Source organism: Cheilinus undulatus, linkage group 17 (genome assembly GCF_018320785.1).
Source record: "Cheilinus undulatus linkage group 17, ASM1832078v1, whole genome shotgun sequence".
Taxonomy (NCBI): domain Eukaryota; kingdom Metazoa; phylum Chordata; class Actinopteri; order Labriformes; family Labridae; genus Cheilinus; species Cheilinus undulatus.
The window spans coordinates 11,153,999-11,214,946 of record NC_054881.1 but is presented as its reverse complement, the minus strand read 5'-3'; the positions used below and the strand labels follow the sequence as shown (position 1 = coordinate 11,214,946).

General features: G+C 38.5%; 1 protein-coding gene across 1 annotated transcript; it reads left to right on the top strand.

Annotated features, from left to right (window-relative positions):
• The first annotated feature begins 873 nt into the window (after positions 1–873).
• On the top strand, positions 874–53,894 carry nup214 (nucleoporin 214). The gene is made up of 33 exons (XM_041811120.1): positions 874–1,044; positions 6,796–6,991; positions 7,117–7,271; positions 8,740–8,938; positions 9,030–9,100; positions 9,255–9,318; positions 9,504–9,607; positions 10,519–10,625; positions 13,870–13,936; positions 14,212–14,335; positions 23,537–23,695; positions 26,630–27,131; positions 27,273–27,403; positions 27,496–27,584; positions 31,213–31,296; positions 31,661–31,810; positions 33,601–33,759; positions 33,857–33,960; positions 34,044–34,217; positions 35,476–35,564; positions 35,654–35,740; positions 36,108–36,419; positions 38,369–38,536; positions 38,851–38,959; positions 43,477–43,540; positions 45,827–45,896; positions 46,131–46,212; positions 47,746–47,798; positions 47,884–49,419; positions 53,138–53,205; positions 53,300–53,477; positions 53,590–53,742; positions 53,890–53,894. Exons 1-33 carry the CDS (start codon positions 1,003–1,005, stop codon positions 53,892–53,894), a joined length of 5,655 nt encoding a protein of 1,884 aa, XP_041667054.1. The 5' UTR covers positions 874–1,002.
• Positions 53,895–60,948: the final 7,054 nt, after the last annotated feature.

Sequence of the window (60,948 nt, the reverse complement as noted above, 5' to 3'; positions counted from 1 at the left end):
CAGGCATGTTTTGGGGACCTCTGAGAACAATATAAGCTTGTCTTAAAAGGGTAGAATATGTCTCCTTTAAACTACAGCCACTTGAGACACATTCACTGCACTCTGGTTATCCCGATTTCACTAATTGTGATACTACTAGCGCTAATTGAATTAGGTCAGTCACTTTAAAGGGGGTGAGTATTTATGCACTGATTTTATCTGACATGTTTTTGTTAGACTGACATTACTTTGCAGAAATCAGGTTTTACTTTGACATTTCAGAGTTTTTTTAAATATAAAATTGTCAAGAAAAGCCAAATTATATTGACTGTATTAGGAATAGTACAATCGTCAATGCTTCAAGTTACAGGCTGTTTAGTTAATGAAAATTTTTCGACCATTAAAGAAAATAATGGCATGTTCTCTGTCCTGTTCACATACACAAAAGTTTACTTTTTTGTGATTTTGAGTTTCCAATGCAGCCAAATCCTCAAATTTAGCACTTAGTAATCCCCTATTTTTAAAAAGTGCTACACAAATTAAATTTTTACATTAGGTGGTTACCACAATCATAAAGGCTATTCTGGAAAGTTTTTTGTGTTATTTTTTCGTCACATATAATAATGCTATTTTTACGTCCCATGCTGTACAGTTTCAAGTCTGTGTTGATTACTCTGGTCTGTAACTTAGAGCTGTGTGTGAACTTAGTTTCTTCTGGATAATTTCGTGTCTGTCTCATCTCTTTCTCAGAGCTGTAAATGTATTTCGTGTTTATTCTCGTGTAATATGTCAAATTAAGTTAGAGTTTTGTTAAATAGGATTTGTACGCCTCCTCGTCTCCTCTGGTATTGATTTGTCATCCTGCGCAGCTGTGACGTTGTCTCACCAGAAAAATCCCGCTGCCTGTGTTTAGCTGCATAACAGACTCATGTGGCACATCAGAAATTTAGCCCAAATACAGAAAACGAAGGTATAAATAACAAAGTAGATTCACCGGGAGAGTCACAGTTTCTGTCTTTCAAAATGAGTGACGACGCAGACTCCCCTCCTGAGAGGGAAATGAAGGTAAGCTCAGTTAGTTAGAAGTTGTGTTGACATGTTAGCATGGGAAAGCTAATGTTTGCTAGCACTGCGTCAGTTCATTTTCAATTGCCTCTGGCTAGCCTAGCTGGTTAGATAGCTAGCTTGTGCGGTTTCGTTTTCTGTCCAGTAAAGTCAAAGTCGAAAACATTTACAACTTTACATCTCTATAATACACAGTAATCCAGTGGAGTCTCTGGTTATAGCTAAAAAGTTGAGACATACACTCGTGTACACCCGTGTCGAGCTATTGCTGTTAGCCTTTTAGCAAGATAGCTAGTAAAATATTATGTCATGTTTACTCCTGGAAGGCTAATTATTGAATTTCAGGTTAGGCATGTAAACAGTTGTTTGTTGTGTACGTCACTTGATTACCGGTTTCAGTACATTTTTGTTAAAAATAGCAAGACAGTTTGTTTTAACTTGATTACCTGACGGGAAATTACTGTAGAGCATGTTGGTGGTCACGAATGATAATAACTTTGGTTGTCTGAAAGTTTACTCCTTTCTCTTAATAACAAAATATTCAAGATAAAAGAGAGACCCTTTGGTAGATAGTAACCAAGTATGTCCGTGTTTAATGAGGTGTTTAACCTCTCACCTGTCAGAGTACCTCTACTATAACAGTAAAATACAAACGTATGAGGTGTATTCACTACAATTGTTATAAACTACCAAGATTTGACAAAGCAAAGCATCAAAGCTCCCTTCATACAAATAACAATTTTAAGTAAAGACATTGGTTCATAGATATCATCAATAAAAAGTCAAGGTCAGCAGGTTACTACAGACTTCCTCCCTTAGAAACTCAATTAACGAACGCCATATTTTCTCAAAGATTAGTAATACCCAGGGTCCTCTGGTAGTTTGTTAAATTGTCTGTAATTCATGGAGTAAAAATCCCAGGGCAAATTACTGACCATATTTCAGCGCACACGTAGGTCCTCAGGTAATTCTAATCCCATGCAAATCAGCAGCTCTGTAATTTAATATGTCAGTTACATTTCGTATGGTCTGTGCAGCTCTGTAGTGTGCCTTTGGGATCCAAACATAATATTAGGAGATTGTCACAAAGTTTTGACACGTCGGAAATAGGTAGCGCTTTTCTTTCAGTTAATTTCAGCATATGTGAAATCGTTTTATTTTACTTAACTTATTTGTTAATTTTTCTTCCAAATGTGCGTGCACAGCTACTCTCTTCAGACATGCAGTGCTTCTGCTGCCCCTTACAGTTTCTCTTTGCAAGTGCCTGATCTTATATCAGCATCATTTGGCTGCACATTTCATGTATAAAACAGTTTTTATTTTAAAATTTGTCCCTCAACATTAAGTGGTTAGGCTGCAAAACCTGATCTGATCGGTAGTCCTGTAGTCAACCAGAGAAGAACTTGGTCGACAATCGCACCCAGGCACCAACCAATCGATTGGTCGTTCAAGTAAAAAATAATAAATATATAAAATAAATGAATCACCTCATTGGGGACCAGTTTAATCCATACAGGTTCCTTACTGTGCTCACTTGGTACTCTAAATGATCCTAAAATGAACATAACAAGCCTTTGGAGGCATTAATGCATTTTTTTAGGCTCATCACGTCGTACCAAAAAAAAAAAATTTAACTAAAAAATGATCAGTGTACACCTGCCTTTGATCATATGATCTCTGTGACCCTGGTGTGGTAACTCTTTAAACTAATATAGCCTAAAATAACCTTGGATTATTGTTTTCATTCATTTATACTAGGGGTGTAAAGGTACGTGTATTCGTACTGTACCGATTCGTTACAGGCCTCTCGGTACGGTACAGACATGTACCGAATGCATACATGTGGAATGAAGCTCACATACAGACAGAAAACCAGAAAACAACTCACTGTCACACTGTCCTGGCAACCACACAACCACAGCAAATGACAGCAACAGCCTGAATATGCCCAGATAAAATTGTCCTGTTTAGGAACTCTTTGTTGCCCAGTGTGGACAGTGGACAAAGACAACAACAATCATGCTGACTTTATTCAGCAGATGACAGCACGTCGTCCAGCGGACCAATCAAAGCGTTTGAAAACGCTCCACTCAAAGTAGAACGTCACTGTAAAGAGGAGGATCAACAAAAAGTCTCACCAGCCAGTTATGAATTTCCTATTCTTTAAGATAGTTTTAATTTTAACACTGGTTCTGTGGATCTGTGAATCAAATTAATTTTACCTTCAAATGTCAGCCTCGGAGGGGAGAGAGAGAACTCCATCATGTCTGCAGCTGCGTCATAGGTAAAGTTATCCTCAGATTTCACACGGCTCTAACCTCTTTATCCACCTAGATGGGCTGTGAAAAGTTCTCCCAAACTTTGTAGTAGGTCCCACTGGTTAAAAAAGTAATCCAGTGCTGAAGTCCATGTTGAAATCGGCAGGATAGATGCTAATTTGCATACTTCGGTTAACTCACGGTTGTGTGATGATGCTTTCAAGTTGGCTGGGAAATTTTAGAGTTTAAAGAATGGGTATATATAAATTGATTTAAAAAACCTAGTAGATAAAAAATATATTCATTTACTCATATTTTTAATCACTGAGGAACTTTGGAAGGAGGTTGCCGCATTATTTATAATTTAAATGTAATTTATTCAGCCTATTTTTTAAATACAATTTAATATTAAAAATTAAATTTTATTTATTCGCTTCAGCTACTGTACCGAAAACGTACCGAACCGTGACTTCAAAACTTAGGTACGTACCAAACCGAAATTTTTCTGCACCGTTACACCACTAATTTATACCAGTAACTATTAGCAGGATCACTTGATCCAGCCCGCGCCGTCATTTACGAGCGTAAAGCAGACAGCATGCAGCGTTTATTTACGGAGGTGAGAGTGAAAAAGTTCGCTCGTTGTGTCTTAATGACCAGCAGACATCATCTTTTATCCCCTCTGCTTTCTGTCTGTAAGAGAAGCTAACGCTGATGTGAACAATTTAAGAAGATTATAAAAGGAGATGATACCATGCAGCCTATTTGCTCACAGGTGAATTAAACTGACCGCGGGAGTTGATGCTGTGAGGGAGGGCAGAGCAGAGACACTTAGCAGCGTCATTTCAATACAAACAGCCTGCAACTTTGTAATGAGTTGAAGATGTGTTGTTCATGAGTGTTACTGCTGTGAAAATATCTGAAAATATCCCACTCTGCATCGCTTTGTGCGCTTTTCTACCTGTAATTACCAGAGCTGCATTGCTCCTCGGTCCCCAGCATCAGGTCTCTCTATATCAGTCAGCTGTGTACCAACACTTCTAGCCCCCTGGTTAGCATGTTCGGGGACAGAGGGACGGGGAGAGCGACTCGCCGACTAGGGTGATCTTGGTTGACCAAACAATTGACCATTTGAATGGAAGCTGCCAGCCCTAGTTAGCGGAGATATCTCACCAGTTTATAAGTCATGGACAGCTTGCTACAGATCTAAAAATGTTAGAATAATAGAGAGTGAAAAAGACACTTAAGCACATGTTGTCAATTTGAAACTCTGGTAAAAAGTATGTATAGTACACATACAGGAAACGTCACCTGCAGAATGCCATGTGCACAACATTGCATTTTTTGTATGAATGCAGCACTTTTTTTATTTTCCTTCAGAAATGTTTGTAAATTTGCATAAATCACAGACTTTGCTTATTGCTTGTGAATGCACCGCACCAAAGTCTGACATCAGAGGGTAAGTCACAAATTTTCTGAGGTCCACAGGTAAAACTAGTCCCGTTTCGAATAGTACTTTAGACATACTCATTTTGTGGGCATATGTTGCAAGCCATGCTCACACTCATACGTGCAGGGAATTTAGAGTTATCAGTTAACCTTACTTGCTTGTCATTGGACTGTGGGAGAAAGCTGGAGTGTCTGGAGGGAGCTTGTGCATGCAAATGGCAAACGCCACACAAAAAGGCCCTGTATGGTGGAAATTTGAACCAGGAACCTTCTTGCTATGAGGCAAGAATGCTAACTGCTGCGGGCCTACATGCACTCAGTACCGTGGCTATACATATCATAAGTAGCAATCATTTGCTCAATTTAACTTTCAACTACTTAAAATATTTTACCTGGTTGTACCACCTGACATTAATTGGTTGTGCCACCAAACTACATAAGTAGTAGTAGTAATAGTCATTCAAATACAGAAGGGTGTTTTAATTGGCAGTCTTTATTATTTAAAGTAATAAATTGTCAAGAGTTCATCAGTCTTAGTAATCACAATCAGTACTTAGTGACCTGAATAAGCAATGATGCGGTAGATTGCATAGTTTACACTTAGATTAGGGCATACTGTCGTAGATTAGGGCATACTGTCAGTTTAGGGAATACCTTCCTAGTTTAGGGAATATTGTCAAGGTGCTCAGAGAATAATCCTGCTCTAAACACCACTTAAAAAAAAGAGATCATTGTGGACACTCCTTCCATCCTCTTTACACAAACAATGAAGGGGTGGTTACTGTTTGAAATATCATCAATTCCTGAGAGTCCACATAACTAAGGATGCCACATGATCTCTTAAAATCTCCCACCTGATGAACAAGGCTCAATAGAGGTTTTTTTTTTTTTTAAACCAAGGAAAGTTAAAAAACGAGTTAAACTCTCCTTCTAGCTGCTGGTCAACTTGTACAAGAGCATCATAAAAAGCATCCTCTGTCGTGTGTCACTGTGTGGTACACCAGCTACTCAACAGAAGAACAGAAAGGACATGGCCCCGGTTGTGAAAACAGCATAGAGGATTTTAAGAGCAGTGCCTCCAGACCTGGATGCTGTGTTTGCTGTTGTTACAAAAGAAAGGCACAAACATCAGCAAGGACACAAGACACCAAGGATATGGTGTTTTTGTCCCTCTGTCATCCTGAAAGTGATATTGCACCATTAAAACGCGGACTATCAGACTGAAGAACAGCTTCTTCCTCTGAGCTGCAGCCTCTGTTGCCCCCCTTCTATGAAACATGCACACAAAACTACACACCTTCAACAGCTCCTAAGGATTATTCCTAATAATGTAGCTCTTTTAACATGCTGCAGTATGGTCCCTTTATAAGACAATCTTAATCCTTGTTATACAGTGCTTAACAAATTTATTAGACCACCACCCAAAGTAAGGTTTATGCCACAGCTGCCCTAAATTAACATCATTGGTAATTACCAAAATCATTTTATGTTTCTGCAATGGTTAATACACCAATATGTTAAAGCTATTTAACCGAAATGATATTTTTAATGCTAAAATATAATTATTATTGTTATCCATGAATTTTCAAATTTACTGATTTACAAAAAAAACTGAAAGAAAAGGTAAAGTACATTACATAAAGTACATTATTATAAGGTAAAGTACATTATTATTTCTTGATTAATATGTCAAATTCTAGTTATTTACTTGCATTCCTGAACAGAAAAATGAGTTTTAGTGGTTGAATGTTATGCTTGATTCATTTCTGACTTCTCAGAGAAACCCAGTGAGGCGGCTCAAATTTGGGTATAAAAAGGAGAATTCAGTTTGAAATTCCTCATCCCTGTTCAAAATGGTAAAACGTGGAGAGCTCACTGAAAATGAAAGAGTCTGCATTAAAGCACTTCATGATGCTGGATGGTCTCTGAGACAAATATGACAGGTGGTCTAATAAATTTGTTAAGGACTGTATATGATGTTTGCATGTCATTGCTGGTCAACTTGAAGTAACAAACAAATGGCTTTTTTTGTTGTTGTTTTCAGGATTTTCAATTTCGTCAGATGAAGAAGGCAAGAGTTTTTAACCCCAGTGATGAATTGCCGAAGGAAAGATCCAGTCTGCTCTCCATCTCAAACAAATACGGCCTCACATTTGTCGGCCTTGAGAAAACATTCAAAGTTTACCTGACTCAAGACATCCTGGCAGCTGATAAAAACGATGGCACTTCCAATGAAATAGGTATGAAATAAAATTCAGTTGTGCACTACACTGTCATGAAATCGACTGTGACTAAGAGTACATCAAGCTCCGTTTCTGTTCATGTCTCTTCCTCACAATTTACCCCAATTTTCCCTTTGTTCTAGTCGAGGGGATTGCAGCGCTGGCGGAGGTGACAGTGGATCTCTCTCTGCACCACTTGGCTCTCAGCTGTGATGAGCTCACGCTGTCAGCGTGTGGCATGTCTGTGAGTGAGGGTTTGTCCCTCACTTTCTATGATGTCCGAACCTTCATGAATAAGGTAATTTCATTATAGTTGCTTTGGTATGCCAGTGTATCAGACATGCCTAGTCAAGGCTTCTATGTGAGGGGAGTATGTGGTTCAACACAGTTTATTTGTTAGTAATAAGATATTGGAAAAAAAAGAGTGACTACAGGACAAGTAGTCATATTTCTTTTCGATGCAGTGGGACACAAAATAGTCCTGCCATAATGAATCAATAAATAAAGCTACAATATGTGGAAAATCCAGAATTTTTGCACCTAAATGACTAAATTACTTAAAAAAGGATTACATATAATTGTAACACGACATATTTTGTTATAGGAGCTGTCATAAAGGAGCCACAGTAACTACTACATAATGTAGAGAGAACTGCTATTGTTGCTGCATCTCATTCATGTTTCGTGCTGACTAGTAGTGATGGATTTATCATTCTTTGTACTAATACACAGATGCATCGGTTTAACATCCATATCTGCCGGCCATCTCCAAATCAGGAGGGCATGAACCGATATCAGCTGCTGTGTTCTAAGAATTTATTGCTGGCAATTAACATACCTAACTGCTGATTTAGAGAAGAGATCATTTATTGGGAAGAAGATGTGCCATAGCAAACCCAAAAACATCTGGTTTTTCATTTAGGTTTTAGAAATAATTATATATAATTTGATATTATTTCAGCAGCTCTGGGACATCTGCTTTTCTGTTTTTTATGAAGGGGTGGAACTTTTTAAAAAAATATCGGAAAAACTCAAGCACAAAATCTATAATTGTTGGTTGCAGCTCTAGAATGAAACAATAGGCCAGTGGTTCCCAACCTGGGGTCTGGGTTGTCCTGCTCTTTGCAAAATTGCAAAATTGGATGTACATATTTCTTAAAACATGATAAGAAACACAGTGTGTAAGGGCCAACCTAAAAAAAAACTCAGAATTTTTAGAGTTTAAAAAGTTAGACATTTTTCAAGAAAACAACTTGAAATCTCTTAGGTTAAAAATTTTTCAATTTTGACTGTAGCACTAAGTTTTTGAAATTTGAATGGCATTAATAACGCTCTGGACACCGAGATCTTCAAGTCTGACACACGGGAGGAGGACGCTCAAATTCTTATTGTGGAGGGCTTTCTGCTTTACACCTAGGAACCTTTTATCAATGTGCTGAAGCAACGTGATTTTATTTCCATCCCGTACTAAGAATGCAAAAAGAGGAGGTGCTCTACGAACTACACAACCATCTTGGCCTGTATATTGTGCAGCCTCCTCTGCATTTGTGCACAAAAAATATGAAACATTTTTTAAAAATATTACAGGGTAGCAGCTACCTCAAAGAGTACTTACTATCCAAATGAACTGAAGACACTCAAATTTCAGTTTTGTTTTGATGAGTTCTCATGCATTTTATTTGGGATGTGTAGTCATTTAATTGTTTGATCTCTTTAATGTTTTCTCTCTTTTTTCTTCATTACTTCATATTGTTTATCTTTCCCAGGGAAGACCAGAGAAGCTACCATTTGCATCACTGGTGCCATCAGTTCCCCCTGGTACTTTGGTTCAGGATCTGAAGTGGAACCCTGCACAAGCGTCCATGTTGGCTGCCTGCCTGTCTGATGGCAGTATGATGATAGTGGAAGTTACAGACACCGCAAAAGTTACAGCTGAACTACCTGCTTCAAATGGCATCACCTGCAGTGAGTGAGACTTCAACACAGTAGCTGAAGATACCTGAACTCTGTTTCTGTGTTACGGCTTAACTTTTGTTCTTGTTTTTCTTTGACACAGTTTGCTGGAGCCCGAAAGGAAAACAAGTTGCTGCAGGAAAAATGGATGCCACTGTCAGTCAGTATACACCAGTAAGTGAACCATCATTAAAACCACAACTTTCTGAAGCTCTCTGAGCATGTAAAAGGACTGAGGGAGATTTTAGATTTATTAAGAGCTTGTTGTGCAGCTGATAAAAAGATTAAAACAAGATCAATTGAAGAACTGATTTTCTCTTCTTGAAAGGCACTAGAACAAAAGAAAGTCATCCCGTGTCCAGACTTCTACACTTCAGATGAACCTGTCAAAGGTAAGAGGAATCCTCCACCTTGAGCACTGAATGAGATTTGTTTTCTGCACCTGCATGCTAAAAGCTTCAATTAATCTTTAATTATGTGATAGATTACACTCACTAATTGACTTATGTTTTTATTTATTGCTGTTTACAGATCCTTTCCCTTGCTAATGCCTTTCTTTCCCTGTTGCCTCTAACAGTTCTGGACGTGCTGTGGCTGAAAACGTACGTGTTTGCAGTAGTGTATGCTGCTGCAGATGGCTCTCTGGAGACCCCTCCTGAGCTCGTGTTGATCTCCCTCCCTGTGAGTACGCCCTACATACAAACATCCACTCAATTCCAAGGATGACTTGGATTTTTGTCCAGTTACACCCCTCTTTCTCATCGCCTCAGCAGAGGCATTTGACCGTGTTTTGGTTTTAAAATTAACATGCTATAAATTTTACCATATACTTTCGCCACATAAGCAGCCAAAAGATCCAAATTCAGCATTAGCTGCTTTGCCAGCTTGCTGTATTTATCATTTATCATTATCATTGCATTTAAAGCTGAGTTTAATTTGGTGTTAACACATTGCTTTACCGTTTTCTTGGTCTCTGCGCTGTGTGGAGCAGGTCTTCTCCTGCTCTCTTTCCTCATATTTCCTGTCTCTCTTCAGCTGTCCTATCAAAATAAAAGAAAAAGTTCCCAAAAATGATTAAAAAAGACCAAAGTAAGATTATTTTTAACATGCATATTAAGTAGAAGCTTCATCTGCAGCTGGCATATACAGTGTCTCCCATGCATTGTTTTTGAGTAGCATGCTTTAAGTGAATACTAAATCATATGCTGAGACAAGCTGTCTTTAATGCCATTTCAGCAACATATAAATGCACAAAAAACTTTTTGTTTATATACAAATGTGGCACTACTATGAGAATGTGTTAAGAGGTACATATGGGGAAATATTGTGCAAAAGAAAGTGACAAGACAGCTCTTATATACAGTATATATCAATAAGAAAGGCATGAGGCAAAAGCATGGGGTATGTTTGAGGTATGTGGCTTTATAGCTGGTTTCATTGAGCGTCTAATGCATAAAGGCAGCACGTTAAGGCATTTTCTTGATGTCGTAGAATCTATTCAAAGCAGCTTTTATGATTCCATCATGAAGAAGCTAATGCACCGAAATGTATTATTGTGACCAAAAAGACCTCTTTTCTGTATTTTTTTGTAGAAGAAGGATGAGAAAGTCGAGACGAAGTATTTAAACTTCAGCGACACTGTGTACGGCAGCTGCACGGAGAGACAGCATCACTACTTCCTTAGCCACGTAGAAGACTGGTAAGAAAGAGCACCATTTACATACACTTGAAGCATGCAGGCTTTCAGGTATTAAAAAACCTTAATTTTTTAAAATGCAAACTTGTCCAATGTGCATCAGTGAAGGGCACAAAAAATGTTTGCTTCTTATTACACCTCTACAGACATTTTGTAAATAAAGGCCTGTTTGCACAGCCAGAGCTATTAGTGATGGTAGCGCTCCCAGTTTCATTATCATGCATTATATTTCCTTTATGTATATATTATATTTCATTTTTCCACAGAAATTTCCCCAAGAAAACATGAAACTTTGTATGGGAATCCTGCTGTAGCTGTAGACCTGAAAACTTAAGTCTTTTAAAGAGAAGTCAGATTGGTTTCTCTTCCACCGTTATCAGAAGTCCCATTTGTTCTTGATTGCGATTGGCCAGTTTGATAGAGGCGACATTGATAAGTGCAGTGCTGTTCTAAAAACTGTTTTCAGCTGAGAGTGCTGTTAACATGGCTACAAAAGAGCTGATGTTTAGGGTGTTTTTTCTGCTCAGAGTTTAGAAAAACTCTGATTGATATTGGTTTTTGTATTAAAAATGATGGTGGCAATTGCAAAAAATGGTGGAGCTAGACACAGGCCCCAAGGCTGTCCATATTTATCATACATTGATACTTTTCAATTAAACATGTTCTTATAAATGATACAGTCTCTTATTTTAAGACTTTGAGATTGACACTTTCATATACAACAAGAAGTGACACTGGTTATAAAAAGTTAAATAACTTTTGAACCACAAATCATAGCCACACCATAGCCAGCCATTATGCCGTTCCAGTGATGCTATCCTACAGAAGCTATTCTAGTGAGCCTAGAACTGGAGTGACATTTCCAGGGTATTATGGTTTAAATCCACACCAGCTTGTCTGATACTGAACATCTTTATCCATTTTCTTAAAATCCATTTTGGATCATGTCTGCCATTACCTTAACATGTTACCCACTGTATTGTATCCCACAATGCTCTATGATTGCAACCAATGGCAGGCTGTTCCATCATCTCAAACTGCACATGTAAATCCTTGAGGAGACAGCCAGAACAGCCTATAATGGAGAGAGAGAGAGACAGAGAGCTTGTGATGTGGCCCTCTGTGTCCCTGCAGACAGGAACTGCATTAAATAATGGCTCAAATAGAGCCAATACAGAAAAGCACAAGGACTTGTGTTGTAAATATGTGAATATTTTTGTTTTTTTCTTTCATCTTTATAGTCTCAGAACTTTCTTTAACTTCAAGTGACATTACTTCAGCACATCCATTCTTAAGGCCCAGGTTGTCCTGAGTAGAATGATGTTTAAAGCTTGACTCTGAACCAAAGGGTTGATGTACAAGCTTTTTAAGGAAATAAGTCCAGGCGAGACAAAATGATTGAAAAATAGCTTAAGGCTTGAAGAGTTAATTTAGGGGTGCGCGGTATATATGGTAGACGTTAAAAATGATATAAATTTGGCCTACGGTAGAGATTTGGACTCTACCGACTAGAGGTGCACCGATCAATCGGCCAAAATCGGTATCGGCGCCGATTTCCTTAATTTTAAAAGAGCGGCGATCGGCCATTCCTTGTAAATAAGATTGGTGGATAAGATCAGTTTCATATGCCTCTACCTACTAAAATGTGAAAAATGAAAGACTAAAGGAACTGATATAATTTAGTAGTTTCACTTTTATACGGCAATGCTTTAAACTTTTCGTTTATATTTGAGAGAACTACCTCATGTGCAGTTAAAACAAAAAGTTTGTATCGTTTCACGGGTATTGTTCAATGTTATTCAATAAAATAAGATTGGAACATTGAAGGTGTATGCTGTCAGTTATAAAAAAATTGGTATCGGTGAAATCGGAATCGGCAGGTCAGGCTTTTTAAAGATCTGTGATCGGTGATCGGCCAAAAACTTGCAATCGGTGCACCCCTACTACCAACCAATCGTGCTAACGCTTGTTAATGACGTCATTGTATCTGCCTCAGTGTGAGTTAGCAGGCAGAAACACGTGTTTTTGTCTGACGGCTGTACCGCAAGTAAGTCAGTGTGCTGTCTCTGTCGGCCTGCCTGGGGCTGTAACACAAGGTAAGTGCTACTTTGGCTGGTCTCAGAGCCCAGCGCTGCAGCTCTTCCTCTTACAACAGCTTAAACAACCGTTTAAAAGTCTATTTTAACTTATGACTTTCTTTTCTAAGTCCACAGTGAGTGAAAGATCCAGGCTGCAATGTTAAATGAGGTCAGAAAAGCTGCTGTAAACTAGCCGTATTCCCGGGTACCGCAGCCAAAGCTAAGCTAACTCAATGCTAAACACAATACTTCCGTCAAGCTCTTCAAAATAAAAGTCCGCGGCTGTTATTTTTCTGAGACGCCTTTATTGTGAACGCCTTCACTAGGAAACATGTTCAAGTCATTAGCAGTTTAAAACACCTCATCAGTTTAGAGATGAAATGCAAAACTTGGAGTGCAGTTAGAAGTAAACCCAGAGAGACTTAAAAAAATAAAACATGTTTTCTGTGTTCCTGTACTTAAAGATAAATTGAGTATGCCAACAAAGGTTTGTTTTAAGGGGAGAAGGGGGTTAATAACACTTGAATTTGGATTAAAAAGCATTATCTCTTTAAATTTTGTAATACCGTGATATAATACCGTTATTGTCAAAGGCAAGAAAAATACCGTGATATGATTTTTAGGCCATATCGCCCAGGCCTAGGCTAAATATTTATGGTATAAAATGTACTGTATCTTAAAAAGAAAATGACAAAAAGCTTATAAGGTAGATGTACATGATGGGAATGAAGCCCTTAAAAATTGCAGGCAAACTTATGCACACTGTCCAAATTGCGCAAAAACATTGGCAACACTTCTGTATGAACAGGTTGCCAGTATTTTTTTTTTTTTACAGCTTAGATAGAGTGCAGTGGTTTGCCTGCATTTTTTGATTATTGAAAATGAGAAATCACACAGTATTGTATTCCAAGTACTACTGTGCTCTGTTTTCATTATGTTTATGTGAAGGTGAATAGTATTTTTTAGAGATTATGTTTAATTGCATTTTTCTTTTATTGTCATTTTTGTGTCTTTAATAGTTTTTATGTGCCTGAATGTTTATCCGTAGATGTAGTCCCTTGAAAGCAATTTTAGCTGCTGTTGCATTATAATTTCCTTAATATGACCAATACGGTATCTGTCTCATTGATTTTCTAATTTGTCTTTGCATTATTGTTTATTTCATCCAGGGACCTTGTGTTTGCGGCATCAGCAGCTTCTATTGAAGTCAGCGTCATCTCCAGACAAGATGACAAGGTACCTAAATAACTTTAAATCAAAAACCTGAATATAAATAGAAACAAAGTGTCTCTCACAGTTCTGAATGTCTTTAGTGTTGAATTTGACTTGATTTGATCTGAGCCACACCTGATCACACAGAGTTCTCATACTCAATGTTTTACAAACAACACATTTTATTCAGATCTTTTATCGAGCTTTGTTTTACTCTTTGTTTGGCTGCTTACTGTTTGGTGAAAGAGAAACACAAAATGTCAGTCTTTGATGATGACAGCGGGGATTTGTCTTTTTAGATCTGGGAGCTTTGGATCCTTGAGGATGCGAGTCGGGCTGAACTTCCCGTGACCGAGACAAACGACGACACTCTTCCTCTCGGCTTAGCCATAGACTTCACCAGCCAGCAGGAGATCCACATCAGTGAGTGATTCAAGCTCTGTGTTTGCTTTCTCTTTTCTTCTGTCTGACCAGATTTTTACACCCACGCACTGTCACAACACTCACCTAATGTTTGCTATGGATTAACACGCTATACTTTCCCATTAAGGATTCTAAGGACGTTAATGGCACTTAAGCTTTATAAGCATTTAAGTAGAGCCTAATGCCTTTTATCAGGATGATCTTGTTTGAGTGTTCTTATAATGGAAAAAAGATGAGAGAGAAGTCACTTTTTCTACTGAGTACAAACATTTTAGAGCAGTTTGGCTCTCTGACTTTTATTTCCACAAAATCTGCCTCTATCCCATTTTTAAAATATCATACCCCTTTCCACCTTTTCCACCATCCCCTGTGGTTAATGAAATGTCCCTGCTGTGCTGTGCTCAAAAATAAATTGTGGGTAAAGCACTACAGGAAGTTTTTGACCCTGTATAAACCAGCTCTTTCCAACCTTTCTCAGGACAGTTTTGCTGTTTTTCTCTTTAAATATAAACAAGGTCCTTCTCACCCTGCCCCATTCTCCAGTGTCAAGCTGTGTACTTCTCTGGCCGAGGAAAAAACACTTACAAGTGGAGTTCTCATTATATGTCTCCTTAAAGTCATTGCTTTCACAGTTTAAAATCTAATAATGTGAGTAGATTGTGGCAGATTTTGTCTGAATTTGCAACCAGATTGTCTACCACAAACAAGCTGATGTTTGTGAGAGACAAGACAAGAGAAATTAAATTTCTTTTATACTATTTCTATATGTTTACTTGTATTTTCCCTAGAGTGGGGTATGTTCCACAGACTCACAGTACGATACATATCACGTTACACATTAGTTTTTGGATAATAAAATTCCTAATAAACATACCCTAAACAAAATTCACTAAAGCAACTGATTTTTATCATAGACATAGACAATAGAGATAGTTCCAGAGGTTAAAAGATTCTACACTTCAAAACCCTTAATTTCAGATTACCAGAGAGCCAAGGAGCTTATCAAAATATTATTATATTATAACCACTGAGGTATCAATAAATGCAAATACAACAGTATTTAACTTTTTAAACCTAAAGTTTGACCCTCTTTTTTGTCGTTCTCACTGTTGTTTTCATATTATATTATGGTTTCGCTTTACAATAAGCTCACTCGTATTTGAAGGAACGTCTTTTTGCTGTATGTTTGCATGAAACATCACCACTGTTTCTATATCATTAAGCATGTAGATATTTAAGTGTTACTCACACTCCTTTAGCAGATGTCTGAAGCCTTCATCATTAGCGACTCTGTGCGGCTCACATTTTTTCAAATAAAGCATAAAGTGCCGCTTGTGAACTTCTAATCCTTTTAGAAAGTTGAGGAAATTTTAACTTAAAGGTACAGTGTGTAGAATTTGGCAGCATTTCGCCGAACAGAAATGGTGTAAATGGGATATAATGTTTATATATTTACTTGACGTATGTTAAAATAAGTGCACAATCATCCCCTTTAAACTTTAGTCTTCTTTTTACAAAATTAGAAAAAACCTTTTTAAATTTACATTACCGCAGGTCGCCCTCACAGAGGCTGACATAACGAACCACCATATTGTCTACGGCAACATTTTGGGGACGGAAAGAGCGAAACATGATTTTTAAATATGAACCTGCCCGCCGGTCCTGAAAGCTACCTGGAAGGCAGGTGGAGAAGAAGACTGACCTATAATCTAAAAAAATAATGGTTAGAAAAATGAATGAATAAACCCTCACCTCGTCACTGCTGTGAATGATGTCCGGCTCACGATCCTTTTTGTTCTTCACAGGCTCTCGTTGCTTAGTGATGTGATGTTTTGGTAACAGATCGGCTCATTCTAAAATCTGAATGCTAGATGTTGCTAAAATTCCAAATTCTACACAATGCACCTTTAACAGCCTCATTTAGTGGCAGCTGTGTACCAAGGCTAGTTGTTGTTGCTGACTGCTAATTAGTCTGGTGTCTTGTCATGGGTCGTTAAAGTTTGGTTTTGCTACAGAGTTTTACCTTGTTTCTTGCACAGTTTGCATACTGCATGAATAGAGTCCAACTCCTAACTTTATGGTGTTTGAAGAAAGCCAGAATAATCCAGTATATTTGCTTTTAGTCTCGCTTGCCACCAATAGAAATTCCATCCATGTTACCTGCTGTCTTTATGTTTTTGCTGAAATATGCCCTGCATCATAGGAAAAGTGTATTTTATAACTGCTGGCCCAGAATTTCCTAAAAGCCAAATTAATCCAGTGCATTTGCTTTTTAGTCTTGCTGTCAGCCGATAGAAATTCCATCCATGTTACCTGTTGTCTATTGTGAAGATATTCCGTGTATTGATTTTTTTTTAAACGGTTAAGTCTAATTTTCATGGTGTTAAGCATGAAATAAACTGCGAAGCATTTATGTTATGCTATTTAAAGATCATAATAAATTGTAATAATTATGATCAAATTAAACATCTTTTTGTAGATTTGTTCACTATCTGCCTTCTGCAGTCTCACACACATTTAAGTTAGGTTTTAAAAGTTTTCAGAATAAGATACTTTTCAAGACCACATGTTTTACATTGATGCAGTTGTACTTATCAATACAGGGCTGCTTGTTTCTGGTGGAAATCCTAATCATGATTATTTGATTTTGAGATCATAACTACTATACACCTTCATTTGCAAATTTTAGATATATACAGTATTTGTTGTGCGTCCACAACTGTGCCACAGATTCTGCCACTTTGCTGCTTTTGTCAGCTCTGGCTGGCACCATCACAGCTTTCATACAAGGCACATGTGTGCTGCATTTTGCCTATTTCTCCCTGCTGTCAGAGCCCTCCTTAGATCTCCTTTCAAGTGGCTTGATTTATTGTACAGCGTAACTAAGCTGGGAAAAGTTCAAGCATTATGTCCAGACTGAATGAGTTTCTAAGCAGAAATGCTAAACTGGGCTTTTACTTTGAAAAGTACACACTCAAGTGTAGTTGTGCTGTGTTTATCTTTCCAAAAATAATTCTGTTGATGTGGAAACTAAAGGCTTTACAATTAGTTGAAGTTTGGAAAACAACCTAATTAGATCAGTGCATTTAGGCAATTGCAAACATATTCTACTGATGTGGACAAACATGTCTGATAAAACAAGGTCTCTCTCTATTATTTTAATGCCTGTTTTGGCTCAGAGACATGTGCGACTCATGGAAACAATAGGCGAGCCTTCTATTCTCTAGATCAGTGGTTCTCAACTGGTCTTGCCTTGGGACACACCACAGGTTCCATAATGACAAATTGTGATCCAAATTTTGGATATATTGTTGATTAATTCGATTTGTTTAATAAAATGTGGTGCTGTTCAGACTCCAGGTAAAACTGGAACAGAACAAAGGGAAAATAAAAGAAAGGGAAATAAGAAAATAAGACATAATATAAAGAACAAAATGTCCAGCAAAGTATCAAAGAAGATTTCTGAAAGTTACTGGGCAAAAAATTCCAGATAAAATCCAAAGCACTTCCAAGAAAAAAACATCCAAAATTCCTTAGTGTTTCCATTGAAAATTCCTGAAATATAACTGGGGAAGATTGCAAAAGTTTCTGGGAAAGTCCTAAAAGTTCCTTGTTCCACGTGAAATATTTTTAGATTTAGGGGAAAAATTCCCTAGATGAGTATCAGAAGTTTCAGGGAACGTGCCCACGGAAAACTATAAAAATATAGGAAAAAATCCCTAACCTTTCTGAGAAAATCACTGTAAATTTCACAATGAAAAGTCTTGAATAATTCAGGGGGAAAATCCTGGCGAAACTATAATTTCCTTTCTGTTATTGAAAATTTAAATGATGGGACAAAGCACTTAGAAGACAATTTCCTGACCCACTGAAAACAGCTCTGAAACCTACTTTTGGGTCCTGACTAACCCGGTGGAGAACCACTACTCTAGATCCTTAGCTCCTGAGATGTGGGGCTCACACAGGTAGTCTGAATTTCCTGACTTATAAACCTGCAAGCCAAAATAAAAAAACAAGTAGTGATGCTGGTAAGACGTAGCTGCCTTGCATCCCGTCTGAAACAGGCTTAAGGCCTGTCGTCTTCTTTAGCATTCAGACTTTTTATACTATCCAGAGGGCTATGGCTCTCTCTGCTCCTCACTTAAAGTGAGAGGTCTTTTGGTGGGAGGGGCAAAGCACATTTAAAGAGTTCCTTGTTTTCATGTTTTTGGAAAGACAAAATCATACCTGAAATGATTCATAGATCAGTGCTATTAAAGCATTAATTTTTTTAACATAGCCCGTATTTGGTCTTAATTTGACCCAAAACTGTAGAGAGAGAGCAACATATGTCCATATGTCAATTTTTGTGTTAGAAAAAGCTGTCATTTTTCTACAATTTTTTTACATTGCAGAAAGATAAAAAAGCTTAGTTTATGTCTCATACAAACAAACAGAGAATCTGGCAGCAGTTGATGTTGTCTAGATCGCACAAAACTTTGGCAGTAATTTGGTATGAAAAGGTTGCCAACGTATTTGACTAAGTTGGGCAGTATGCAAGAATTTGCCTTCAATTTTCTGTAAATTAAAACAAGAAAGAATTACCTCAATATTTATATTATAATTTTTGCAGTGGTATCAAAACAAGTATTGGTGTTATTAGAAAGTACTGAAATGAGAAATTCTGTTATCATTACAACTACAGATTATAAGCTTGCATAAAGGATTTTATTCTATTAAGCAAATCACTAATTTAATTTTTGCTCTTAAATATTGTCTGTAGTGCTTGCTAGTTTCATCCCTCCTGCAACATTTGACTATTTTTACAGCGTTTCAGCACATTTTATGTCGACGTCTCCTCTAATCAGACTATCCTATATCCATCAGGTTTCTTTGTGCATACAGCATCCACTGCAGTGCTCTATCTCAGCGTGTGTAAAGAATAGTGATAAGCTACCGTCTCAGTACAATGTTTTATCTTAAATGGCCAAGTCTGCCAGACATTCACGTAGAGCTGCTGCCGCTGTCTAGTCACATCTCCTCTAAGAACCCCCCCCCCCATCTCACCCCCCCCACCCCTAAGCAACAGAAAAACCTGCAATTTGAGCAACATTTTGACATGATTGTGGAGTGATCAAAACCTTTTATCCGAAGAGAGACATTAGATAGGGAAAGGGAAGGGAGAGAGTTATCTGTGAAGACAAAAAAAAGAGAGAAACGCACTCATTAAAATGGCTCAGACAAGCTCGAGGACCACAACAAACAACAAAGCCCAGACAATCCTGTTGCTGAATGCTGATGAGGTTTACCGTGTGCCTCTCCCGTCTGTTCATCCTCTATCTCGTCGCTTCTCACTTTCTTTCAAACTTTAGGTCCATAACTGAGATAAAACTAAACTTTAGACTCTGTATTCTCTTCCCTGCTGTCTGCATGTCGTGCTTTTTTGAGAACTTAGAATAATATAACTAAATAAATCTGTGTCTAATATTTAAATGTAAAGTGGCTCTGCATGGTTGGAAGTGTCACTTGTACATTTAGGTTTGAATCTATGCAGACAATAAAACACAAATGCTCTGCCAAAGGCGGACACACAGTGCATGAGATGAATATACAGTAGATGCAAAAGAGAAAGTAATAGTCAGAGAGGTGAGTCAGCAGTAATTTATCACACACTGACATGCACTGCTGCTGCTTTCATCCCCTGATGACAGTGAAAGTTATACTGTAGGAAAAGTTTAAGATATGACACAGACTCCCAGAGGGAGCAAAAAAGGACAAAGTGTTCAGGAAGTGGACTGTTTTTTGACAAATCTCAAAATGACTAGTATCATCTATGACTAATGCATCTTTAATTCGGGGTGTGAACACTCAGTGTAGTCATTTAAATGTCGGTTTAGACTGTGTTTGCCATTTTTGTCTGCAGCCCACAGCGCACTGCGTGATTTTAGGAAGTGGGTGTGAAGAGCAGGGATGAGTTTGGGGGTTTGGCAGGAAGAGGAGTGCAGTGGACTGTGTTTTACCAAATGAGGCATCTTAGGAGAGATGTCTCTGTACATGACTACAGTGTGTCTGTATCTGCTGAATACTGGGTACTCATTATAACTACAGGAGGGCAGAGTGAGGCAGGGTCAATGGGAAAAGTAGAGCAGCATCATATACAGTGTTTGTGCTCACATGCCATAAACGCTTTAAAGATTTATGAGATAAAAAGCATTACCATGAACGGAGCAAGCACAGCAAGCAGACAACACTGAACTGTTAATTGTCTGCCTCGTGCTGTGGTGTGATTTGGAAGCACAAAGCTGTGCAGAACGCTAAATAATTTCTCACGATAATCTGTGACTGTGTTATGAAGATTGTACATGAATGTGGCTCTTAATTAAAAGACTAATAAGATATCCTAGCAGAGAACTGGAGAGATTTGTCCTAGCTCTGTGGAATGTTCTTGGACGTTATAAGGGGTGGCAATACTAAAAGTTCTATAATCATAACTTCATCATATTGCACCTTTAATGACAAAGGTGCACAAAGGCCTTTGACATTTAAACAAACACATATAGAAGAACAAATCGTATAAACCCAAACACTACAGAACTCCAGCCTTCCAAAAAACAAGAGAACTGCTACCTGGAGGTATACCTTTCAATTGCTTGACAGTAAAAGTACAGTGGTGGTTCAAGAGCAAGGGCAAGGGTGGTCTTTGAAGTTCTCCTTGAGTCGGTGTGGACATTTGTGCAAATCGTTCTTGACACACTACATTCACAAGAATGATCCTGAAACATGTTCCACGTTCTACTTATTTCCAGTGCAGAGGCATGAAAACAGAATTACCCCACACATTATTAGAATCCCTTAATTTATCTAAACAAAATAAATTAACACCAAGTTTGGAACCATTAAAATAATTAATAGTAATTAAGAAGAAATCACAGCAATAATAAAAGAGGCAAATGTGATTATGAGCATGCATATAAGTACTTTTGACTGTTTCTTTTTTTTTTTTCTTTTTTTTTTGTTTATGTGTTTTTTTGTATTGCTGCAGGGTAGCCCTTAAATAGAGAGCTCAGTATCAGTGGGCCTCCCCTGCAAAAAACAGAAGATAAATAAATACAAAAATAAAAGCAGTGAACAGAGTAAAGGTAAAAGAAGTAAAAAAAAATGAGTGGAAAGGAAATAAAGCAATAGAAAAAAAAATTAAAAATAGGTAAGATCTATAAAAAAAAAAGATAAAATAGTAAAATAGAGAAAAAACATACAAGTAAAAAATTATATGAAAGCCATATAATAAATGAAATGAAAAAAGATAAATGCATTGTCAAAGAGAAAAAAGAATGAAATAGTTAACAGCAATATTGCAGAGATAATGACATTAAAGAGATAGGAGCAGGAAAAACAAAAGTAGTGAAAATGGAAAAGAAGGCATTAAGACTTTAAAATCAATAAAGAGAAATAAGGTAAAAAAAAAGATATGACAGCTGTAATAAAGCAATAATACAACAAAAATACATAAAAATAAGCAAGAGATAAAAATTGAAACCAATTAATAGATGAGCACAATAAAGGAAATAAAAGTTAAAAAAGCCGTGTCTTGCCTGCATCCTGATGATGTACATGATGTCTTAGTTGTGTAGAATGGCTTCATGTCTGCACTCTGATTGATATCTGTGATGTCTTAGTTTGCGTGGCTTCACATGACATATAGGTTTTGATGTATATTGATCTTGATGAATTACTATCTCATCCATATTCCTGTTTAGTTTCTTTAAATGTGTGGATTCTGCTGATGTTGTCTGCATGTCACGTTCTGTCTTCTTATCTTTTCTTTGGGTTGTTGCTTTGTTCTTCTGCTTGCTTCTGCACTTGTCAAAGCACTTTGTAAACCCATGTTTTTAAAAGCGCTATACAAATAAAGTTATTATTATTATTATTATTATAAAAATGTACTTGAACAAACATCTCAAAGAGAAATAGTTTTAATGTATAGATGAACGTAGCAATCAAGAAAGAAGCACTTTAAGTAAAAAAAAAAGGGGATAAAAGCAGTGAACTAGATAAGAGCTTAAAGAAACAAAGCAAAAGGAAATAAAACATTAAAAAAACAGATAAAAGCTGCACTAAAAGAGTCCAATCAAGAAAAAATGTTTTGCAAAATGTAAATTAGAGAAAGGCAGTAAAATAGTTAATAACATTATCATAGAAAAAGGCAAAAAAGGAAATACATGGAATAGAATTAGAGGAAAAAAATCAGACAAAATCTTTAAAAGCATTTGTATAAAATCAGTGAAATAAAAAGAGGAGAAAAGCTAGGATAAAGTCTAAGCATCATTAAAATGGATAAAAGCAAAAAGAAAAGGTAAAGAGATAAAGGTGTTACAAGGCTTAATCCAAAGAATTTATGGAAGCAATCATTTAAAAAATCACAAGTAGAGATAAAAGCATTAAAATAAAACTTAACATTAAAAAGATAAAAGCCTTAATAAACAGATAAAAGCAAAAAAATAGAAACGGGTCAAAGAATAGAGATAAGTGCATCAAAAATATATATAAGCATTTAAAAATAAATGAAAGTAATTAAAGGCAATAGAATAATGAAGATATGAAAATAAAAAGGCAGAAAAATAAACAAAATCAGTGAAGAGATATTGTATTTATAAAATAGTAAGAGCTGATGGAAACAATAAGATTATAGGAGCAACAGTTAATAAAAGCTACAAAAACAGTATCAGACAATAAAAACATCAAAATAGAGAATAGCACCTTTTAAGATATATTTAAATGTAACAAGATAAAATATTTAATACATAAAAGCAATGAAATCAATTAAACGTATGATAGCATGAAGGAAATGAATGGTGTAAATGAGGTACATGCTTAATAAAAAATAAAAGCAATAAAACAGAAAAAGAAAATAAAGGGAATAACAGCAAAATAAAGCAATAAATATAAAAGTGGAATGCTAGGGAAATTCAGCGTAGAAGATATATCTGAATTCAATAATAAAAAGGGTAAAAGCAAAACAGATAACATGACAAAACGTGAGTATCTAACTGTTTTCAGAAGTCATTAAAAATAAAGCTTTGATGGGTATTAAAGCTCAAGGGAGCATGTGTTTGTCAGAAAATGAGGAAATTTGACTACAGATTTTTGCCTCACCGTCATGTAGACACAGTCTTTCTCTGAATAAATTTCTTGCCTGTATTTCTTCTTTCCACTCTCTCACAGCTGACGAGAAGACCCTGCCTCCAGCACCCACTATGCTGATGCTCTCCACTGAGGGATTACTCTGCCCCTTCGCTCTGCTCAATCTCAATCCCGGGGTTAAGCAGCTGGTCTCGGCACCAACTACACTCGCCTTGGAGGGAGAGAGACTGCCCAAGCCTGGTAAGATAGCCTTAAACTAAACATCTATTTGAGTCTTAAATATTGTTGTTAGAGGGCTGAATTTGGTGACAAGAATAATTTGTTGTCACTAGACTTGCCTTGTTAGTCGGTTTTCAGATTTAACACAGTGTTGGGCGTAAATTAATTCCATTACTCACCATCAGCCCCCACTGTCTCTCTTTATCAGTGCTTGTTGAATGACAGACATTAGAATTAAAAAGTTCTGTTCATTAAATGAAGCAGAAGTCTGCTTTCACTGATATGATTTACTAAGAGTAAGGCTGATTGATACTTCTGTGTCAAATTTACACCATAGTGTATGCCATAGGTCCATGTAGCCCTGAACTTACGCAGAGGCCTATTCACATAGCTTGATGAATACCTCTTCAGAAATGTGACTATGTGCTGCAGTGATGCAAACCACAAGCCCTGTGATTGGTCTGCTGGCTAGCACAGGCACTGCCAGCCTCTACACAGGCATATTATGCATGCTCTAATGGGAGATCTGTGGCTCCAGGCGGTGAAGAATACAATAAATCTACTTGCCTTCATCCGGAAATATTAGACATGCATTTTTCTTCTCAATGGCCGAAGAAGTGCAAAACATTCCCTCGTCCTTAGCTTCAGCTGATTCAGTGGCCATGCTTTCCATCTCCTCTGATGTCTCCTCAATTTCTGTTTACAACAACTGAATATAATTAACTATTTATCGCAACATCCAATGATATGTTATGATACGATAAGATACAATATGACGATACAGTGCGATTTGTTTTGATATGATACATAATATAATACCATGTGATATAATACAATATTATACAGTATGAGACAAGATAATAGTACATGACAGTACCCATTTACGGTACTTTGTTATGTGTAAAGAAAAAAAAAAAAGCTGAACTACTGTAATTACCCAATGATTTTTCTCTATATTGCACAATTTCAAACCTAGCCCTACTACCTCCTATTCCTTTCATTTCCCCTCTTGGATAGATGTGTGTTGGGATCCATGGAGGGCAAATAAGTTTAAAACAAGCGAACAATAGAAAATGGGGTCAAAATAACTAACACTATAATATTTTACGAGTTAAAGTATTAAAAACTACAAATGGAAGTAAAAAGAACTACTTTTTCTACCATAAACTACATGTACTGCACATATTTCTTCCTTATGCAGTTCTTCTTCAACAACACAAACACGTCAGCTTATTCAGGTAGGGGCAGAGCCAGCTCCACACTGATCAATCAACCATGCAGCCGTCCACGCAGAAGCGTAACCGGGCCTTAATCAAAAAAAATAAAAACAAATTTGCACGCTCAGTCTGTTACGTTCTATTGTATTCACAGTGAAAATGTGTAGAATGTGGCAAATTGTCTCATACTGCAGTTAAAATAAGCAGTGAGGATGAGCCTGTGTCTCTGTCACTCTTTTAAAATCCCACATAAGCCATCCATCCTGACAGAGAGCTTCATACAACACCAGCTGTGCCAAGTTGGAGATGGAGAGCAACTTTTAGGACGCACTCACACTAGGCATACTAAAGGATTGCTACGTTTTTGTTATTCTCATATTGATTAAGATAATTACATACATGAACAGGGAATGTAGGATATTTGTAAACTATTCTTAAAAAAAGACTTGAATATATATACACACACACACACACACACATAATGAGGAGAGCATAGAGGCTGTCACAAAAAAAATGTATCAGACTGGTATTTTGACACATTTCAGGTTAAGAAAATATTACACTGTCTGCGATTTGAAAATTGCAGCAGGTCATATTGCTATTTAATATAATTTGCGGTTAATTGCCCAGGCTTGATTATAAATGTACTTAATCTCTGCCTTTTGTTGTCAGTTTCACCTCATGCATCATCTTTCAGATTTTTTTACCATTGTGTGACACTACCCTGTTTCTTCTTCTTTTTGATGGCTAATTAACATCCATTAGCCCCGCTGTGTAGAAACGCTGAGTAGAGATTCATGTAGTCAGATTGGTATCTACGTAGAGCACCGTCCCTCTTTTTATTTTAAATGTTGGTATTTGCCACCACCATACAACAATTGGATTGTTGTATCGCAGAAGTCAGGTCAGTATATTTTGCAATATCAGGGATTTTTCCCACCCCTACTAAGAATATTTGTTTCTACCTATTACAGATTAGGAACATTTCCTCCTAGTAATCCACACCAAGTGATTATGTAATTAAAATCAACTTAAATGTTATGTTACCTGTTGGTTTCTTGATTCCTTTAATAACGTCGGAGAAGCTGTGTTGTGTAGTTGAACAGCTGGAGAGACGTGATAGTCAAGAAAACAAACTCCCAAACGTGCCTATCATCGAGCCTATCTCACCGTCTCTTAATCTTTGGTAAATTTTACCCTCTCGAGTTAATTATATAAACATTGGTTTAAGTTTTAGGGTCACATTGCACCTCAAATAGAGCTCTCAAAATTCACCATTGTTTGAGTGTAGTCCTCATAGCAGCTGCTTTCCTTAATTACAATTTGATTTATAAGCGCTGTGAAAATTATTTTTGGTTTTTTTTTCCCTGTGTCAGAGATGCTGCGAAGAGTGTTTCGATCCAATAACTTCTCAATTTTTTACTATTTGCTTACATTTATTGAGTGAGACGCACTGTTTGATTATGGAGGGATCTTTGACTAGACTGTGAAGTGCTTAATTTTCTATGAGCTGTTCTTTTAGCCCAATCAAACTCATTTAGAAAGGCTTGCAAACATTTATTCAGACTGCTTTGATGTTTAAAGAAATGTGTCTGAAGCATCTAAGCATGATGAATGATAAATTTTCTCTTTTAAAGGATAATCCAGTTGTTTCAACAATTAGCAACCCTTGATTGGAGTCTGATTATCGCATCATATGAGGAAATTAAAGGAAAGCTAATTTCTTTTCTTTTCACAGGGTCTGTGGCAACACAAGCTCTTAAAGCTGCTGCCTCCGTCCCATCTGCCCCAGCCTCGTTCCCAAGCCTCGGCCTTACTTCAGCAGCTGTTTCCACTCCTCCGCCTGCTGCTGCCTCCTTTTCCGCTGCCCCATTCAGCATCGGCTCCACAGCGCCTGTATCCTCATCGTCGTCGAGCTTCACTTTCTCAGTCCCATCTACGTGCTCCAGCTCTATGCCATCGGCGTTCTCCCTGGGAGGAGGGGCAACGACTGCATTTGGCTCTGGATCAAGTTTTTCCTTCGCCTCCAAACCTCCTTCTGAAACTCCTTCGGCCTCTTCTGCGTTCTCTTTTGCACCGGCCATCAAACCATCAGCAGTGGCAGCTCCGTCTCCTGTTCCAGCTCCGTCTCCGGCTCCGGTTGTAGCTCCTACTTCAACTTCAACTCCTGTCCCAACTCCAACACCACAGAGCCTTGCTGCTCCCTCTCCACCAACTGTGAAACTCAATCTAAATGGGAGGTAAATACTCACATTTTACCATCATTTATTTGTTTCTGCCTTTTTGTGTGAGATAGGATAGTGGCTAGAGTTTAGAATACGGGAAGAAACTTGAGATGTTGTCTATACAGTCTTTAAATATCTGCTGTCTCTCTATCCAAGGTTTTCAGCTGTGGAGGCCCCAGCATCGGCCCCTCAGCCATTCTCCTTCAGCTCCCCTCTCCCCAAAGCGATTGTCCCCAGTGGTGTGACTGCACCACAACCTTCAGCCACCAAGCCACCAGCTGTGCTGGGTAAGAAACCCCTGAACCTTGACTAATACACTCAGAACAATTGAGTTATTCTTTTTTTCTTTATGAAATGGAAATCATGGTTGTTCTTGCAGCTCCAGTGCGTCCAGTTCAAACCAGTACGCCACCTGCAGTCGTCCAGAAACCTGCTCCTGCCATTCAGAGCCGTGTGCAAACTCCACAGGTCCTGTCTATTTATGAGATTTTTTTTGTGTATGAGTGAAATAGACCTTTCAGACGTTTATTTGGTTGTTAAATTGCTCTAAATATTTCTAAAACATTTATTAGGGGTGGCACAAATCTCGGGGTTCTTATGTGTTTGGGTCAATAATGGCTGAATTTCTCATGGGCTCATTTGGTGCTGGGGTTTTGTCTTTCTTTTTGTGTTATTTGATTTGTTTTTATTTATGCCTTGCTTATTGTCAAAGTACTTTCTAAACAGTTGTTTTTAAAAGTGCTTTACAAATAAAGTTCTGATTATTAGTATTATCATTATTATTATTTCTTAATTATTGATTTTTATATGATAATGATACTAATAATACTACTAATAGTAATAACAATAAGAGATTATTATTATTATTATTTATTATTATTGTTATTATTTTTTTATTTTTAACAGAAGATCCGCTCAGAAGACGGTGACAATAGAGTGAAAAAACATAGGATTATGTTTGGCATGGAAAACAAGAAGCAATAGGGAATTGCTGTAAATAAATTTTTTCCTTTAACAGGCCTTTCATATTCATTAGTTGATCAGATGTCATGATGCAAGGTATTACGATTGTCTCCCAGTCTAACAGTTGTTGCAGATATTATTGTTATTGGGGGTCAAGTGTTATGAACTGCTTTTGTAAATCCTTTCAACTTCCACCCCTATTTTAAAATACCTACATTTTCAACTTTACTTCTACTATTCAGCTGTTTCACATCAACTTATAGTTTTATGTTTCCATCTTATCTTTCTTTTTTAGCCTGGCTATAAAATGTCTTGTTTGGATAATCATAAGTGAATATAATATACATGCAACAATTACTTCCTAAAGGCACACCTGTTCAACGGCTCATTTACACAGATATCTGATCAGCCAATCGAATGGCAGTGACCGATATATTGAGGCATGTAGACACCATCGAGCCAATGCGTGGAAGGTTAATCTGAGCATCAGAACAAAGGAGACGGGTGATTTAAGTGACTTTGAACATGCCATGGTCGTCAGTGGTCTGGCAGGCTTTCGTGCTGCTTACACCAAATTCTGACCCTACTATTTGAATGTCACAACAAAAATCGAGACTCATCATACCAGGCAACAATTTTCCAATCTTATTTTTTCCATTTTTGTGAGCTTTTGTGAAAGTTGCCTCAGTTTCCTGTTCTTAGCTGTTAAGAATTGCACCCCGGTGTGGTCTTCTGTGCTCAGAGATGCTCTTCTGCACACCTTGGCTGTGACCAGAGGTTATTTCAGCTTTAACCAGTCTGGTTATGCTTCTCTGACCTCTGCCATTAACAAGGCATTTCTGTTCAGAGAACTGATGTTTACTGGATATTTTTTTTCCTTTTTGGACTGTTCTTTTTAAATCCTAGAGATGATTGTGAATGAAAATCCCTGTAGATAAGCAGTTTGTGAAATACTCAGACCAGCCTCTCTGACACCAATAATCATGGCTCATTCAAACACAATTCAATCACCTTTCCTCATAAGTCTTAAACTTAATTTAACCCTTAGAGGTCCACTGGCTATTTTGCCATTTCGTTAATTTTCTTTTGACAAAATAAACCATTTAGAAAATGTCTACCATGCTCATGATTGGTATAATCTTTCTCGGTACTACCTCAACTTTAAAAAATGAAAACTATAAGTTACTGTTTTAGATATAGGGCCTCCAAAAAACACAAAACCCCTCAAAAATGGATTTTCAAAAATTGTTATTTAAAACAATATATTGTTATTTTTAAAAAGAAATTACAATATGCTGAAATTATGAAAAAAAATACCAGTGACAGTCCTGCTCAGCATGGTCCACTGTCCCCTATGTGTAACATTAATTTTTATCTCAAATTAAAATGATCATATTTCCTGTTTTACTTAGCCTATGATATCAAACAAAAACTGAAAGAAAGCTTAAAGATCATGCTTTCCACCTGAAGTGATTGCAATGCAAAATGTGGTTTTGTTTTCATGCTGTCATGTGACAAAAGTAGCACATGATGAGATCATGCTGGCGTGATCGTGGACCCCTAAGAGTTGTGCCTACAGTTTAACAGGTATACTTTAAAAAGTGATCAGTGATTGTAATTTCCCTCTGTGCGTTGCAGGCGACTATAGTTTATGAGCAATAAATTGTTTAAGTGTTCAGAATTTGACCAACTGCTTTGTAAAACTGGACTAGTAGTTAAACATTTACAAAAAACAACGAAAAAAATGAATTAAAAAAACTATATATATATTAGTCATATTATCCCTGTATCACCAGAGAGCTTAAAGGGGACATATTTTACCCCTTCAAGACAAGTTTATATTGGTCTCAGAGGTTCCCAAAATAAGCCTGTGAAGTCTGTTGCTGAAAAAAACACTCCAGTATAGGATTTTCACATGTCTAAAAACCCTTAAGTTTCAGCCCTGCTCAGAACGAGCTGTTTCTGTGGCTTTAAATGTTACTGAGCTGTCTGGCTCCACCCCCTGACTCTGACCCTCACTGGAAATGGATGTGACTTAATGGATGTGCCTCTCCTGATGCCAGCTGAAAGGAGGATCAGCAGAGGGGGGCGGAACTTTCCTCCAAGCGGGGAGGGCCAGCCGAACCTAGGGGCGGGGCTAACTTCCCACATGACATCATGAGGGGAAAATCTGAGAACAGCTTGTTTTAGCAGACGTTTTCTGAAAGATGAAGAAAGAGAAGGGGGGGTACGAGACTGTATGAGTGGTATATGAAATGTTGTAAGTGTCTACTGTGTTGTTGTTTTTTTTTTGTTTTTTTTTTTTCTTTTCTTTTGTCTTGATGTATAAATGTATAAATGTTTTATGTTACGACACCACAATGGAAGAATGTAGATTGTGTTATATTGTTATGTTATGTTATGGTATGTTATGTTATTGTACTGTTAAAAAAAAAAAAAAAAAAAAAAAGGCTATGTACCCTGTGGTGGCAAGCATGAAAATTAATAAAAAGTAGTTGTATAAAAAAAAAAAAAAGAAGAAGAAAGAGAAGGGGGGAGGGAATGGATTTTTTATGCTAGTTGAGGGGATATCGGACAGGCCAGGGGCACATATTTTTGTTAGAAAAGCCTTAAAAGGGATTTTTGCATAATATGTGACCTTTAAATGATGTTTAAGCACTTAAAGGGAAACACCCAAAACCAAAAGACATCCACCACAGCAATTCAACTTAAAATCTAGTTCATAAGGGTAGCAGTAAAAAGAGTAAAACGCAGATAATCAGCAATTAGCCCAGCACTTAGATAATCAGTTAACAAAAGCAGCACGGTAGCTTTACACAGCACAGGCAGTTAACTTTGACCATAACAAAATATTTCCAGGGTAAAATAACAAGATAGTTAAAAAGCAGCATTAACTTGGGCTAAATTATGAATGAAACTGAGTAACTGCTTTAGAACTCTGCATGGTGTGGTTGCCGCTAGCAACAGTAAAGCAACTGTTTACTGAAACCAACAGCTAATCACAGGTAAAAAGATTTAGTGTTGGAAAGATCTTTATTTTTTATGTAAACTTTAAAAGTTTAAGTCTTTTTTTTTCTTTTGCTGTCCTAGTAGCTTACAGTTGTTGATGTAACTTCATCTCTTCTCGGTACAGGCAGCTGTAAGCGTGAAGGCTCTGGAGAAACAGCTACAACAGAAGAAAGACTCCGATCCAATTATGACTGGTATACTGGAGGAGGTGAGACATGCAAACCAGTCAGGTGTTAACTGGTGAACTTGTGAAAAAAAATTTCATAGGAGCGGACGATGCTTCAAGTACAGATGCTCACATTCAAGACTCTTGATTGTAAATAGATGCACAGCTTATGCATATTTGTTCATGATGCTTCTTAACTTGATGGTGCAGCCCAGTTTAGAAAATCCTCAGTTAAAAGCTTGCTGCTGTTCAAGTTCTAGGCTAGCAGGGATTTATGATAGCTGCTGTCATTTAGGCCTTGTTTCTAGTAGTCAGATCACACATTATGTGGAAATTTTGTCAAAACAAGACTGGACAGTTTCCTCTAAAACTTTTGTGACTAAACATGTCTGTGCTTTGTCATCAGATTGCACATTTCCAGAAGGAATTAGACGACCTGAAGGCAAGGAGTTCAAGAGCCGACTTCAAGGTGGGAAGCAATGACGAGATGAAGGAGTTAAGGAAGGAGTCAGAGGATCTCCATATTTTCACGCTGGAGATAAAGGAAACTACAGAGGTATGGCCATGGATCACATATTTATTTTGTTCTCTAACCCCAATTCAAAGGGACAGAGAGAGAGAGAGAGAGAGAGAGAGAGTCGATGGGAAAAGAGCGGCATGCTACGCTGTCAGTCTGAGCTTAGATTAGTTTAATTTGTTGCTTGAAGACAATCACATCAGCCAGGAACATTCAGCTTTAACTCCTGTCTGTCCTTCTTTGTTTTTTTTTTCTTTTTGTCATGAGCTAAAGAAATGTTAATCCTGTAATGGAATAATGTGATTCTCAGCAGGTGCACAGTTAGTGGCTGTAGATCAATAAGGGAAAAGTGGTGATAAAACCTTGAGAAGTTTTCTGATTTTTACCTGTTGAGAATTGAATCGCTCCCCTCCACATGTAGCGCTCTCTCTCTCTCTCTCTCTCTTTCCCACAGAATAGGCTTGAAAAGCATACAATTTAGGCTTGGCCATAGATTAAAAGCCAGTTACAAGATGTGGTTTCTTTTCTAAATAAAATGCTGGTGCTTTGCATCTGACTTCTCACTGTCTGCTCTGTCTGGCTGGACAGCAAAGGAGACTCTGGAAGTTAGTGCTAAATCAACACTCCTGGTGTCAATTTCCCTGCAGTAATCTCTGTAGTGCACATTCTGTACAGGGAAAGTTAAGAAAGCTTGAGGTTTCTGTATTAGATCGTATTTGCAACAGACGCACTGAATGGGCTAACACTGGCAAACAGCGGTGTTAAGGTTTAAATGTGACCCCATTTACAAGTGACTTTCAACTGGACGAGATGCTGAAAATAGAGTACTTATGTGTGCTTTTTTGTGTAGTCTGATGAGTATATTTTGACATTTAAATGAAACAAAAAGAGTATTTGTGTGGACAGCTGCATAGGCATCACTGATCTCTGCCTTTTTATGGAGAAACACCTCTTTCAGTCTGCCTCTTAGAAGTCTCTCAGTTTGTCAAATGAGCTGAGATACCTCACAGAGTCACTGACATTTAAGTTGAGAAGGCTGGTTTCTTTGTAGCTCCCAAATACAGCTTAATTGTCAGCTGAAATGCATTGCAGCCTACTGCCAGCACTGGCACTTCTGCCGTCCACTGTAGTGACGTCATGATAGTGGCATGTCTACAAATGGTCTGTAAAGTCATTGTGTGTCAAATCTTTTTAACTGAAGTCATGAATTTTGTCTATTTAGAGTTGTTGTAGTTCAGGCCTGTGTCCATAGACAGGACTTTTTTATTTGCAGCTCCCACACCCTCAGTTTGAGAGCACACCAGTATTTATTGTTATGTTACAATAATTACTTCTGCTTTCCTCTAAAGTATCTGTTTATTTTTTTGAGATAGCCCTTTTAGCTTAATATTGTCCTTTCTTTATGAAATATCACTAAGGAAGCATGGGGAGAATTGCATTAGCAGCAACTGTAGAACTGGGAATTGTTCTCTTGAAAAGACAAGTCGGATTAGTTTTCTCCTCTACTATTGTTGCTGACAGACCTTTTATCAAAAGTGACATGGACAAGTGCACAGTGTTCCACAAGTTACAGCGATTTTTTATCTTTTATCTTTTATCTAGAGTACTGTGACAAAATATCATGTAGAAGGGTGTGTTGTGTCAAGGACACTGAAAATGCTTGACCACAGTGGTTTTATTTTGGAAATGAGCACAAGCTCAAAAAGGGTCTTCTGAAATTGGTATTTCACACCCTAATAGGTCTTTGGAATTTTCCATACCACATAGATTTGTATTTACAGGTCATCTCCTTATTTAAGTGTTGAATGCTTTGGTTATCATCTCCCTAGTCTCTCCATGGGGACATCGGTACCCTGAAGACCACCTTACTGGAAGGGTTTGCTGGGGCAGAAGAAGCCAAAGCTCAGAGTGAGCTGAGCAAAGACAGAAACTACAGACAGCTGCTTTACAAAAAACCTCTGGACCCACGCAGTGAAGAGCAGCTGAAGGTGAAAACAGGATGGATGTTTGCATGAAAAGATACTAAATCTAAAGTCTGCTCATAGAATTTTCTACATTTATTTTGATTTCTGTTCTTTATTTCAGGAGATCCGCAGGCTGTACCAGTATGTCATGTTTGCTGTGGAAGATGTCAACGACGTGCTGGATGTGGAGTGGGAGAAACACCTGGAGAAGAAGAAAAAGCAGAAGTAGGCACACACTTTGAATATTTGATACTGAGAAGATACTGTGTTTGGTCTCATTTGTTATGAAATTATTCTCTTTTTCACAGACACATGGTGGTGCCAGGGCGAGAGGGTCTGTTCACCACACTCTCCAACAACCTGTACATCATCAACCAGCAGAAGAACAGATTGGAGCAGCTGGTGAAGGAACTCACTTCACTGCGTCTGTATAACAAGACCACTGCTCCAACAATAGACAGCAGCTCTGCTACAACTGCAGGGTAAGAGCAGAAACCCATGCGGAAATCACAGGGATAAATTAGTTTTGTGTTATGTAGACTCTGCTTGAGTTGTCAGCTGTAATCCTACTAAAACTCAAGTATTGTTTTTATTATGCAATTATTTTACCGTCACATGATTTTGTTGCTTCTGCCATGGGTGACTACATTATAAAGTTATAAAGTTCATGTTTGCTGCAAAGGATCTGTGGTTTCATTTAAAATTTTGCAGCTTTTCACCTGAAAAGTAAACTTTTCCTTGTCAGTGCCACTGTTGTAGCTCTTTGGCCCACTGACCTCCTGTTGACCTTTTGCTTGTGCCGCAGGACGAAATAAGAAAAGGGATTAACAAATACATCATTCCATAACAATTTTGATGCCTTTCATTTGGGATGACGAGGGGTCGCATTGGGGTGGCAGGGTACCAAAATGAAGTATCGATATCTGTGTTGTAATTCAGTCCGGTAGGTATCAGATGTGTTGGTACTGGTACCATATCTGTACAAAATTTTGATACTCATCCCTGGCACTGAAAATGGATCTGCAGTGTATCTCCAATGAAGCAGAACAGAGTGGCGCTTCTGGGACGTACCAGAGCGGGACTGGAGAAGGAGTTATTTGCTCTGGGTCACAGCAAAACTGTTGTATGTGGAAATTGGAGGTTTAAATTCAAGATAAAGAATCGTGACAAAATCCAGATCGTGATCCTGCCTAAAAAGTTTTGATATTTTTACCCTTACTAGGGATTTAAAAAATTCAGGGTCACTAAGTTTTTCAGATTAAATTAAGTCTGCTGATGTTTCAAGCAAAAGTTGCACATAACCTTTTCTCCCAACTCAGTTCAGACTTTGGGAACAACAAATTGCCCCACATTAAACAAATGAAAGTTGTGTGCTCATCATTCAAAATTAAAAGAGAGGAAAGCTAGACTGGAATTTACCCAGAATGGCCTTATAAATGAAGACAAACCAATGCACAAGACGGATGGAGTTTGAGATCAGAAAACTATCATTTCCACAGTCTGAGAAGACAAAGCTTGTACTTAGTGAAGCAGCCTTTAAAAAACCCAAACCCTCATTTATTCTCTAAAACACATTAAGGTTTCCCACATTATCAGTGCTGTCAAGATTATAGTCACATTTACCTAACAAAAAGAGCGACCACATAAATTCAGTCACTAAACAAAAACAGAAACAGCTCCATAAAAATGTGGGTTTTTTTGTTGTTGTTTTTTTTACTTGGTTTCTGTGTTTTATGACAGTATGGAAAGTGAGCTGGAGAGTTTGAGGGATGCACTCCTGAAGGCCAAGCTCGACAGCACCTCTCCTAAGACCAAATCCAAATCTCCAGGTACCAATTTTGGCAGATGTCTTTAAAACAATTAAAGAAGATTATGTGCTCTTAATCTCTACATGCATTTACTGTAAATCTTTCTACAGCCGTCAAGATCTCCCCGGTGAAACAGTCTCAGCTGCGTAACTTTCTCTCAAAGGGTCAGATGCCTCCTGTGCGCTCAACTGCTCCAGGTAAACACAGACCTGCTCTGACTTTTTCAGTAGTACCACTGATATTAGAAAGTGGAACCTTGATTTTACTTTTCTTCTTCTGAGGTATATCTGGATTAAAAACTACAAGTTTTGAAGGTATTAAACTTTTAAGAACTCGGTGAGGTAAAGGTAAATTGTGATGAAAAAGAAAAGTCATTTTCAGCTGACATTTAAGCCTGTTAAGCTGTCTAAACATTTCAGTGTGTCTTATTTTTTTTACCACAATAGTTCTACTCTAAAAATCTAACCAGAGATCTGAAGATCATCATTATTAAGATCAGTTTCACGTATTTTTAACTGCAGATTCCCTTAACCAGGCTAATCCATGTTCTTTAACTCTCTCTAGCCAACCTGTCCCGGTCTGCCTTCCTGTCTCCTAAATATTACGAGGACTTGGACGACGTGAGCTCTACGTCTTCCCTGTCCCAGTCCCTGGAGCCTCACCCTGCTCACCTGGAGCTGGAGGAGGAGGAGGAGCTACAGTCAGAACCGTTTCCTCTACCTGTCCTCCCTCCAGCTTTAACCACACCTCGCCACCCAACAGTCGTGAGGACCCCGTCTATCCAGCCGGGCTTTGGGGCCATACAGTCGACCCCTTTAACCAAACTTCACTCAGTTCAGGGCGTGGGCTTTGGACTCAGCCCTATAGCCAGCCCTGGTGAGTGAATGATTCAAAGTTTGAATAAAAGATGAGTTATTGATTAAAATTGTTAGCATATTTTTTTGGCATTCAGAGCCTTTAGATGCTTTTAAATGTAAAATATGAGAATGACTGCAGGTAATTAACACAAGTAAACAAGCTATTGTAGTGTCTGAAATCACCCACTACTTACTATATAGTGCAGTGTCAGAGGAATTCGCCATTTTTTTGTGTTCTCCAAATTGAGAATTATTAGACGCCTGTAGTGAACTGATCCATGCTTCAACAGCAGTGCACAGGCAGGGGTCCCTAAAGCCAGGCATACACTGTGCAATGTCAAGCTGACTCTACGACAGCCGTGGCAGAATGTCAACTCATACTGACGCACAACCGTCGCACTCGGTTTACGTGCTCACACTATACTGCCTGACCTAAGGGCTCACACTTGTACAACTTAAAAAAGGCTTACATACTGAGGATGAAGAGTTTCCTCTCATATTCTCTCTCTCTCACTCTCTTTCTCTCTATCCCACACACAAACAGCATCACCATCCGTGTCAGCTGCAGGTCCACGGGTAGGAATATTTCCTGCTCGTTTATTTCCTTTATTATAGTAGGGCTGTTGGGGCATCAGAAAGTCATTCCAGCTGTTGTCATGGTAATTTAGGATGTTGTCTGACAGCTTACAAAGGAAAAATGCCCTATAGTTGAGGATTCTGCTTATGTTTCTACTCTGATTGTGGGAGCGTCTGGAATCACACGACAGGTACATATACATGTCAGGAATTCATCCAACCAGGGGGCAGCTGCTTGGGCTGAGATCAGGTCTTTGTTGGCCATCCCCCTGTACACAGCACGACAAATGGCGCCTGATCGGACTTCCAAGTGAGTCATGGGACTCTAAGTTCATGGCTGAATCAGATTAAATTCGGTTTACAGCTGGCCACACACTACATTATTTTAAGTCTGGTTTGAGGCCAGATTGTGGGGATGTATCCTGAGTGGAGGCTCATTGTCTGAAAAATCCCCAAGTTTGTGATGTCAGCACGATTATTTTACTCCTCCAAATCGCGTATTAGCCTCCTAGACCTTGAATTGTAAATATCAATACATCTGATATTAACAGTTCAGGTTGTAATGCCTCCGACAAAAAAATCAACCAATAAGAGCAATCAGACTGTTCTGTACTTTCACTGCTCACAAACATAAACACAACTTTACCTCTATACCAGCCAGGATTTCATCCATATTCTTTTCCTTGTTTTATGATTTTTGCTGTAATTTAGTCTCATCTCCATCATGGAATAAAAGGTAGACCGCTAACATTTTGCTGGTGGCTAGGTGTTGTGGTTTAAAAAAGTGACGGTGTTAAAAAAAAGATGTTGGAAAGTTCCCCAATGCAAGGTCCTTTTGTTTAAGCCGCATTAAAGAATATCTTATTAATATTTGATCTGTAAATTTAGAGGACACTTATGGTTTTAACATCTGTAAAAAGGACATAAACAACAGCCATGGTCACTTTTTAAACTGTCACAAGAGGCAATATGTCGGTCCTTGATACAGAGAAATCATCTGGTATCTCTAGGTAGTCAGTGTCCTGATATGACCACAACATGCTGAAATGTATGCATGCAGAGATCTTCAGTAGTTCAGACAGCGGGTGTCTTTAAAAAGTAACTTAAAATGTTTGCCCGCTGTAGCTTTGTCCATTTAGTTTGAGCATTAATCCACTGAGCTGACAGAGAGTCTGGGTCAGCCCATAACTAAGAGTTTGCTTGTCACTGTAAGACAGTTTACCATCTTCTGATAAATTATTAATATATTTGTGGAAGGTGTCCTGATGGTCCTTAACTTTCTGATGTGAATTGCGCTAACTTTCTGCCACCAGTCAGGCAAAAAAAAAAAAAAAAAAAAAAAAAAAAAAGATATATAATGTGATTTGAGACAGCTGTGTTTGGATGTTTCAGTTCCATCCAATAAGATCAACCTGAGTGGGGCAGATAGCACCGCTCTGGCCACAAAGACGGTAAAACATGGAGCCCCACCAACAGAGAGGAACATCCCCGTCACCATCCCGGCCCAGCAGGCGGCTGCCACAGCTGCTCTCCGCAGACAGATGGCCAATCAGAAACCAGGTAGGGACACTGCCATTGTTTACTTTTAAATAGGAGTGGAGATGAATTGAGTTATTAGGAGAAACTGAGAGCATGCGGGGCTGTTTGTTTAATATTGTGGTGCTGTGACCACTATGAATCAGCAGGGGGAGACAGACTTCCACTCACAAACTTGGAACTCATTCACTCAGCTGAAAGTTTCACTTTCATTCAAAGTTAGGCTTGAATTACTATAGAAACTGTGCATTCATTTTAAAGTTGTTTTCAATATAAACATTCTTTGTGACTGTGCAGCCATGTCTGTTTTACTCACATGAGCATTTTTGTGTTTCCAGCTGTCATCAGCACATCCTTGACAGAGTCCACATTGAAGACAGTCCCTCAGGTGGTCAACGTCCAGGAACTCAAGGATAAGGGGTCTCCTGTTGTTTCCAACATCCTCAGGTAAAAATCAATCAGTGTTTTTTTTGTGCCATTAAGATTCTTCAAGTAGGAGGTTTCATTTTCATTTTAATTTGAAATTTGCAGATGAATTTCAGATATAACATGGACATGATTAAAGATTTTTTTTTCCATAAATGGAGCATGAATTATATGGAGTCCAGTCAGTAATGGTTCTTTGGGCTGTTAGTGGGTGTATGTCTGCTTTTGCCTGTGGTAGAGAGGGTAAGGATGGGTATTTTCAGCCAGTTACAGTCATATTTAATTGTCATGGAACAGATTTAAATTATCAACAAAAATGCATAAGGTAACCTGTAAAAGTGTGTCCTGACAGTATGCAACACAAGCAAGCATAAGCTACAAAATTAGCTTGATTATGTTGTTTCCTGTGACAATATCCTAACTCCCTGTAAGCAATGCAGTGTGATGTGACACGCCGTTTTTACCCCACAGACCTGTTTCTGTTTTCCTTTCTGTTGCATGAACAAAAAACAAGGGGTGAGGGATATTTATAAGGTTAAACAAAGTGTTTTCCCAAAAAAAAGTGTTCTCTTTCCTCACTCATTAAGCCTGTTTGTTTAAACGTTAGACAGTGGTGCGTTTGTAATAGCCATCTCTATGATTCACATGCTGTGCTCTGGTTTTTAAACAGAGGCAAAACTATTCAGCTCTTTGCTGCCAGAGGCTCGTCAAAGCATGGCACTGTTGCTTCTCTGCTTTCAAAGCAAAAATGCTCAAAGTCATTTATACATGGGGAAACTGAAGTTCATAGGCCAAGGAATTAGATACCTAAAGGCCAGTTCAGATCAAAGATTCGCGACGTGACAAGATGGTTTTAGAGTGTCGCTGGCGAGAGTCGCAGCAGTCTGAACCGAGCGTTGCAGCTCGCATGAAGCCGTCTGATGGAGTCGCCAGTGAAGTCGCAGAGAGCGGGTTTAAGAACACAGCAAGCAGAGAAATGTGAAAAGGGAACTATAAATCTCGTTTTGAAAGGCTATAGGCTATGCGCCTATTTCGTCAGATGTTCTACTATTAATTTTAAAAATATCTCTTTTCTCATCGATCCTCCCGATAATCACTTGTTATCATCATGCAGCAGGCCAGCGAAAATTTCACGGCACATATAAACTCTAAAATGCCTTTCGAGCTCAGTCTTTTTATAACAAAGATATCCGCTGAAAATAATTAATGTTCTAGTGACATACTCAGCTCCTACAGTCTTGAATTTCTCATGGATTATCCAGTAAAGCGCAGCGTTTCCTACTTATGAGCACAGCTCATAAGTAGCCAAAAAAGGAGAACCTTTTCTAAACAATCTTTCTATTTAAATTTTTCACATCTATCTGCTTCTTTGAAATATTAGGCAAACATCGATCTTTTAATGATTTAACACCAGAACTTCAGCCTACCAAACTCCGGTCTCCTACATCAGCTGCACATGCAGGCCAAACAGCTGATGGAGGAGAGTTTTCAGACAGAGATTCACGTGTGAAAACTTAAAAAAATATATAGGCCTATACAGTCATTTCAGAGGAGCAGATCAACTCGTCTCATCGCGAATCTTTGGTCTGAATTGGCCTTAAGAGTTATGGGCTTACCTTCATACCTAAGAAAAGCTAAGCCATCCCCAAGGACCCACTTGGAACAATTAAACATGAATTTTGATAGTTTTCACTGACAAAATCTCAACATATTAGGCCTACATAAACTTTTTCTTGATGCACAATTAATGTTTAAACTGTCTGTTATTACAACAGTCTAATAGGGTTACTCTAGAAAAAAACAGTAATAAACATTTTTTTTTTTTGTAAATTTCAGACTTTGCTTTCTTGTAAATACACAACTTTATATACCCAAAATGTTCCCCAAAATTTTGACTTTTTTGCTTATAGATGAACAGATTCATTCTTTTTGCCATCATTAAGTTTGCCTTGATTACTTTTGTTTCACCATGGTTTTATTGGAAGCGACCCAAGACCCACCAGAGTTCGTGTGAGCTTTCACACCACTCCAAACGAACAGGACTATCCAGGAAAACAGACCAGAGTTTGTTTAAAGCGGAACAAACAGCTATGGTGTGAATGCGCCCTAAGTTCCAACCTCATCCCATTGCAAATCTTTGTCTGGACTGGGCTTTATGACAGCTATAATGTGGTTGAAACCAAAAGATTGTTGCTCTTTCTACTATAAATTGGCACAAATCTGCATGTCTAAGATGAGACAATGCTCCATTCTCCCCCTGAACAAGTTAAGCTCTTCTTAGGGCACAGATAGGCTAGCCATGAATGCTGCCATTTAGGGAAAAATTGCCTCATTTATATGCAAATTTGCCCACTTGGAAAAAATAATGAATTCAGTAACACTGACAATAAAAGCAGCATGCAGTCAGAAAGAAACCGTACCATCTAGAAAATGTTGGTAGTGAATGTGCTGCAGTATGCAGAGATGTGACGCTCAAACTTTCTGGTGATCAGAAAAAGAATTTCCCCTCTGTCCCACATAAAAATAAATGATTTGTAAATAAGGTCTGTCAATGTAACTTTGACATAAGTATTATTGATTAACTAGAGGTTAAATTAGTCTGGGGCTGTTGGTCAGTCCACACTTCATCCGCCTGTGTGGAGACAGTCTGGAGCTGCTACGCATTATACGCAGTAAGAGTGTTGCTCCTTTTAGGGAGAAGCTGGGATTTAATGGGTGAATTTTTCATGGGTGGCATTTACCTTAAGGGAACACATTATCATTCCTTTTGCTGAACTCATTATTTTTTTATTCTGATCGTACTTAATAAATGGTCAGAAATTGTGTGAGTGGATGACACGCACTGCAGGAGTGAGAGGTAATGGTAATCCAGGGGGAGCTGGAAGGAGCAGGATTAAGAAAACTGTCCTATGCAGAGTTCTGGTTGGAGGATTTTAATCAATTTGGAGATTTTTCTCTAAAGAATAACTAAAGCAGAGGGTGTATGTTGATAAGGCGGTTGTTTACTCTTCCACTGGTGCTTTTCCTTGCAGTTTTTGTCATTTTTTGGGCAGACACTCCTGTTTTATCTCCATCTATTACTCAAAATTGGAAGCAGTCCTGCCATAGTTGTAGTTTATAGGCACTCATTGCTGTTACGTTGTAGCTTCAGATGACTTTCAAGTCAAAATACTCATCATTCCACTTTGAATTAGTTCATTGTGCCTCATTAAGTTGCCTTTTTATGTGTTTTTCCTGTTTAAAACTGACCATGTGATATAATACTCATGGCATTAAATTATGCCTACTTCCTCTGAGATCTATTTCTGAATCGGAGAGCAGACAGTCCGTCACTACGACTCCTCGAGGGCCCTGCTGTTTGTTTTCAGAGTGTCTCCTCTGTATAGATTTATCAGGTCAATGAATCCACCGATTCTGAGCCCATGCACACGACAGGAAGAGAGCATCAGCCTTTGAGGGCGTCTTACATCCTAGTTTGTTTCTTCAAGCCTGGCAGCTCTCACTTAAATCCCAGTTGATTTCTTTTAAATTAGTCGTACCTCTTTAGAAATTAAAATGTGTCCTTGTTTTCCCCTTTTCCTACTCCAGTGTTGTTAGATCCTGTTAAAACCAAAAGCTGTTGATTTTAAAGCAAGTTTCTCAGTAAAAGTAGCCAAAACCATGTGAACAGTCAAACTTGACTGCAGTGATCTGAGCCGCTTCATCTCTATTATTTTTTGTCTTTTATTTGATTTTTTATTAACTCCATGTTTTGCCCTGTCCTGTTTCTTGCAGCCTGCTCCTTCTGCTTCACTGGGTGCTGCTCTACTTTTGTGCTCGGTGTTTCAACATAACCCTGCTCAGGGCTTTTCCCAAATAAAACCTGCTTACAAAAACAAACAAGCAAAGAAAGGCATTGTGAGAGTAAGATGATTATGGAAGTGAGCTTTTCTCCAGTGACGCACTTAAATCTCTGTCAAACAATAATGGGTCAAACCTTTTTCAGAGCATTTCCAGATTGATAGTAAGAACTAATATATCCTTGTTCTTTGAATTAGATATAATTGCTCAATTCTCCAAAGATCATGTAATTCAACATAGTCATTTATTTTGACCTAATTCGTTTCTTTGTAGAAAAATTCATGCTAAAAATTTCTGCAAAAGTGCTACATAAACATTCACAGAGACAATTTCTTTTGTTTTTTGCATCTCATTTCACTTGAAATGGCAGTAATATGACTATTAAAATACAAACACCCTCCCTCTCTGCCTCGTATCACTCTACTAAGCACAGCTCACCAAACATAAACACCGACTGTTGCTGTCCCGGTCTCATCCCATTAACTAGTCAGCTTAAGAGAGAAGAAACTTAGACAGATAATCAATACACGTCCGAAAAAGTTAAAAAAGTAGGAAATGGTGTGTGTCACTTAATACCAACTGTAGCTTGAACACAAGCAAGCTTAAATCTCAGGTTATGTCACATTTGTTTCATGTCAGAAGAATTAAAAATTAAACACTTCTTTCTAACCCTTTTGCTTCTCTTTTGTTTTTTGCAGCTCGTCAGTAGCCGATCCAGCAGCTCAAGCGTTTGCTGCAGTCTCTGCTAACCACGCCAAACGAGTGAGTATCATAGGCACTCAGCAAGCTCACATTTAACTTTTACTTTCATTTCACCACACTGGTTGGTACTTTAGAGTTAAATCTAATGATAAAGTGACACTTTATCCTTCAGACAGTGGTAAGTACATTTTGTATGGCTTAGATAAAATTAAAGGCTTAAAGAATCACTCAGACATTTTTAGTATGATCATTCAGGGTTTGAACGGGAGCCTGAAATCCTTAAGAGTGCTTAGATTTGAATGTTTTTTCAAAGTTTGAAAAGTGGTTTGATTGTACTTAAAAACCTTAAAAGTGCTTGAGATCGTATACCTGTATACTTTTCATCATAAGACAGAGACGTAAACATAATCATAGGGTCTTTTACTTAAAATAATAATACAAGAACTGATCAAATACTTTCTGGGAAAACACTGTCTCTTAAGAGAATATCAGGCGATGACAAAGTTAACTCAATGTTTTAGTCATCAGTTATCAGGGGTTACTAGTTTCACATTATTATAATAATTTTTTTTATTAAAAATTATTCTATTTGTACGGGATGTTTAATTCTGACTTAGTTGGGTGTAGAGCTGAATGATTTGGGAAAATAATCGAATTGCAATTTTTTTTACCCAATATCGCATCATTATGCATTTTACAACAAAAACAAATAATAATTTGTTCTTCACTATAACCAGCACAAATATGATTAAACTAGGCAGAACATTTTTAAAAAATATATCTAGCTGTGATGATTTTTTTACTCATTTTGCAGATTTGATATGAACTAATATATTAAAGGGAACGATACTTTTTATATAATTCTCATTTTTAATAAGAAAAACATACAAAAATGAAAGAAATAGCATTTTTTGTACACTATTCTAAAAATATCGTACTAGAATGATTATATGATTTGTTGTGCATAACATCTCTGCTGCCAAAAAAAGTCCTAAACTGCTATTTTGACACAAATTTCAGGTTCAAGAAATATTGCACCTTCTGCGGTTTGAAAATTGCAGCAGGCCATATTGCGATTTAATCTAATTTGCGATTAATTGCCGAGCTCTAGTTGGGTGTCCTTACTTTGTCATCCATTTATAGAATGGTATTACAAAACAAACCTGTTTCACATGATAAGGAGGTGAAATAATTTTTAAGTTTATACAGTCATGTGCATAAGTTTTAGGCATGCAGGGTGCTAAGGATTCATGCACAGGGCCAAAACCCATGAGGAAAGGGGTGAGCAGCCAGAGTCAAACCCAGAACATTCTGACACGCTCATGCCGCAGTAAAACTCAATGGCATGTCTTTTGTCAGGGCCTTTTCTCCTCTGGTAAAGTGCACAGAGATTGCAGGTGATTTTCAGCCTTGTGGGACATCCAATGCACCACTAGGGGCTAGGGGCAACCCTACTACCTGCCTGGACAGTACCCTAAGCCGTTGGTTCCCAACCTGTTTTCTCTTGAGTCCCCCCTACGTCTGTCTAAGAAAAGTTGAGCCCCCCCAGGACAACAAGGAATAAAAATAGTTATACTCTGTGGCCAAAATGACCATAAACTTTGATGATTTTGTTGTGTTAATTTTAAACAACGTAGCCCTAAACATAGATTATTTTACCCAACAACCAACATATGAATTATTTATGAGTGTTATACCATGATTTCTGTTAATATGTGCAAGCCCCTCAAGCCCCCCCCCCAGAGATCTCGGACCCCGGGTTGGGATTCGAGGCCCTAAGCCATTGGTTTCCAACCTTTTTCCTCTGAAAGAGGCTTTCTGTCTTCTGACATCTGTGCAGGTCGGTCTTTGATTATCCATGATTATTTTTTCTTGAAACATCCATCCCTAGTTATTTTACACTTGCAAGGCATATGGGTTGATCGAAAGATACATGTAAATGTAATTTTTGTCGTTGCTGAGACTTCCAACTCAAACTGCCTGGTCTCAAAGTAAATTTAGTGCTGGGGTCCCTCTCCTTGTAACTTAAAAGAACATCCTACTTGTGAAAACTCACAGAGAGCCGACAGTTTTTATTAGAAGACACATCATTAACTGTACTGGTGAGAAATGTCCCAGCTTCCTCAGATGTTGATGTTACAAGTCACAGCTTAGCAGGGAACTCCTCACACACATCTTCATCACTCCTCAGGCTCAAGTTCAGTCTGACGGGAATAACCCCAACATACCGATCTTCAAACACATGTGCAACTACGTGGTGTGTTTCTTTGATTTATGAATATATGTAGATACGAAGTGTTTGTCTGTATTAAGAATTTAAAGATCTAATGGCCTGTGTGTTTGCAGAATCCTACACAAGGTATCCAGAAGATGTCCTCTGAAAGTACAACCACCCCACAGTCAGGCTTTGTGTTTGGTAAGCATTTATAATTCTGAACCATAACTGTGAAAAAACTTTGTATTCAGTTTATGCAGAGTGCTCTTTTTTATGCTTTTCAGAAAAATGAATTGTATTCACCATTTTCATAAGTCTCTTTTTTTCTTTTGCACCTTTTGCCTTGGTAAACTCACAAAGGTGTTTCAGAAATGCATTTAACATGCTCGTTTATTTGATAATAATTTAAATAACAACATAAAATCTGTCGTTCAGGTCAACCATCAAAAACTGATGTTTCTGCAGCTTCTTCTGCGATGGAGCAGAGCAGCAGCAAAGGTTTCTCTTTCTCATCTGGGTGAGTCTGGAAGCAGTCTGGAATATAAAGCACTAAAACGACTAAACTTTTACATACTGTTGCTATTTTCTTAATGTTATAATGTGACAAAAAAACATTTATTGTGAAAAATTTTTAAAACATGTACAGTCCTGTTATTATTTGGACAGAAACACATTTTTTATTGATTTGCCTCTATTTACCACCTCAGAGGATTTGATGGTTTCCCACTTTTTTTGGCAGCAAGTTAAACAACCCTGGCCTGTTTAGTACGGATAACGTCCCACCAACAATAGTGAACACATGGGTTAATTCAAAACTCTCAAAAAGTGGTTCTAGAACAGTTTCAGCATGGCGCTGTCAACATTAAAACTTGTCAGTATGTTGGTAATAGTTGTGTCTAGGTACTTATCCTTTTGAGAGGCCTTTTATATTTCTCGGTTAATCTGACTCTAGCTGCATTTCTATTACATTTTTTTGCAAAGTAAAAGCAATATCATATAATATATAATATAATATATAAATATCTGAAAAAGTACAATTGCACTTTGAAGTGAGTTTTGGGCATGAGCCTCGCAATCCTCGTAAAATCTTGTCACGCGAGACTCCGCTGCAAGGAAGCTGGACGTTCAAAACATGTTGCGTGTTGGTACGGTTATGATTACATCTACAGTGGTTGCCTTGACAGTTTTGAACAAAAGACAAAGGCAACGGATGATAGTTCAGAGGCAAAGTCCGTATGTATGGCAAAAGCCACGTATAAGGGTGTAAGTATGATGTTAAGAAAAGTCTTGTCTCTTTCTTTCCACACGTACCATGCAATGTTGTCTCGGAGTGACACCATACGTTACGTCCTTTGACTTGTAAATACGGATAAAATGTTTTCATTGCACTTTTGCAATATATTTCTATATCAAATGTCTGTAAAACCTCCTCATGAAAGCTTAAAAACTTTTTAGGGATATTTGAGAGGTTTTTCGAAATTCAGGTGTTTCCATTACCAGTTTTTTGTTGCGCTGTTTAGATTTTGTGCATTTCTAAGGGTAATGGAAACACAGCTTTTGCGAAATATTTTACATGATTGTCTTGCACTGTGTAGGTGCATACTAGGTGCATTTTGACATTATAGTTAATGGAATAGTGCTCAATTTTGATTCTTTCCTCGTCTTTCTCTAAGTCTAGTTTCTCTCAGATATAAGTTGCTTTGCACAAAAGCGTCTGCTAAATGACATTGCAACAATGTAGTTGATAAAATGCAATTATGATTTTTCTTTAACCAGATTTGAAAATATTTGTCTAGGAACATCACTTATTCCCACCCCAGTTTTTGTGTCAAAAACCATCTTTTTCTCTCTCTGCAAAGGCTTGAAATAGTAAATGGGCAGTCTAACATTCTTCATCCTAAATTGTGTATATGTGCTAAATAATTTGGTCTAAATGTATTAAACTTTCACTTCATCTGGCCCCTGATCTAACCACACATCGATAGGTTTCACATTACAGGAGCTAAAGATGCTCCCACTGTGCATACACTGACTCAATTTTCTTTCACAGATCTTCAGGCTTCAGTTTTGCTGCAGTAACACAGGGATCTGGGGCGTCACAAGGTAAAACAACACGTTTGGCATCAGACAGTAGAGGAATATATCCCAGCATGCATCATTTATAGTTTTTTATCTTATGTCTTCACAGGGAAGGATGTGAACAAATTCACCTTCGGTGGGAACGGTAAAATGATGTTTGGCCAGTCAGTAGAGGAGCCGTTCTCTCTCACCCCCAAGTCCACCTCCCCTGCTCTTGGCACTGCTTCACCCACCTTGTCTGCAAATACACAAGGAGAAAAACCCTCCTCTTCCACGCCTGCCCTCAGGGTTGATCCACAGCCTCCTAAGACAGCCGGAGGAGAGACTCTAGGCAGTTTTTCCGGTCTACGTGTCGGCCAAGGAGAAGAAGCTAAAGATGCATCCACAAAACCACCAGCTGCATCGTTTGCATTTGGAGAAACTGGACTGAGCACAAGTAAGGGAGCAGCACAGTTTAGCTTTGGTGCAGCTCTGCAAAAGTCTGTGGAAGATTCTACTGGAGTAGATTTATCTAAGGGGGCAACGTCGGGGAGTTTGTTCAAGCCTCCTGAATCAACCCCAAAGCCAGCCTTCGCTGTCCCTCAGCCCAGCTCCGCGGCTGCAGCTTTACCCACATCTTTCAGCAGTCTTCTGGCTGCTCCAACAGAGTCCACAGAGCAACCAAAGGCCACACCACCACCTTCAGAGCCCACGCCTCCACCTGAGAAAGAGCCTGATCCTGAACCAGCTGCTGAGCATGCAAGTCCGCCTGTATCAGCTGAGCCACCGGCAGATTCAGCCTCCACAGAAACCGCAGCAGCGACAGTTAAAGCGCCAACACCTGCACCAGCTGCATCCACCCCAGAGCTTCCCCCTTCTATCACCCCACCAGCTGAAGAAACCCCACCACCACCCCCTGCAAGTGTAACTCCACCAACAGAAGCTGCCGCAGAGACCACCGCGCCTGCTGATGCTCCTGCACCAACATCGACTGCTACTCCCACTGCTCCCTCTGCTCCCTCTGCAGCCGTCACTCAGGCAGCTCCAGCAGCATTTCAGGCACCCAGCTCTGAAAACCCAGGCTCCATTTTCACCCAGCCTGCACCCGCAATCACAGACAGCAGCACAGTGGAAGCCACACCAGTTATCAGCACAGCGGCCCCTGCAGCAGCCACTGCCACCCCTACAGTCGTTAGCAGTACAACAACGACTACAACTAGTTCTGTGTTCGGGCAACCTGCTGCAACCCCAGCTACTTCGGCCCCCGCAGCCCCTACAGCAACAGGATTTGGCTCTGCTGGGTTTGGCTCATCGACTGGAACTGGCTTTGGCAAATCTGTATTTGGCCAGGTGAGCAGCTTCGGTCAGCCCGCCAGCAACACGGGAACAGCCAGCGGCTTTTCTTTCGGCCAGTCTGCGTTTGGAACAACTTCTAACAGCGCCACTACAGGAGGTGGTCTTTTTGGAGCCCCCACAGCCACCAATGCCAGTTCATTCTCCTTTGGCACGAGCAGCGCCAACACAGCCAGCAGCACCGGGTCAGGGCTGTTTGGTCAGACCACAGCGCCAGCTTTTGGTTCAAGTTCTGGATTCGGGCAGGGGTCTGTGTTCGGGAGCAACACCACCACATCCTCGTCTTCAGGATTCAGCTTCGGACAGCCCTCAGGTGAGTGTCTGCAGCAGGTTTTTTTTAGGGATTTATATTAGGGCTTTTGCCTTTATTGTAAAGAAGACATGACAGTAGATAGCAAAGGAAATCTGAGAAAAAAGGACATAAAGGCAAGGAGCGCCAGGTCAGACATGAACCCATGCTACCGGCTTTGGAAGATTAGCTCTATCACCTAACCACTAGGGCATCTTTTCTTCAAGATGCATTTTCTTAATGATTGCTTAACCTTTATTGATGAAGTACGTAAAGAGTTTCCGCACGAAAGCTTTATTTTTCTGTTCAGAAATCTTGCATACCATTTCTTTGCAAAACACAAGTTGTGTAGCTACAGTAGCGTTCTCTCTAGAGCTGCATGATAGAGTGCAGTGTTTTTATTATTGCAATATGAGCCCTCACAATAAACAAAACACAGAAGCGTGAAATTATTGCAATAATAAGTCATCATGTTTCCATTTCACATTTTGGATGTAGGCATTGGTTTCTTAACCTTGTTTTCACACCATGTTGGTCCAGTCGGATGAAGTTCACGCTAGCTAACCGCTATCCTGAGATGAATTGTTACCAAATTTAATGATCCAGTTAGGGCTGTCAAGATAAATCACAATTAATGGCTATAAAACAAGATCCACAATTAGTGCCTTTGTGTTTTTATTCCCAGTTGATGCTTTATTGTCCCTTTTAGCACACTTTATTTGAGCCACTGCAGCAACTCGATGCATCCACAGTGATCTGATATTAGTCCACCACTTCTCCTTAATTTTAGCTTAAAAACTTACAGAGAGCTCAGTGGACAAGTCAAAAATCATCTAAACCTAGAGTTATTAATGCTTTACTCTTCACTGTCCCCCTGTTTTCTATTCAATCCATAACAAGTTCATTTATGTGGTTAAATTCTTGTTAAAGCAGGTCTGTAACCAAACAGGAAGTCTTGTTACCCTGAGTTTAAGGCACTGGAAAAATCCAGAATGACACAAAAATACAAAATACTGGAATTTTAAGATTTGATAACAAAGAATGGCCTTGATCTTGATTGACTACAGAAATTCTGAGATTCATCGCTTTTAAAAATATAAATCATTTGACAGCCCTTTTAGGAATAAAAACTTTAAGAGCTATTTTGACTTGAGTAGTGGTTCTCAACTGGTCAGGCATCAGGACCCACCTCCTCCTTAAGAGAAATCACAACCCAAATTAAGAAAAAAATTGTAATTTATTTCATTAATGTTGATTAATCAGTTGTCACTGGTTAATCAGTATTCTTGGCTACCATTACACCATGAAGACAAAAGAACACTTCAAAAAATGTTGATGTTTGTACCCTAAAAAGAAAAACTTAATGGACAAATAGATGGGACAAAACAAACACATTAGAAAAGCGCATCATCATGGAAAGATTTGCATGCATACATCTCACTTTACTCCATTTCCCCGCGATACCATGGATGTTTGGTAATTACCTTCGCCAAGGAGGTTATGTGATCGGCAGGGTTTGTTAGTTTGTTTGTTTGTTTGTTAGCAACACAACTCAAAAAGTTGTGGACGGATTTGGATGAAATTTTCAGGAAATGTCAGAAATGGCTTAAGGAATAACTGATTCAATTGTGGGAGTGAGCCGGATCACTGTCTGGATCCTGGAATTTTTTAAATGATTCCTTACTATTGGGAGATAGGGCTAATTGCAGAGGTCTGCGCTCTCCGAGTGCTTTTCTAGTTTCTCTAAGAATTTCCTTGTAATCTTAGGTAAACCAGCTTTATTTCCCAACAGAAGGGAGATAAATAGAAATAAGTAGAAATATTAAATTATTAAAATAATTTTACTGGTAATCAGGAAAACTTTTTAAAAAGTATGAAAATACTGTATGTCCATTTAGGGCTTCTGTAGATAGAGCTTTTTCACATATTTTTTTATCCCTGGCACACATTTGTGACCCAGTAGAAAGAGCTTTATGACCCACTTTTGGGTCCTAAGCCACCTGTTGAGAACCACTGCTCAAGAGCAACGTGTTGCAAGCACAGGTATTACACCACACATTGCAGAAGATGGGCATAGGAACTGTGACTTAGATACAGTTGCAAGAAAAAGTATGTGAACCCTTTGGGATTTCTTGGATTTCTGCATAAATTAGTCATAAAATGTGTTCTGATCTTCATCTAAGTCACAACAATAGACAAACACAGTCTGCTTAAACTAATACTGCACAAAAAATGATATATTTTCATGTTTTTATTGAACAAAACATGTAAACATTAACAGTGCAGGGTGGAAAAAGTATCTGATCAGGAGAGCCACATCCATGAAGCTTCAGAGCAAAAAGTCTCAGAGCAGTTATGTGTCAAATATGAGTCCTATCTGATTCTAAAGTTCTCTGTTTCACTGGCTGCTGCTCTACCCACTAAACCTGGCACACTTCATCGATTCAAATACATGAATTACATAATAAGATGAAAAAATATTGATTTGATATGAATAATATGTTAACATGGGGAATGTGACGTCTAAAATGAACACATCTGGCCTAAAGGTTGCATCTTAAGTTCACCCAGTGAATAGTTGTGAGATCCTTTGGATATTTTTAAAGGAGCAGACACCTACAGGTTTCTTTTTTTAAGAGTAATGAGCCATAAAAATTCAGTCAGCCAGACTTTATTTTCACCCAGGGTGGTGTTATCTAATCAGAACTACACAGCTATGTACAGTGGGTCGTATCTTGAAGCAAGCTTGAAATTCATGTCAGAATTACTATGATTTTTAAGAGTCACAGGAAAGAAAAAACATGAAAATTTGAACCTAGTGAGCCTGCACATGGTGTAGTCATTGTCAATATTCAGTACATCTCTGAAACCTAGAAAGAAGCTTCCTGCAGCATATGTAACAGTATCTTTTGTTGTTTGGACAAGGGAAGATGCTCTTAAAATTTCCCGATTGAGCTATAACCATAGCTCTACTTAAATGTGCATGCAAACAAAGTGACTGACACATCTCTTGGTTCAAAGGCCAGCAGCACGCTAAAGAGGAGACAAATGTGTGTGGCATATTTCCAGCCTGAGTGGGCGGGGGTGTGGCAGCCTGAGAAAGGAGGGTGGGATGAGGGGAGTTGTCCCATTCACAAAGATTCCCTGAATTCCTGAAGCATTTTGGGAATGTCTCAGACTCATCTGACAGCTGATGCTTATATATGAGCTCAGCAGTTTGAAGCAGCTCCACTATCCTGTCTACTAGGCCTACATGATGTGAAAAAGTGCAGCGTGCAATATCACAGCTGAATATTAAAATAATGATTTGCATGATCATTCAGTAGAATTTAAGGGTAAATGTGCACTTTAACTTACAGGTTTTGGCTTATTTTTTGTTTTTAATGACTAAGTTGATATCTGCGTTTGCAGCATGTTTCCCATAAATCCATTGAAAACCCTAAAATTAGGTTCATTATTCAGTATATTGGCTGAAATCAACTCTATAGTAGCTGATGGTGGGATAAACTTTATTATATTATACCCAGGCATCTTTCCAAAGGCAGAAATGCAGAGTGAGAAAGCATTGCTTTTTTTTTTTTGACTATTCTAATAAAGAATACTCATACCACTTTGACAGTAAAATTGCGATGTAGTAAAGCAGTTTAAAGTAAAGCAGAAACAAGCTAATTCTGTTTTGACACAAGGGAAAAAAGTAAGCTCTCAAGTGTTGACTGATTACTTTGTTTCCTTTATTTCACAGCTTTTGGCTGCTCTGCTGCCACTCCTGTGTTTGGCTCACAGCAAAGCAGTGGAAGTGTGTTTGGACAGGTATGATCTATTGTATTGATTTAGATACCTATAGATGTTACCGTCTCTCCCTGTCTTCTCCACACATCATATAACACAAACTTCCCTCTCTTAGCAGCAGCCATCATCAGGTGGGGGTCTGTTTGGTGCAGGCTCATCCAGTACATCGGGTACAACTGGAGGGGGAGGTTTCTTTGGAGGCCTGGGAGGCAAACCGAGTGAAGAGGCTGCAAACAAGAACCCGTTTGGCACCACTTCAGCCACCGGCGGGTTTGGACAGTCTACTCAGACAGGTGATATTAATTAGTAGTTTTCAATAAGTTTGGTAGCTTAGCCATCCTGCAAGCGGAATGGAAACTATACAGGAAAACAAACTTTAAATTTCTATGCCAACATCTCCTCCAGGTACCAACAGTCTGTTCGGGAATAGCGGCGCAAAGACCTTTGGATTTGGACAATCCTCTTTTGGCGAGCAGAAACCGAGTGGGACCTTCAGCACTGGTGCAGGGACTGTCGCATCGCAGGGATTTGGCTCCTTCTCTACTCCACAAAAACCAGGTACAGCCAGATATAATGGTAAAAGTTCTTAATAGCTCATCCTGAAAGTTCTCACAAAAGAAAGACGTGATTTTGCCCTAAGTTGAGATTCACTCATACATTTAACTGCTCCAGTTTTCACAAGATCTCAACTATTTCGTGTCCCAGGATAACAAGGCTGGTTTGCAATTGTAATAGCTTAAGTGTAATTTTTTTGCGTCGCAGTGCTTAGTTTTAGTACAAAACCAGTGCAGTTCAGTGTTTCAAGTGTTCAGCATCCTGTGCTCCAAAATGCCGTCAGCGTCAGGGACTGAGTGCACTGGCTGGGTGTGACGTTACATCTGACTTAAAGCTAGAAGACAACAAACTTTAGTTAGTAAATACCATAAGTTACACCCTAAAAGCTCTTTATAACTTATGCCTGGGTGTAACTTTAATGACTTGGTAGAATGAGGTGTATGTTTAAAGGTCAGACTCATTCGGTCCAATGTAAATAGAAAAAGCTCATAAGTGGTCTTAAAACAAAGAAAGAACAGGCTGTGGCAGCGTGGCTTGTTTACAGATTTATCAATCAAAAGGCACTGAGAGGAAAGAGCTTGATCTGTGGTCAGACTACAAATCTAGAAGTTTACTCAGGCGTTGAGCAGATAGAAAGGTTTCAATTTGGATGAACTTTAGATGAACCCTGTCTGAAAGAAATCAGCCCCCCTCGATCCAACATGTGTCAGACAGAAATATGGAAGAAACTGGAGCTGGTGTTGGCTGTCATTTAGACAGAGAAAGGAGTGGTTGCACATATAGAAACAACCAATCAGGAGTACACACATCTACGAGCAATTTAGAGTCACTAATCGTCCTTTTGAGCAAGACTGTGGAAGGAAGCTAGAATAGAGAATTCATGGCATGGGAAACATGCAAACTCTACACTGAAAGGCTTCCTTCAGAGAACCTCCTTGGTGTGAAGCAACAGCATTAACCAATGACATCTGAGATCAACTTTGTCAACAACAGTGGGAGCACTGAAACTAGTGTGGCTCATCTTTTCAAGGGTACAGTTTCTGGGTCTAGAGATGCTGCTGATTCAAGGGCGTGATTCCTTTACATTTGATAGTTTTTCATGGTGGTATATCCTTGAATAAAAGCATATTTTTATCATACAGAACTTCTGAAACAGACCAAAAATTCACAACTGAGGGAAGTAGAATTTAATTTTCAGGACTGAGTAGGCATGTAAAAATCTCACACTACAATAATACCTTGGTAACAAGCCCGTGGTTCAGTATTCATTTTGGTATAAAAAAAAAACAACAACAAGGGCTTGGCACATCCAAAACACAATTTTTGCTGTCATAGCAGCAATACGCAGCCTCGCGAAGTCTCATTTACAACTTGTATTGAAAGTGCAGATTTCAAACTTTATACCAGTTTTTAAATATTGATTGGCCAAGTAAAACAAGACTTACATTAACTAATTTACAAGTACAAGTTTACAAGTCTTGGAAATTTAAAATTGATATTTGCATTTTAACTTATATAATTGGTTCATTAAACATGCCTGTGGTTTTCACATTAAAAAACACAAACTTTGTCCTACTTTTGTCAGAATGAAAAGATCAAATGTTAGGTGCTGAAAAAAGGTACCAAACAAGGCAAAGTAAACAGTTTAATAGGTGAAAAGTAAAGTTAAAATCAAAAGTAGTCAAGCAGTCTTAACATCAGAGGGTTAAATATTACAATATGCCATAGTTATGAAAACAGCTGTAGATCTTTGGCAATATATTCACCAGTATACCTTAGGAATGTGAATGCTTACTTATGAGTCTTATGGCCTGGTCAGATTCTGCTCCTTATGTCGCTCGTATTCCCCATCGGTCTTGCTAGTGTCTGCATATTGTTTTTTGTTTGCAGTATTAATTTTGGCAGCTATTTTTTTTTTATTTTTGAGTCTTTTGGTTACATGTCTTTTAGTTTTAGTCACATTTTAGTCATTTCTACCCTTTTTAAATTTAATCTGGTTTTAGTCCATAAAAAGTCCTCACATTTTAGTCTTTACTTTTAATCCAAGCATTTATTTTCTTGCCTGAATCTGGTACTAAATCATGGTAGATTGTTCTGTTGCACTCTGCCAAACCTGGGGTCCCTGCTTTCTACAGCTGGGAGGCAGTATAGCTACAGCTGCATTGTTTTTTGACAGATTTACCCACAGTGGAGAAGTCTCACAGGTTTTGAATGTCCAATGAAAACTACATTACATTTTAGTCTAGTTTTAGCCATCTTGACGAAAGCTAAACTTGATTTTTTTTCAGTTTTAGTCATCACAGATCTATTTTTGTAAGTCTTAGTCTAGTTTTTGTCATGGAAAAACGCTGTTGACGAACATTTTTAGTCATAGTTTTAGTCAACGATATTACCACTGTGTGTCAGTCACTTTTTCTTGACTCCTTGAAACCAAAATACTTCCACACATCAGATGTAAAAATGGCTGGAGACTCCACAGTCTCACTACGTTCTCCATCACCAACGATCAGGCCAGCAAGTTGAGTGCAAAGGATGATAGTACCCATCAAGGGCTAATTGGAACTGTAGATCCCACCTGTTTTTGCTCTGCTCCACTAAAAAAAGTATACTTTTTGTCCTGAAGAATTATCATGCAAAACTGTCATATGTCATATGTTAACGATGGTGTTGAGGTACTTCTGTCACTGTTATACAGTGACATTAATAACACAGTTACATCTCTTTAACCTAGAAACCATAGGAGTCAGTAAAGGGTGCTTTAAAACAGGTTGTGAGAGCTGCCACTGATAATTGTCACAGGCCCAAATTTACCTCACAATCTTCCAACACTAAACCTTTTTTTTTTTTCCTTTAAAACACTTAATAAAAATCCAAATAATCAGCTTGTCCTTGTGAAAGGCATTGAGATGTCCCTTACCCACTAAACAGGACTTACAAGCCAGCTAGCTGTCATGGTAGCTACTGTTAACTGCTCTTATATACAGCTTTATTTGCTTATTTAAATGCTCATCAGGATTCACAGCAAGTGCTTTCCCAGTATCCTTTTTAACAGAAACCTCTACAGGTAGAACTTGATTCTCCTCGTTTGTGCCCGGTGAAGCCTAAATTCATGTAATGATGTCGCGTCATACTCATATTCTTTATCAGTCATTCCAGGATATGGTGAATATATTCAGTCACATACATAATACAGCTATGATAAGGTTAGACTTCATCTGCCTTCCTTACATCATGCCATACATCCTGATAACATCCTTGATCAACTTGTTTATGCACAGCTATTCATATTTTAACTATCAACATTTTTCAGACTACACGTCCTCTTTCATAGCTTAGGGGTAAATTCCCATCAGAATCGCAAATGTAAACAGAGCTGTTATTACTGAAAAACATATTTCCACGCTTGTATTAGCAGTGTCTGATATTCTTTGACTCCGGGGCTTTGGGGTAAAGATGTGTGAGGCCCTGCGATAGTAGGAGGGCTGTGATGGAAACCCTGCTCACCTATACATAATCCCATTTTGCACAGCAGGCGACTCCTGACATTCCTTTCTCCTTTATCGTCTGGGATACAGCGAGCACCCTTATCTCGTCAGCCCAGCAGAGCAGAGAGTGATGTAGTAATGCTCTGGTGTTACCTGCTCCAATGCTGCTGATGCAATGTTACCTCTGAGCTCTACTATGTCACTGAGCAGTGACTCATGATGCATCCTTATTATTGTTAGATGCACATACAGGACAGTACTCAGACAGGCCTAAGTGATGTTTTTCAGCTGCATGGTTTCAATACTTGGATGCAAAGTGTTAGTATGGAGTTTTTGATGGTTATGAAGCAGCCCGAGAGTAATACTGGTGCCTCTTTATGAGCTACAAAAGCAAACAAGGCCATCAGAGTGGTGATTCACCATTTTTATAGTTATTTTAATGCCTGTAGCAGCTGCTTGGTGTCCTATAGAATCAACCTTTTTTACATTGACCATGGTAAATATTTTACATAATTGGTATATATAAGCGTTCAAGGGAGGCACGATGAGTCTGGGGGGAGTCAGCAGCAGGCTGCAAATATTCTACATAAAATAACAAGCATCTTAGATTTTCATTTATTACAGAAGCTCTAAGTAGACATGCATGTGTACATTTCATTATGAAGGTTCATCCGTCTGTACACATGTACGTCCAGGCCAGTCTTGTTAACCAATATCTCAAAAACACTGGCCAGATTTTCTTTGCAAATATGTTCACAGTGGCTCCAGGATGATTTGGTTTCATAGGTCAAAGGTCAAGGTCTTTGGGCTTTTGGGCATGTTCATCCCTTGCTTGTGAACACCATAGATCTATCTGAATTAATATTTATGTCTACCTTTCTACTCCTGTTGTTTTCTAAAAACCAGGCAGACCCACAGACATTTTCCATTTTGCACACATAGCCCAACCTCCAATCCTCCTTAATTCTATGTGAAAAAGGATCCCTGTGGGCACTATCACTGACTTGGATGCTGTAGATTACTGAATGTGCATCACTATCCTTGCTGTCAGCGTGCCAGCTGCTGTTATGGTGCAGCAGGTCAACATGCTTCAAACTTGGTGCAGAGTTTTAAACTGTGAGCATGCTGCACAAACTGTAGACAATGACTGGGAGATATAGCCTAAATATCATACCACAGTGTTTTCCTTGCCCATTACGGTAACAGTATTATATTGTGGTATTACAAAATTGAAATAGATATCACATTTAAATGCATATTGAGGCGGCACAAACTCCCTCCTCCCCCTAAAGCCTCCTACAGACTGGGTTTTTAGCAATCTTACCAGTTTTATTACATGCTACTCTGTGAGACAATATCATACGACATCAAGTTTGATGTGTGCAAACTGAATGTTGACAACTTGCACTAAACGCCGCTGAATTGCAAAGCTGAGACTGGGCTTTCACTTCAGAAATATGTCTTGTTTTTTTATTTTGCTGCAAAGAAAAGACGGATTGCCGCCACTTTTATGCCTTTGATTGAATACGTTGATGTTCTGTATATGCATGCATCTTCTTAATGCCTTAAATCTTTAGATGCTGTTTACCACGGGGCCCTGAGGTTTATAGCCAGTCTTAAGTCCTTAACTCATCATTGCATTCTGTATGGACGAGTTGGTTGGCCTTCTTTGACCACACGTAGGCTAAATCATTGGCATATCCTTATTTACAAGTCTTTATTAAATCTGCTTCCATCCGACTTGTGTAATTTTATTTATGTGAAAAGTCTGGATGCTACAGTCTTCACCCTGTGACTCAGTCACAGGATTTACTTTTGCTGTCTGAGCCCAGGATCCGTCTTGAGATGGGTAAGAAGAGTTTCAGGTATGCTGCTTCTGCAGCCTGGAATCTTCTGCAGGAAAATGTATGTCTTTGTGAGCTGGTCACTTCAAATTGTTTTAAAAATGGATTGAAGGCATTGGAGTAAGGATGTTCCTAAGCATCTTTTTCCATATTCAGCTAAATGCTCATTTAAATTTCGTTTAACCGACTAGTCTAAAGGGGAGAAAGTCCATAGAAAAAACTGTCAAATTCCTCACAGGGTCAGTGGATGTGTGTGCCTGATATACTCTGTACAGTGTGGCTAACATTAAAAGCTAACACCGCCAGCCTTCGTTCCTCTTTGCAGACTAATATCCTGCTTTGATGTGTGGCCTCTTTTCACTTTGGTTGAGTAGTTATATGTGAGTTTAACCCTTGACAGCCTCCATACCACTTTATTTCCATTTAATACTTTAAAAACTGTCATACCGCACTGTTCCTGCTACACGCTAACCGCCACCGCCTAGCTTCTCATACTTATGTCCAGTGAAGTGCTGCAGGAAAGCTGAAAAAATGCAGGTATCAAATTGAATGAGAATGAATGATGTGCCATTACAGCTTTTTTTTTTGTTTTGTAGCACAGTCAGAGTCGTGTACACAGGTTTACAAACCCTAAATTCCTGTATTAAAGACTTCCTATGGGGAAATGTGTTTTTTATTTAAAGCAGCTGCTGTAAGGCTCTGTTCTGATCAGATTTTTGCTCAGGACAGTCACCTTGAGTTATAAGAACGCAATTCAAACCTCAGTATCTCTATAGAAGTCTTTACTTAAAATTATATGATGCAATCCTACCACCCCGTCTTGCTCTGTATCTTGAGGTCATCACGTGACGCCATGCATGGTCACAAATCGTCCACATTTTCTGCTAAGTCCATCTGATTTCTGTTCCTGTAGAGATCTATTGAAGACAGCTGGATGTAAGCATGATCTGATATCGTGCATATCCACATTGGTTATGCTATGCCGTGAGAAGCAGAGATAGTCTGTGTGATTAACAGCGTTCAAGAGTCGATGGATGGAGTCATGGAGGACATTAAAGTTATTTAAGGAATGCTTAGAAAAGGGCTGACATCGCAGATTTTGAAGTATTTCTCATTGGAGTTTACTTTTTCTATAATAAACCTGTTAAAATAGAAGTTGATAAAGGATATGCAACCTGTTGGGATAATTCTCAAGGTTTAAACTTTCTAATATGCTGTTGAAATGAACTTAACCTTCAAATTATTTCATCTGTTTAATGACAGTTGCAAAGAAGAGGGATAAGTGCAGAAGTGTTCTGCAACATAGTTGTGCCAAATTCTTTAAAATTTTAGTATTATTGAAAATGCACAAATATTTGCCACCTTTTTCATTTTAGCATCGCTATAATGTCACCACAGGTGATGAATTTAACGTAGAGTATGGTTAAGCTGTGTTATAAAGTCGTCCCAAAAACAAACTCCATCCCAGCTGATTATTTTTGCTCCAAGGTTTAAATCGAGCATCAGGCTTTGATTTTTGGGTTATTTTCTCCCTTATTTCTGCAGCTCTTGGTGATGAATAGTTGTAGCAGCAGTCATCCAAACTATCCCCGAGCCCCTCTGGTAGATTGGCACCCCTCGGCTCTTCACTGCCCTAACACTGGCCCACACACAGGGAGTGTAATCTTGTTACATTAGCTCAATCAATTATTTATTGGGGCATGCTGGTAGCCAGGCTGTAATTTCAGTGCAGCCTTTCTCCCCCTGCTACTCCTGCTGCTGCTGAGGCTTTGAGTCGCTGTGTGAAGTACTCATCCTGTCATTGTGCTGTCAGTATGTTGTCCAAAAGCAATAATGCACCTGAACAAAACAAGACGAGTCAAAGTTTATTTATATAGCTC

What these genes read in the sequence shown, in the direction of transcription:
- nup214 (XM_041811120.1), top strand. Translation starts at nt 1,003, where the DNA reads ATGAGTGACGACGCAGACTCCCCTCCTGAGAGGGAAATGAAG. An exon ending in AGAGAGACTGCCCAAGCCTG is followed by an intron (nt 23,696 to 26,629) that starts GTAAGATAGCCT and finishes TTCTTTTCACAG; the next exon opens with GGTCTGTGGCAACACAAGCT. An exon ending in GCAGTGAAGAGCAGCTGAAG is followed by an intron (nt 33,760 to 33,856) that starts GTGAAAACAGGA and finishes TCTTTATTTCAG; the next exon opens with GAGATCCGCAGGCTGTACCA.